Genomic DNA, 60,948 nt, shown 5'->3' on the forward strand with positions numbered 1-60,948 from the left:
GCTAAAACAGGAATTTCTGAAGTGATTCCATGTGCAGATGAATCAGACCCAGCAGAGGAAAACAGGGTAGGATAGGGGAATTTAACTTCATCAAAAATAACATCCCTTGACACAAAAATCCTACCATCACCATCCATGCATTTGTACCCTTGATGAGATGATGAGTAACCAACAAACACACATTCCTTGGACCTGAGTGACAGCTTAGAGTGTGTATAAGGCCTTAAGTGAGGGTAACAAGCACAACCAAACACCCTAAGTATCTTGTAATCAGGAAGAGTCTTGAACAACTTGAAATAAGGACTCTCATTGGCCAAAACAGTAGTAGGAAGACGATTAATAAGAAAAACTGCAGCCAGGAATGCATGATCCCAATATTGAGAAGGCATTTTAGCAAAGGCAAGTAATGAAAGGCCAGTTTCTATGATATGGCGATGCTTCCTTTCAACACTACCATTTTGATGGTGTGTGTAGGGGCAAGTCAATCTATGCACTATGCCAAGCTTAGCAAAATGAGATTGTAAAGGTTTAAATTCAGTGCCATTATCTGTTTGGACAGCCTTAATTTTCAGATTAAATCTTAACTCTACCATAGCTTGGAACTGAAGAAAAACAGAGGAAGTTTCAGATTTGTGCCTAAGTGGATAAATCCATGTGAAACGAGAGTAAGCATCAACACAAGTTAAAAAGTAAGAGTAACCACAAGAAGACTCAATGGAGGAAGGGCCCCATAAGTCAGCAAAAACAAGCTCTAAAGGTGTAGCATAAACAGTAGTAGAAGAGGAAGAGGGTAACTTGTGAGACTTTGCTACACAACAAGCTGAACATTTAGAAAATTTTGCTTTATTAGACAAGGATATATTACATTTGGACAAAGCAGAATGTAAAGCCTCATGATGAGGATGACCTAGCCTACAATGCCACAAATCATAGGCAGTAGGATCTACATTATTAACAGAAGACACAAGAGAAAATGAACTAGCACTAGGTACACTTGAAGATGAACTAGCACTAGATACATTTGACAAAGGAACTGAAACAGAGAAGACAGATGGAGCAGCTACTGGTGAAACAGATGTAGATGAAACAGATGAAGCTGGAGGAAGGGTTGGAACATGCATCCCTTCAAAATTGTATAAACCATCAGGACCAACAGTTCCTTTGAGCAAAACCCTAGAAGTTTCCTGACATTTGACAACACAATAGGATGAGTGAAACTCAAAAAAGACATGATTATCTCGAGCAAACTTGCTTACACTAACTAAGTTCTTTGTGATGTTAGGAACTAGAAGCAAATTATTCATAGTGAGTGTGGTGTGTTTATGATAAGGAGATGGAAAAGAGGCATGTCCAACAGAAATAATAGGCAAACCTTGTCCATTTCCCATGTAGATATGATCATTACCATTTAGGGAAACACTGTCAGAAACAACTGAGGCATCATTGGTAACATGATGTGTAGCTCCAGAATCTGGAAACCATGAGCTAAGATTCGCTGCAGCAGGAGTGTGAGAACCAGTAGTAGATGAAGTAGGTCCAGTAAGCATAGCCTGTGGAGCTCTAACTGGAGGATTTCCAGGTCTTGATCCACCAGAAAACTGAGAAGAGTTCCACTGTGAACCTCCAGATGGTTGGAAACCAAACTGCTGAGCAAAATTTCCCATGCCTAAACCTTGAGGAAATTGACCAAACATGTTTGGAAAGCCTCCATACTGTGATGTACCAAACTGAGAAGGTACACCAAACTGTGGAACACCACAAAAGGGAGAGAATCCAAACTGAGGCATCATCTGAGAATGCATAGGTAGTGGCATACCAAAACCAGTTGGCTGCATGCCAAACATGCCAGTAGAACCAGTAGAACCAGATGATGAACCGCGATGATAGCAAACACTAGCATCATGCCCATACTTCTTGCAAATCTGGCATTGAACACTTCGATTTCCTCCTCTTCCACCGCGAGAGTTGTTACTGCCATTGCGACCACCATAACCACCACGAGAACCACCATAACTGCCGCGATTATCATAGGAACGATCATCGTAGGTGTTTTCAGAGGAACCTGAAGCATAGTTAGCCTCAGAGGTCGCCGGCGACGACGTTGATGAAGAAGACGACGACGCCGGTGCAGGTTGCGTCGCCGGTGGCGCAGCTTGAGAAAGGAGCGCTGACGGAGGATTCGCACTCAACTGACGCGTGCGAGAACGCTCAAGACGCGCTTCATGCGCGATAACCATAGCTTCAGCTTGCGAGATCGTGCAAGGGAACTCGCGACTGTAGATGATAGTCATGAGATGACTATATTCATCGGGAAGACCATCAAAAATCGCTTCAAGGTGCTCGCGAAACGATACAGGATCTCCGATCGAGATCAGAGCATTGACGATGGCCTTGATTCGCTTGAGGAACTCAGACGCAGTCTTTGATCCCTTGGTTATGGATCTCAATTCCGATCGCAACTGCGTCGATTGTGCAAGCGATTGTGCTTGAAAGAAATCAAGCACAGCTTCCCAGATCTGCCAGGACTGAGTGCAGTTGACAACAGTTGGAAGCACTGATGAAGACAGAGACGAGAGAAGCCAGGTGAACAAAGCAGAATCCTGTTGATCCCATACCTGATATGCAGGATTCTCTACTGCATTCACGCGATCCTCCTCACTGAGAAATCGAGGAGGAATATCAGGATGAACAAGAAAATTCTGCAATCGATGAGTTCTAACGATGCCTTCAACGTGCTGCTTCCATGAGAGAAAATTGGAATCATCAAGCTTCAGAACAAGCTTGTGAACCAGAGAAGAAGAGGCCAATTGTGGTTGAAGAACCGCAACTGGAACAGGAACTGCAGTTTCTTGTGCATGACCTTCATCAGCCATGGTGATTGAAGAAGAAAGAAGAAAAACGAAAATCTAGAGAGAGAGATCTTCAAGGATCGTACTCAGCTCTTGATACCATGTTGAAAATCTTCAACTGAATTTCATTGATTGAAAAGATGATGAATACAAGAGAGATTACAGTATTTATACTATGAGATTTGTTAGCTTGCAGAAGAAGCTAACTCTAACTAACCTTGACAGCTAAGCTTTGACAGCTAAGCATGTAACTAACTCTCTAACAAACCTGCCAGCTAGGCATAACTAACTGAACAGAACACAGTCAGCATTTACCTAATAACACTAAACAGTAACACTAACATAGCAGTAACTATATTACTCTAATAAGACGCATTATTTCCGAGTTTAATTATCATAATGTCCATATCTTCTCAAATTTCTCAACACATTCTACCCATAACAAAAATAAGTCTGCAGTAAGCAAACACAAAAATAAAGTACCTTGTGAACTATCTCAACTTCAGGAAGCATGTCTATTTTAATCTTTTTACCTACAGAAACCTCCATTCTGTTTTTACTTGAAAAAAGCTTCTCCTGCGCAACCAGATGAATAAATTCAAATAAGATGTAGCTCAATTAAAGAACTTGCAATCTATATGAAAATCTAAGGAGAGTTAAGTGATATTTTCTTCTATTGTTTCACTGGAAAAATATAAATAATGGTCAATCCTATCATCTGAAAATAAACACATATTAGCACTCTGAAAATTTATATGGTCAAAGGGTAAATCACTGAATAGGATTGAACATCACAATCCACATTAAACATCGGATCCTATTAAATAGTTGCTTGCTGCAGCTAATTTTGATCTCTCTGGTTCATGTCCCTGATGAAGACATCAGTCTGACGAACAATGTTAAAGTTCTCTATGGGGTGGAGTGGGGCGGCTGCTGGCTGCTTCAAGTTCTCTGTTAAGTCTTGCTGTAGCTTCGTGCAGATCATGGCCTAGGTTGCAGCTTTTTGCAGATGAAATTGTGCCTGTAGCAGCCATGACTCTGAACAAGGTCACAATCCCTGTTTTATCAACCTTTTGCCATAGCCCATTCACTGTTTAAGGGGAACTTTAATGGTTAGAATCTTTTCATCCTTTTTTTAAAAAAAATACAGCAGACCTACCCATTGTTCACACCTCAATGTTCTTTGAAACATTTTCTAACTATTTCCCAGAAGCCCAAGCATTATCTCGACAAAATTCTCTCTTTTTTTCTGGGTAGCCCCAGCCTCCCAAGTCCCTTGGGGTTCTTTTCTTTGTCACCTCTGTTTCACACAGCTTCTTCATTGTTCCCATTTTCCTCATTCGCATTGCTCTAGCCCACCTTCTTTTCACACAGGTCTTTTACTTTTGTTAGAAATGAACTTTGCTTTTATACTTGGTACCCACTTGTTTAACCAGTTTTTTTAAAAATTTGGATACATAAATGGGTCATCACTCAAACTTGTACAATTGTTATTTGTTACACATTTTTTATTTTCTATTTGCTCAGTGTCTGCACGTTCAAACCCGCTTTCGTTCTATTTCCAGCCATGCCCAGTTCCCTACTTTAATTTTGCTGTTTGAATAATGACTTGTTAATTATGCCTTAGATTGAGGGTGACTGTGTCCTACACAACATTAAATTATTAATGATGAATTTGGATAACTTTTTACTATTTAGAATATACATGTGTGCAATATAAATTATTTGCCTAGTATCCATAATCTTCAGCATAGCAGTCATCCCCCTACCCCATTATAGCATTTTTGGGGTCGACTGGAATAACTATGATAAATTTTCCAAAATATAATGCCGGGCAAAATCTTTTGCAGTAATGAGTAGATCAGCAATTTCAGAAATCAAGTTTTATCACCTCAGCAAGTTGTGCATCTTACATCTCAGGTATTATTCTCAGATTTTCCCTTTCTAAAAAATAACGAAGTGGGTGACTTTTCATTCTGATTGTTTTTTTTCTTTTGTTTGGGGTTTCTGAAACATGCGTGTGCTACTGCAACCAAAAAAAACGTGTGTCCTACAGGATATCAGTACTATTCTTATTTCTAACCATTTCAATACAGGCTCTTCCTAGAGGAATAAACTTCTAGTTTGCATATAACTTAGGTAAGAAACTGTTTCAATTGATAATAAAAACTAATTAACAAATGGTTCTTGCAGTAATTTCCTACCATTATTAAAACTCAACTTCTAGTCTTCTACTCAACCACAAGACTTCACAATATTCATAATGGTGGACGGTGGACTATGGCGGAGAACCAAAATTCGCCATATTTGACAAATAATGATGGGGGATGGCGGGTTATGGTGGTGCGTGGAGGATTATGGAAGGATATCGGCCATGGCGGAGAGCCAAAACCTGCCATGAGATTCCACCATGGCTGATATTCATAGCACATCAGATGGTTTTAACTTTTAACAATCAAGGTTTAGTTTATTAATTTTTCATAATTACGTTTGGTCAATAATTGGTATATCTAGTGGTTACATATTCATGGACAATACTTACTTTTGGCTTTTGCATTAAATTACAGATTCCCACTCAAAGCGTTCATTTATAACGTAAGTAAGGGTTTCTAAATTACAATAGAATATGAATCAATTTGTGATGCCAGATATTACACCACATTAAATAACTTATTAATGTATCAAGTGATTCACATTATCCATCATAAACCTATAACATAAAAGTCTCGATTCCCAGCAAAAAACTAAGCAATTATTAAAACATGCCACTGAACATATATAGATTAGCTTCAGTAACTTACAGAAACATCCTGAAATTCATCAAAGTTGGTAGCAACAGTTTCCCACTGGTACGTTGTATTTGAAAGAACCTGGGAGCCTCTTGGTTTCCCTTTCTTCAATTGAACCACTTCAGTTTTCCTTATTTCCCGATACAATCTATGACCAATAATTGGATCATCTTCATACCTGCACTAATCAAATGCCAAATGAATAAAAAGAAAAGGAAAGGCAAAAGTACATTAACTTTCCAATATGACGTTTCAAATGGTGAAAAGGTTGAAGTGAAAAACAAGAGTACATTACCAAAAGGAAACTCCATGTGAATCACCACCGACACGCTCCTTACGGAATGTTGAAAGTTGAACACCATGTTTTACTGAGTTGTCAATGTAACTTCGAATATCTTCTTGCTGCAAAATATTAGCAAACTTTACTCCTTGTGCACACTACCAAACGGGATGGTTGGAGTATGACACGTCAGTCAAGCTATGTCTGATTTTCCCCTTTTCTGCCTACATGGATGCACTCAGGTTTTGATTTTGGGATTTCTGCAGCCCCACCCCCACCCTCTTCAATCTCCTCAAAGAAAGTTATAGGAGCAAAAGGAGGCAATTAGACACAAAAGCCACGGGCCCACTCAAAATATTGCATGGCCACGCGTCTCCATTAATCTGTGTGAATTGTATTTGTATTATGATGAACTCACAGAAATGCTACTGGTTTATTGAAGAAAACAGAGACTCAATCCTCAAGTACTGAGGTTGAATTCTCAGGAATTACACAGAAGAATCAAGAACACTAACAAGAACCCTAGCCTCTGGAATTCGAGATCCAGAATCTCCCAAATCCTAACCAACTGAATAACTACCTGTAACTTCCCCCTTTCCCTTATTTATACTACTCAGTAGTTCTAACAGAATCACAACTATTAACAGAATTAGCCAGCTGTACTCTAACAGAAACAACTAACCATGCCAGCTGTTTATTAACAGATCAACTAACAATAACAGTCACACTAAGTTGTGACTTTCCTCTTGTTTCTTCTCTCATACACCTTCTTAATTGAAGGTCTATGCTCATCATATTACAAGACAAACTATTGTGGCTGACTATTACACCCTCATTAAACGCACAAGTCACAAGCACTAAGAAGCACTGGTTGATAGAGATAGAAGAGGTAGGATAACATAAACCTAAAGATGGAGGTTGCAACTAAATAAGTAACAAATAAAGATACAGGGGAAAATGTGACACATGGAACATAATGGTGTTTTACTCAGAGCTCAGCATGAATAGACTAAGCATAATTTTCCAAGAAGATCCAAGCTAACATCAAAGAGGAGTGACCTCATCAAACTATTCTGAAGTTCAGCTATTTAAGCAAAAGGGCTAAAAGAGTTATAAATAATATATACACATTGAATAGTAAGAGTACCTCAACACGAATGTCACATAGTGCTTTTAAGATAATGACACGGACTCCAGGATCAAGTGATTTATATACATCAATCTCCGCCCTATCATGTTAGAAAACCCTGAGACTTCGGAGTTTCTTATTGAGAAACAAGGATAGTAGATATTCCATGAGCAGTTGATACTTACCCATGTGAAGCTACAACAGGGATATCCCCCTCAGCAACCTGCATTTGAGTTCCATCCCTATTTTAGTTCTGGAAAGTACAAACTATACATAAGTGTAAAATGTCAACTTGATAGGAAAAAATGTCTCATTACCCAGTGCCACCAATCTCTCAATTTTCTGCACAATACGGTAATCCAAGTATCACGTGAGAGTGCCATTCGAGTAATGGGAGGGATTGCCTACCAAAAGATTGAATAAATGTTATTATAAGATCAGAAGCAGATTTGCAAACTTGTGACAAAGTTTTACAGAGAAAGTCTTGATTTTACAGAGGAATACAAATAGAGAGCACTGCCCTATAACTCTGGCTTAAAAAGATTTTGAACTGTAAGACTATACATTAAATAGCATTGACTTTCTCTCACTCATTTAACAATACATTCACTACCCACTCACAAAACGACTAGTGCAATATTGATATTATTATAATATTTAACACAATTAAAAGAACTCAAGTGAAAGTATGGCCAAAGTTTTTTATTATCCCTTCTATGCATGTAACCCAATAGATCAAGGACAAATAGAAGATATACATTTTAGAGTAGCATAGACATTGAGAGAGACAGAGTTCATTACACCGCTGATGTTTAGAATACAAAACTTCAAAAAACTAAACAAGATTTGGAGTGTATGACCACTAACATTGAACATCATAAACTTTCTTTCACTCCTGGCAATCTATTTATCAACCTAAGTACCTACTACAAAAAGACTCATGCAAGATTGATCTTATTATAATACAAAACCAAAAGAAAAATTTAAAAGTTTATGCAAGTTCAAGTACCACTATCATTTTGATCGATCATCTCTGTCCACAACTTCTAAGATCATATTCTTGTAGAAAAAGGCTTACCACTATCATTTTGTAACTGTAGCACAGAAATTTCTATACAGAGCTAAATCCTCAGAGCTTTCACTGAATAATTTTCCCAGAATATTTAAATCTGCTATGAAACTATGGTTTAAGCTAGAAACTGTGTAGTAAGTATTCAATACAAAGGACACTCGTATTCCAAAAGTTGAGAATTTTCCAGAGCTGGCCTTTTCTTTTAGCAATTTATTGTGCATGATACCTAATCTCTGTTATAAACTCTCCAGCAAAGTATATATCAGCGTCTTGCAACAACGATCATGATTTTCATTGAGATTGATTTGAAATCAAAACATTAGATAAAGGACCAGCACATGGCTGAGACCCTTTAAAAGAAGACCTTCTGCACGTCCTTCGGGAACTTTTAACCATTTGATGCAGGACATGAACTTTTTACTTAAAAACAACAACAATTAACACGATTTCATGGTTGCAAATTTGCACCGCAGACTATTCCTCAGCAGTTAAATGGGCCTTAGAGCACACACAACTAGCTGAAGTCCCTAGTTATACTCTCAGGGGATGAAAGTAAAAACACAGATTTATATCTTTCAAACAAGCAATCTTGTGGCAAGGAATTATGTGTATCTCACAATATAATATTTTTCCACTATATCGTGGCCACGGGTCCCACAATTAGTAATGTACTCACAAACTCCAAATTTCGAAGCAAGCATTCAGGTTTTGGTTCCTTCCATCAATTCCCAGATTCCAAGAGTCTCAAGTCTCAAGTCTCAACTACCCCAAATCAAATGTATGGTTGAGTACTCAATGCTCTTTCAACAACAACAGCCTCTTATGATTAAGAACCCAAACTAACAAGAATTCAACTTCATACCTCTGAAATTTCTCACAGCTATGCAACAGCTTTCAACTAAACTAGCACAAATCTACAATTTTCATTGCAAGGTGTATGGGCATGGTTATAACCATGAGAAACAAAACTAGTCAAATTCAACAAAAGCACAGCAACTGAATGTTGTTATGTAAACTTCTAATGAGTAAATGCAACAATAGTAAGTAGAAAAACCAACACAATCCACACAATGTAGGACTCTTCATACCCACATTGAGAGAAGAAAGACCAAAAGAGCAAACCACAAACTCAAAGAACCAAGAAGGAAAAGCACCAACCTTTAACAAAGGCATGTGTACATCACTCAACGTGTCATTGGGGGTAAGAAGAGCAGTCTCAAACTCTTCAGCAGAGAATTCAACTGATATATTCAAAAGGGGCCTAAACAACTGCAAAACAAAACAAACACATAACATGGGAATGCACAACAACCACCAGGTTCAAAACCGCAAAGATCAAAGCTATGAAGCTCTCACATGCAGGAAATTGAGCACGGAAGCGAACTCCCACATGGACCGGAGCTTCCACCGCGGCAACTGCGACGGCGAGGGCGGTTCCACCAGCGTCGTCACGATCTTACTGCATTGCTGAGGCGGAGACGGGGGCGGCGACGGCGAGACCTCACGGCGCTGCTCCTTCTTCGACGCCGTAGACTTGGACCGGCGCTCGATCGCCGGCTGGGAAGCCGAGTGGAGACGTTGCGCTGCGCGGATGGTGCAGGCTCGGGAGGGGCGAGTCCGGGTTCCGGCGGGTTGAGCGGCGGGCTCCTCCTTTTCCGGCGAGGGTGGGTTGCTGGGTTCGGCGGTGGACTGCGGCGGAGGAGGAGGCGGAGATCCTTGGGACATGGTGGTGAGAGAGAAAGAGAGAGATCAAAAGGGTTTTAGGGTAAGGTACGATGGGGTTACATGTAGAGGATCATGTGTTAGCATTGGAGATGGAAAATCGAAAGTGAAGGGATTCTAGAGAGAGAGAGAGAGGGGAAGAGGGAGAAAGAGAAAGAGAAAGAGAAAGCCCTTGTTTTTTTTAAGAGAGAGAAACAAAAGATGAATGCTAAAAAAAAAACAGGAAAAAGAGAAGAACAGTGTGTTTTGGTTTTGGGGGATGAAAAGCCCTCAAATATAAAGGTGAATGAATGTGCTTGTGTGAGACTGCAAATTATGGGAAACTCAAGGAATCAAAAGGGTGCATTCAGAGTGAGAGAGAGGAATAGTGAGAAATGATGATGGATTGGAGAGGCAGAGGGACACAAAACACAATACCCGAAATTTTGTTTTTGTCTTGACCAAGGTATCCCACAGTCGACAGCCGTGAACTAATCTCTCGCCCCACAATACCTCGAATTTGGGTGTGAGGGTTGCATTTTCTTTTTTATTTTCACTTTGGATAATTTTTATTTTTATTTAATTGGTTTTGTATTTTTGAATATCATTATGGCTGAGAAAGTTTTCCTTATCAAATATCAAGTATTTAATGCAGTTACTTGAACCCAAAATATCTCTTGAACCCAAAATATCTCTTTAAGCTATTTGGAGAAATACTTTTTCTTTTTAAGCTAGAATAACCACATGTCAGTTGATCTACGCGTTTGGAGTAACACTTTTTCTTTTTAATTAAAACGTGTGCCATTGAGAAGGATTTTTTATGGGTTACATTGATATTTTTTTTAATTGAATATGCTAAATGAAAGGAAACTAAATAAGTACTTTTCGTTTGTGTTAGTTTGGTTTCTATGAAGGTTTGAAAGATAACACTAACACATAACATGGCTACATTAACTGCAACGAGGTTTACCTCATCTGCTTCTCTTACCAACTCCATGCTCAGTTCGGCAAAGAGCGTGACTGTGCAATTAGTTATCCATAAGTAGATGAAACTCAAATGTGAGTTTTTTTAATTGTTATTTTTTTATTTTCCAATTAAAATTATTTTTTCGAAACTATTTTCCAATTAAAATTAAAAAGTTGAAATTTTGGATGCACAGAAAAAAAAAATTCAACTCCCTTTCCTTTCGGCCCAAAGAAAGTGAAAAAAACACAGCAACACTTCAACTGCTAGTAAACACAAGCACATTATTGAATATTCATGTTTGACCAAAACAAAAGAATATTATTTACAAAAGGAAAAAGAATATTCTTGAGATTGTCATTGTATCACTTAATCCATGATCATCGGATTGTAATCACATTATTTTTAAAAAATAAGAAATATCCATCTTTATCCAAGGATACATATTACTCAACATAATTCATGAATGTCACACTTTTTCATAAAGTGCACTGACAGTGTAAGATGAGATATTAGTTTCACGACTGTCGGCTGTGGGGATACCTTAGTCAAGACAAAAAAAAACTAACATTTTTTTCTCATGTGAGGGTTAGAAATAAGTCAAATAACGTTTCTATAATTCTATCTCTCTATAAATAAGTCAAAATACTTTCATGTTTAAAATTTACTTGCAATATAAATTTTGATATAAAAATTGATACTTTACAATATAATATAATATTGGTAGGTATTATTAAATTAGTTTCTAATATTTGCAATGCTCAACCGCCGAGAAAAATCAATTGTTTCCTTCCTCATTGATAGAATTGAACTATTCGACATGGTAATGTTAGATTTTATTTTGGTATATCTAAGTTTTTTTAAAGTCTTCATTCTTATCATTATGATGATTGTGATTTTTTTCTTACTAGTATCTTTTACCCGTGCGCTGCACAACGAAATTTGTTATGGTATATAATACATCAATTTAGTGTAATATCATATAATCTTTTTGATGATGAATTGAAATGAAATGAGAAATTAGAATGCCAATGAATGGCCCTTGGATTCAACACATAAAAATTTAAGTTAAGACGTCTCAGCTTCATTCCAATAGAGATGAGATTTTCTATGGTTTGAGCAGAGTTAGGGATTTTGGGGCTCCCTTACGACTATGATTGTACAAAAGTTGATATTTCATTTTGCAATTTTAATTGAACCAAATCCATCAAAACCCATTGCACAAAACTGTTTTAGAAATCTTGCCACACAAAACTCTCATATTCCCTTTCCAAGAAATGATAACATAATACTGAAAACAGAAACATCACAGAGATTCACAAAAAAAAAACATGATAGCGTAGAGACGAAAGGGGAGCCAGATTCAAATAATATCTTCAAAGGTTGAATTAATCTTCTGTTGTGAGCTAGATCTCCTATAAGAGATGGAGAAAAGAAAAATACCTACACAAACAGCACCACTGCAGCGAAAAAAAATACGGGCAGAAAAATAGATTAAAAATTGAAAGAAAGCCAAAACGATCATATTAATGAAATGGAAATTTACCCGAGGGAATGCAAAACAGATTAACTTCCTCTAAGAATAGCAATCCTTACTTTCAAAAAAAAAAAAAGAATAGCAATCCTTACATCTACAACAATTTCGCAACATGTCCCTGTATTTAAAATCCAAATTGAAAACTTTGAGCTAGCATTTTTTAGACTAAAAGAGCAAATAAAAATTAAACATTGAAATTAGCTAATGAAAATTTAATGTTCTATCCTCAGAACATAGAGATAGGGTATAGTACCTAACGTGAGAGGGTTGTGATGTGAGAATCTTTAGAAAGAAAGAGTGTAACCGCTTAGAGAGAGAATATAACTGAATTTCAAGCTTGTTATTTCTCAAATGAGCTAAGAGTCATGTACAATTGGTAACCGCCCCTACTTATAGGCTTGAGGTTGGGCCCAGCGTCCCTAACTGTCCTTAGTGGGCCAGTTAGGCCTCTCAGGGGAGGCCCAAACCCTCTGGCTCGCGCACCGCCCTGAGGCAAGCGCCCCCGGGCGAGGGCCCCTAGGTCTCGCCCAGTCCACAAGACACCGAGCTCGAAGCATGAGGGCTAAGAGTGTCTTAATAAACAAAACTAACAAATGCCAAAACCTAGTGATTAAGAATGATTGCCAACATGGCATAGTAAGTAGAGCTAAAGCATTCTAGTTCCCTTTACAAGCCCCTCCGAGTCCACGAGTCCACAAGTGGGCGTGTGGCGACAGCGCCTCGCTCTCTCGCCCGACTCCAGCTGTGATTGTGGTAAGTCACGGTGGCTTGACGCGTGTAGGCCACTTGTGACGTACTGAAGAAGTGCGAAGGTCAGTGAATCTGTAGAATCCCAACCGCTGCCCTCGAAACGTCCCCTCAAATCACGATAAAGCCTGTTAATTTGAATTTTAAACCAATCAGCTTCAGCCGTTGTAACTTCCCATTTAATGCGTTGCTCCCACTTCCCCAAAATCCCTCAACTGCAATCATTCCTCTGCCATCATGGTGCACGATTCTCCACCTTCTTCCCACGTCCATCAGCAACCATCCATAAAATCCCCCCCGCGTCTCCCCTCAACAGTCACCCCCTTCCTATAAGGACGTTATTACATCACCCTTCGCTTCTTTTACAACCTCAACTCCTAGCCACCCTCTTTGTTCAAAAAAAACCTTCGACAAATTGCTACTCCAGCACCAACGACGCCCCTCTTGCCTCCCCCTACTCCGGTGAGTCTCTAGAACCTCAAAAGTTGTTTTCATTTCTTCCCTTTTACCCCAAACTTTGTGCTTTCCCCAAATGGCATCAAGATGCCGAACCAGGAGCTCATCCCGTGGCGCTACCGTCGCTACCCCTCTATGGTTCGTTCCTCTGGTCGACCTTCCCCCTCCTGGGGGAATCCCTCTTGACGCGGAGGACATTACCACTTTCCGACTTAAGACCTGGGAATCCTTACCACCCCCCGCCCTTAGGGGTCTTCCGGCCGGAACGATTCCTAACCAGCCGTCCCCCTTTGAGCAGTGGAAATCAGTTTGTGACCTCTCTTCGAGGTTCGGTGGTTTTTGCCACGAGAAGTCCCTCGACAACATTCTTCATTACGACGGTTGCTCGGCTTCTGAGCGCCCTTGGCTTCGACGCCCTTACCGTAATGTGAAAGACCCTCATTTTTTCTATGTGCACGAGTACATGTTTACCAGTCTGGGGATCCGGTTTCCCCTTTCCCCCTTTATCTGCTTCGTGCTGCGCAGCGTAAACGTCGCCTCGTCCCAACTTCACCCTAACAGTTGGGCCTTCCTGCGGTGCTTCGAAATCCTCTACAACGCAATCCAGCAAGAGCCAGAACCCTCTCATTTCTTTTACTTCTATGGTGTGGCCATCCCGTCATCGCCCCCTCTGTAAGGCCCTAAACTCATTTTGTACTATTCCAGTGGAAAATTGAATAAAAATGAAGGTTTTGACAAGGTTTGAGTTTTGACAGATTCTGGCTGTCACTTTGTACGAATTTTTAGAGGGTCTTAACGACCTCATTTGGGAAAACTTCCTTCATGAGAGTTGTAGCCCTTTAAGTTAAAACAATTATCCAAGTGGTTTCAGGTCATTCCAAACTCGGTAGCTCGAGATATCCTCGTTTTAGTGACTGTGGTTAGGGCTGTACAGTGCCAGCGGATTAATTGATATTTTTTTCTTTTAATTCCGAGTTTGCTCTTATTTTTAATGAAAAAGGGCTAGGTCTTCAATGGAATCAGACCTGATTAGGTAATTAACTAATGGGTCAAGTGTTTAATTGGGTTTGGGCTTAAAAAGAAAGGAAAAGAACAAAACCCTAGCCCATAGTGTTGTTGGCCGCAAGTTGATTGGGGTGAAGGGGGGGAGGAAACCTTTATTTCCTTCTCATGCAGAAATAGTAGTGCACCCACACACACACCACTCACGTAAGAAAAAAACAGAAGAAAGAAAAGAGAAGAAGAGAAAAAGAAAGGGAGAGGTCGTGAGAGAGGGAGGTGAGAAACGCAAGTTGAAAGGGGGAAGAGTGGGAGCAGCCGAGAGAGAGGGAAAGGAAAGGGAGAGGAGCTGTGAAGAGAAGGCAGCAGCAGCCCTAGAGGTTGATCTAGAGCCGCCGCCACCTCCTTGCACCCTAGCACCGCCGGCCACCGCACGCGTGAGGGAGGAGCCGATCGCGAGAGAGAGATCGAGGGAACGAGAGGGAGAGATCGAGTGGAGAAGAAGAAGAGGGGCTGGACAGCAGCTGTTGGGGTCTCTTCTACAGCAAAGAATCCTTCTTCTCATCAAGTTTTTAGCAAGGTAAGAGCTGGTCCTAGGAAGGGTAGATTACCTAGGAATCCTTGCTATGTTTTGCCATGAATCATGTTGTGTTTTTGAAGATTTTTCATGAGTTTTGGGAATGATGTGCTTGCTGGAGATTTTCCATATGATGCTATGTTTGGCTATCCTCTTATTACTATGTTTGATGTTGGTCACGGTGCCATGAGAAATTCACATGCATGCTTGCAAACTTTGCTATGTAAAATCGTTTGTTGTGATATGAAGATCATTGTATGATTTGCTTCTGAAAATTTTACATGATAGTTGTGTTGTTGGAGCTGTACCAAGACTCTCATGATCAAAAGGGAAGGAAGGAAAATTGTTTCGAAAACCCTAGGGCCTTGGAAGGGTTCGACCGAACCCAAGTTTTGAGGGTTCGGTGCATTTTTCCTTTCGTTTTGATCATATATGTCATATGGTACCTTGCTCGATGTTTATGCCATGACGTGTTATGCATGAGCGTAGGTTTATGCTTTTCCTTAAGCGAACTATATTTACTATTTGGTTAACGGTTCAAATGGTCGCTCACCTAAATGTAATTCCCTTTGTTCCCTATGATTATTGTACCGCGATTATCGTTGTGTAGAGAGAATAATAAGACTCTAGGATTAACTTTAGAGCCTTAAATACAAAGAGAATGAGACTTAACTCGCTTGCAAGTAAATGTGATTAATCGGACATAGGTCTAGTGAAGACTATGGGCCATGAGAACGATGGTGCCGTTAGGGACAAACGGTAGCTTGCACGCGAGAGAGATTTTGTGGATCAGTGTGGATCCACGTGATTTGGTTGACTGCGGTCACCGTGAGACTTGAGATTGTGGATCATTGCGAATCCATGTGATTATACATCTGCGGATGTATGTGATTGGCCAAGGTGTTTTGGTGGGTTGTGTGATGTGAGGTTCCGTTAGCCTAACCAACTAACTGTTACTTAAATTCCTTAAAGAATAATAAAATTCATAAAGAACCTCGTTACTTGCTTATGTTGTTTTATGTTGACCTGGCCCTTGCAATGTTTGTTATTTGTTTATTTGGGGGGGGGGTAGATGGTGCTGACGATGACCACAACGTCGATCCATTCCTGGAAGCTGACGTTGCATGATGAGGAGAGATAGTGGGCCTGGGTGACCGACACATCTGGGCCCCGGCGAGTCTATGTCGGCGATGCAAAACTCACAGGTCTGGACGTGCATGGGAATGTTGTGGTGACACAGTGTATGACGGGTGGCATGATCACTATGCCATACGCACCTCCTCGATATTCTTTCCCGGAAGATGAAGGCTCCCAAGTTGCATCAGTGGAAAGCGATCTCTCAGAAGTAGCAGAAGCTGAGTCCCAGCGACTGGTCGAGCAAGTCATTGCTCCAACACAGGTTCAAGCTGAGGAGCCCAAGTATGATGATGATGTTGTGGTGAATGGGCGAGTTCCTGAAATACCGGCGTGGTGGGGAGACATGGAAGCTTGCTGTATATTTGGTCAGTTGGAGGCCCCGCCACTTGAGTCGCTACCGTCAGTCAAGAAGCGTCGCCTCGATAAGGAGGTCATTGAGGTTTCCACTGAAGACGAGGATAGGGTTTGAGAGTTTTATAGTTTGGGAACTTGTGAGCGATGCATCGGATTTAATGTTTTATTTATTTCATCAAACTATTTTTTATGGCTTTGATATTTCATTTTAAATGTAATGAGTTTACAGTTTTAGCGCTCGGTTAATTTAAATTCATACATGGGTGTGAGGACCATCTTTATCTATATAATTGCAAGTATTTATTCAGTTGATTAATTTAAGGGTTTGCGTTATCGATTACTTCCGCGGGTTTTTAAAAAGGGTAAGTTTCAAGAGTTTTCGTAAAATGAACCTTTGTCATTTAATTGAAGATTAATAAATGAATCGACGAAAATTCTTTATGAAAATTGGTTACTTGGTTATTGTGTGACACTCGAGAAATCGGGGCGTTACACCATCGCAGCTGGGTCTCCCTGGTAGCCAGACCCAACCGCCAACGCTTCAACCCCCTTTGGGCTACCGTTACGGATGACCTCGCCCGTAGGTATTTTAAAATCGTGGTGTCCCACGAATATCCCGAAATCTTCACTTTAAGGGACGGCACCGCCCGCTTCCCTTTGTACTGGACCAAGGAGGCGTCCCAGATAGTCGACCCGCCCGAGGGTTCTCTAACTCCCGAAGACAAGACTATTATCAGCTTCCTAGCCAGGCTTCCGGTCCTAGACTGCGTCCGAGTGATTGGTAAAGCCAAGATTTTGTCAACTCTAGTCTATTTAGGTTTCCCGTCCTTCCCACGATTTGTTCTTTGTCCTTTACCCATTTTATACTCTCTTTAATCCTGCTGACTTTTCTTTGTTGCTACTTGATTCAAGGAAAATGAATTTTACCATTGCAGACCTCTTGGCTGCTTTCGAGAAGAAGAAGGACGACCCATTTCCCCCTCGTGTCAACCTGAAAGGCGACAAGACTCTGTCCCCATCTCAGCTAGGCGGCGAGGTCAGGAAACGGGCGTCTCAGAGTCCTGACAAAGAGGCCTCTCAACCGCCTCCCAAGAGGCAACAGAGCTCAACCATCGTTTCTCCCACCGGCGGGGGGAATGTCCTAACTTCCGCCTCCAGCGAGCCCGGCAGACCTTTCAAGACAGTTCCGACTCCTTCATCTGACGTACGGGGTGAGCTAGTTAATAGGGCCTCCACCGGCGGGACTGTTGCCCTGCCGCACGCCGGGCAAAGCTCAAACTCATCTGCGGGTTCAGCGCAGCCGCCGCCCCCAGGTCACAAGCCACTCCAACCCCTGGTTCCTGGTAACCCGGGAATGCCAATTACCCTCTCCTTCACGCCGGCGCAAGCTGCGAGGATGGATGATGTGGTTCAAAGGCAGGGCTTAGACAGAGTGTCCGAGGGCGCCTTGGCGACACTGCTCCATGCCTTCCACCACAACAAGCGGGTCATCAAAGATTCCGAAGTTTTGCGGCAAGAGGTGGCCCGCCTTCACGCCCTCAACTCTAAATCTGCTAAGGAGCGTAAGGTACTCCTGGCCAAGCTAGCTTCTCAAGAGGCCGCCTTGGTTGAGCAAATCAACCGGTCTGAGATTAGCCTGGAATTCTGAAACAAGAAGATCTTGGAACTGGAGAACATGCTGGAGAAGTGCAAACAAGAAGCTCAACTGGAGTCCGACTCAAAGGAAGACTTGCTCGTCTCCAAAGACCAAACCATTTCCTCCCTGAGTGCGAAACTTGAGACCCTCCGTGCGGATATGGTTAAGAAAGACGAGGTTTTAGTTGCCACAAAAAACCAAGCTCAATCTGACGCAACAGCCCTTGAAGAGAAACTGAGATCAGATGCGGCGACAACTGTCGTCTTTGAACGTGGTCGCGGATTCTTTCTTGCCAAGGCCCAAATTCAGCATCTCCACTCCCAGCTGGATCTTAGCCCCATGGGGGCGTTCAAGAAGGTCACCCCTACCGGATTGGTTGGTCCCGAGGATCCTCCGGGCTTTGTAGCCGAGCATTTCCTGGGCGATGAAGATGTGGAGCAAGACAGAAAACATTAATATCCCTTAGATTAGATATGTAATAGCAATTTATTATTATTATTTTGAAGGACAATGTTTTGCAATCCTTTTGTCTTATTTTATCGAGAACAATTGTTTTGATGCCCTTTTTTTTTCTCTTTTTTGCGCATCGCCTTGCCGTGTTTTGCTGCTTGTTCGTTCGTTTCCATTTTTTGTTAAAACTGCCTGAATTTCTTCTTTCAACAATCTTGAGGCGCTTCGGTCTGGGCCGCGAACGTGTAGGTCAACAAATCTGCAAATTCCTGGCCTTCATTCCAGAAGCGCCTCGTTCTCCTATCCTAACGAAGTGTTTACCACCGGCCAAAGAATTAATGACTGATGACAGTTTCTAGTTTCCAGGCAATAACTTCATGAGACCGTTCTTAGATATAAATTGCAGTAGTTGCACCACCTTCGAACCTCACAATATCAATAATCTTTCCTGAGAGATGGCATCTATGGAGACTTTATTGAGCATTCTGAGAGAAGAAGTCTTCGAGCAAGATTTGTACCGCGCATTCAGGATGAAGACGACTGACAACCAGCGTGTTAGGAGGTTGACATGTCTCTTGCTGGCGAAGAATCCAGATCATATGTTGTAGGTTGGGCTTCGTATTTTCATGGATTTGTCAGAAGAAATGTGGGACCTTTTGGAGCGGTTGTGGCTCCGTCAACAGGTGGCACCGGTTGCGCCGGACTTTCCGGAGCGATCCCCAGACATCAAGGTTGTGTTGGGATCGCCACCTTCAGGGAATTTTTCCCACCGGGCGACCGTTTCAATTTAGTTGAAAGTTCGGAGTATTACTGAGAATATCCTTTTGTATTTGATTGTAAAATAGATTTTACACTTTGAGGGATGCCTCATTAAAAAACTCCTGTGGTGGAGAAAAAGAGTGCATCTTCATTTTTGTCCTAATTCTTGCTTTTTCTCGCCGCGCCCCTGCTCCATCTTCTGCCCATCCCGATCAGAGCACCACGCCGAGCACCCCATCCTTCAAACCTGATGTGCTTGCCTCCTCCTCTTGGCTCTTGTGAGCCCAGTCCCTTTGCCAGACCGCCCCGCGGTAAAGAGGACCCTCTTCTAACTCGCCTCTTTGCTTGTCGCGCTTAGCTGGCCTTGATGGTATTGGAAACTTAACGGAGGGAGAGTGGAAAAAACCGAGATTTGAGGAAATTGATTGAAAGAGAAATTGGAAATTGGAAAAAATACACATATAACAAATAACTCATATTTAATGATTTTTTAATTAAAATTGGGGAACAGATCAGGTATTGGCATTGCAAATGGAGGAAATCAAAAAAATATTTCGGTTGGAAAAAAATATGCATATAACAAATAATTCATATTTTATGATTTTTTTAATTTAAATTAGGGAACGACTCAGGTATTGCAAATGGAGGAAATCAAAAAATTATTTCGATTGAATAAGATAGGAGAGAGGAATGAAATTATTGGGCGAGAGAAAACAATATTGCAAATGGAGGAAATCAAAAGAGAAAAACATTGTTGAATATCTCGGTTGAATAAGAATTTGAATATAGAAGGGTTTGAATTAAATGGGATAGATAAAAAAGAGAGGAGGAGGGATTATTGCAGTGAGAGAAACAAATTGAAGGGGATGATAATACAAATGATAGAATATGAAACATATGTTTAGGAAAGCATATTTTAAAAATTCATTCCCTCCCCTCCCCTCCTAAAGTTTGAACCAAACAAAATTACATTTTAAAAATCCCTCCCCTCCCCTCCGTTCTCCTCCAACCAAACAACGCGTAAAGATCTAGATCACAATTTTTTTTTTTTGCATTTATTCACAGCGTTCTCTTTTTATTGTGCTCGCAACCCTTACTTATATGGTTAACGTTGGTGCTTGGTGGTATTTCACGTGCAAGTGTGGTAAATCAGTAACTGTGAATGTTATAACTGATACACTTAGGTTGTTTTTTATAAAGTATTGTTATATTGTTCACTTTTATAATTTATAATGTTCTTTGATCTTAAGTTTCACATCATTTATCTGATTTTCCTTGGTTTGTAGGTATCTGGTCAAGTTGAGTGTTGTTGATGATTCTGGTGATGTCATTCTTCTTCTTTTTGATCGTGATAGTTATGCACTTTTAGGCAAACCGTGTAAGGAGTTATATGACAATTTGGCTAAGGTAGTACCAATTCAATTTTATCTAACCTTTAGACCAGTATTATTGCAAGATTTATTTTGTAATTTTTTCAACTCTTTTCAGCCTGGGGACACTTTAAGTTCACCTCAATAAATGTCTGATTTGCTTCATAAGCAAATTTTGTTCAAAGTTGAATCAAATGATAGTTTTGGTGCAACGTTTGACTCATCATTTAGAGTGAAGAAAATTTGTAAAGACCGAGATATCATTGGAAAGTTCATCTCATGTGTTGTTGTAAAACTTGTAAGTTATTTGTCATACATGACCTCACATATTATTTGATGCTTAATCATTTTAAATTGATTCTCAATTTTATCTGGCTTTTAGGGTGTTGGCTGCTCAGATGCTTCAACTTCTAATGTGGCAACTTTGGAAGAGGTATATTTTTATTTTATTTTTGAATACCTTGGAAGAGGTATATTTGGGTTTGTGAATGTATATACTTTTTAAATATTTTAATATTTCTATATTGCTATATGACCGTATTGCTAGAAGGTCAAAGTTTCGCTATTTAATCTTCAGACTCCCGAAAGTGCACCTGCTATTAAGGTGATGGATATGTTGCAGTTCACTCCTAATTCCCTTCCTGAAATTACTGGGTTTGAGGACACAACTGTTGTGGTTAACAACCACATGTCATTGCAAACTATCAAATTCAATTTTTCTTAATTCCATAACTAATATTAAAACTTAAATATGCAGGATGATAGTCAGATAGATTTGAATGTTGTTGATCCACTTCTGTTTCTACCCCAACTAATAGGAGTTGATGGAGACCTTGTCAATCATGCAGATAGCCAAAGTAATTTTTGTGATGTTGATGTTTCTAATAGCCAAAGTAATCTCGTATCCTGATTTCTATCCTTCTTTATCAGCAGTAGTGTCAAATTACATGATGGATGATCTGTGTGGATTAGCAAACAAGTCCTCCCCTTGCATGAATAATGGGCGGTGTGAGAAGCATTTCCCTAAAGATTTTCAAAATACCACTAGAATTGATGACAAAGGATATCCTAAGTATAAAAGAAGGGAAATAAGGATTAATGTTACAAAGAAGGGAGTGCCACTGGTTAATAGGGTTTTACCATACAACCCTAAACTTCTTATGCGGTATCAATCACATACCAATGTGAAGTACTGCAACATGTCTAATGCCATCAAGTATTTATTCAAGTACGTGAGCAGGGATCCAAAGAGGGTTTCTGTTGAGATTTCAAATTGAGGTAAAGACCAAAATCAAGATGAAGTTGTTGACGAGATAAAGGAATACTATGACTGCAGATATTTGTCAGTATGTGAAGCCGTATGAAGATTGTTCCAATATTACATTCATGACAAATGATCACCGGTTCATAGGCTATCTTTTCACCTTCCTAACGAACAATATGTTATGTTCAGGGATTATGAAAGAATTGACAATGTCGTTGAGAGGCAAGAGGATATGGACACTACTACAGAAAAGGCTTTTCGCCACGGTTCCGCACGCCCTTTAGCCACGGTTTAACCGTGGCGATAGCGAGCGTGGCAATTGATCTATTGCCACGGTTCAAGGTTGAACCGTGTCAATTGGTTAGCCTATTGCCACAGGTCATCAAGTGTAACCGTGGCAATAGAGTCCACATATGGCCACGGTTACGTACTTAACCGTGGCAATAGGGTACACATATGGCCACGGCTACGCACTTAACCGTGGCAATAGAGACCTTATTGCCACGGTCCAGTGCCTAACCGTGGCAATATGTAGACTCTATTGCCACGGTTATAACCGTGGCAATATGTGGTTCACCTGGTCTGGGAAATTGCAACATCCAGATTTTTTTTTTATTTGACCTGTTCTATGCATAAATTGCAGTACATTTTTTAAGAAATAAATTACATAAAATCTCATGTTCAAAATAACATTAACATATTCTAGAAGATAATTACTCAAATGTGCCAACAACAAAACAATATTAAACCCATGTCACTTAACAAATTTGTCTAAAAATACTAATTGTTGTTGAGAACACACTCTCTCAAGAACTTAAACCAAATAAGCTACATCAGTTAAAAGAATGACAAAACATGCAGCTGGAACAACAACAAACAACAATGAGGTTGACTCATCATCAGCCTCTTTTATTGATGAAAAAACAGCAGCTTGACAAACCCCCGGCCACTACTTGAAATCACCAAAGCTTGGCAGTCCACACTAGGCAAAATTCTTTAACACATAAGTAGCCCACTCTTCTTTAATTTCATTTAGTTGATACTCATCGTAGAAGCCAAATTGACAACCAGAGAAGTACTGCAAAATGATGGTAAAAGTAAAAAATTGATATTTAACAATCCATCCATCCATAAAGATAAAAAATAAAAATAAAAAACTAACCATGTGATTGACCTCTATGAGCTCATTTAGTGAACATTATTGCAAAAGTTAAAAAAGAAAAGAAATATTGTTTTCACTCCTCTCCTATTCTGTTTTTGATAATATTAAACTTGCACATCAATTATAGCAATAAACTAATTCACTCATCTCCCATTCCAACACAGTCAAAATTCAAAAGAAAAGATATACAGGCCCAATTACAGATAAAGTATTCACTATGAGTTAACTGCTAAAAAAAGTAGGGTGTAGAGGAAAGAGTGAAACCTGGATATTTAGAATCAGATTGGTCCTCTAAGTCAGTGGAAACCAGTTTGGCTCTTCAAATCCAAATAGTATATCAGGTTAATGCTGACACTAAATGAAACAAAGAAAAATTCAGTTGAAGGGGCTACATGGCAAACTTGTAGATCAATTATACCAGAAATTCTTGACTGGATAATGCTAAAATGAATTGAGACAGTCTCCCAAGAAGAGATATACTTGGTTCCCAGTCTCCTCTGCCTACATAAAGATCTAGTCAGCGTCTGCTGAATTGTATATTCACTTCACTTGTACATCTCCTCTGAATCAAACATCTCCCCCCTAATGAACTAATGATAATAATAGCTAATTAAAACATAAAGAAAAAATAACCTGAACACCTAAAAAAAAACTAATTTTAACATGAGTTCATGAACTTTAAAGAAGTTGAAGCTTGTCCAAATATATAACTCAGCTATCTATATTTATGAATGAATTCTCAGCTATAACAAGATAACAACTCATCTCAGTACTCATTAAAATGGATTGCACCAACTTTCCACACAAGGTTATCAATGTTAATAAGGAACCATTGCTGTAAGCAAAAGAAGAAAGAAGATTTTATCAAGAAAGAAAATATGAATGTCTTATTAATAAGGCAATGAGGAACCACTGCTGTAAGCAAAGGAAGAAAAATTTCAACGCCAACAGCAGCAAAAAATTTCACGCCAGAGCCAAGCCAGAAAGAAGAACAGAACAACAACACTTATCAGCAAAAACAACACCTCCAGCTGAATCAAATTTATGGCAAGATGGCGACTGAAATTCTGATATTTGATGGCAATTACTTCAGTAGATGTCAATAAAAAAAATAGAGAATCTAGTGGTATAAATCTCCAACCATATTAGTGAATTTAGCTAAATCAGGTGTAAATGAGTAAACATGGATTGATGGAAGTATGATAAATGCATGCATTAAAGAAGGGCGCATTTGCTTAGATTTATGGATCTAAGTTCAGGAGTAGAGGAAACTAGTGAACGCAATCCTCTATCTGTAAGACGGCATGCACCACTGAAGGATAGACTAATTAATCTAGGCAGACACCTTGGTGATTTTGCCAAAGTAGCAGGTAATGCATAATCAGATATACATCGTCCACACTGGTCAAGTTGTAGCACCTATTCCACAAGCAAATGTATAACCTGAATTCAGATTGTGAAGTATTTTAAAACTAAAACGTGGAAAGAAGCTTCTAAGTAAGTATTCAAAAAGCAAACAAAGCACACAAATTGATCTTTTCCAAGGCAACAAAAAACAACTAGTAATTAACAGAATCCCCACCCCTATTCTCACTTTCCTTTTGCTTCTACATCCATGTCAAACTTGCTCACATTGCAAACATAATGTAAATGGAAAAAAAGCAACATGAAATTCAGATGCTACAAGAAATTCAACATTCAACATTCAACACAAAAAAAGTCCACTGATCCATGCAATAAAAAAATGAATAAGGATAAATGGTAGAAATCCAATTGAACCAAAATGACAAGAAACACCAGCAGCAGGCAGCAGCTATCAAATAATTGAAAGAACAAAACACAGTCACACACCTCCAAATGGCCAAGGTCACAAGATTGAAAACATTTTGTGAATTCCTCCTCTGACAACCACGAGCAATCTCGAATGCGAATCTCTGAGGGAGACCCCCTAACAAGAAGCTCCAAGTGTACAAACTGTTGAAATAGTTGTCATGTTTCTGTGCTTAAATGAGATCCTCTAATGTTTGGAGAAACTTTGTGAGTAGCTTTTGGTGATATTATTGCTCTAAGAAAAGAAAAACTGGTTATAAATCAGGTCATAAGTTTAAACTTAATAGTCAAAATTGTATGCGAAAAGTAAAAACAATGAGTGTTGACTCAGGATGCAAGGCACTCAGGTAAAAGCAGCCACAAATCATTGAGAAAGGAACAAAAGCAAGAAAATAATAAAGAACCTATACAAGTAAAGCTAAACAGGGGAAGATTAGAAAAACGAAAGACAGAGTCAGCAAGACAAAGAACTCAATCGGTACCAACAAAACAGACAGAGTAAATTGTCACGGCTCACGGACAAATTGGAGTGAGAACTGAGAACGAGATGAGTAGAGCCAGGAGGAAGAAAAATAGTAAAAAAATTGGAGTGGGAACTCACCCGAGAGCTTGAATGGAACTGAGCGTGGCGGAACGGAGACGGCGTGGCGGCGAACGGCGAAGCGAGAGGGAGAAGAGGACTAGCTACTTGGAGTGAGAACGAGATGGAGAGGAAGAGAGGGAATAGATGAGGGTTAGGGTTCCTCAGAAAAAATTTGGAGTGTGTGGGAGGGAAAAAAATTGAAGAGTACGAGCCAGATAGTGGTGTTTCCATATCAAAATTCCTATTGTCACGGTTGCACTAAAAATATAATAAAATATTATCTCTTTTAGCCACGTGTTTAACCGTGGTAACTGACATTTTGCCACGGTTCCGCCTATAACCGTGGCAATTGAGGCGTGGCAAAAGGTCAATTCTGTAGTAGTGGGATACCATGTTTTTAGCTTGGTTTGAAGCAAATAAAAAATATGAAATTGGTAGAACATGAAAGATGAAGCAAATAAAAAATACGATATGGATACCATGTTTTTCAGTCTCTTGCAGAACATGAAAGATGTCAAGTTTTTTGAAGATCGGTGCATTTTGTGCCCAAATTTGGAATCAGTTGAGATGGTTAATGATTTTATCCTGTCATTAATTCTTGGTGATCCCGTTGAGTACCTATGCTCGGACCGAACTTGCAAATATGATGAGGATACAGAATATGAGTCAGACTGGTTTACTACAGAGTTTGTAAATTATATCAAGTGCTCTGAGATTCCAAATCACAAGCTGACATTAAAGAAGGGAGCTCCAATAATGTTATTAAGAAATATAGATCAGGCAGCTTGATTAATCAATGGAACTCGCCTAATAATTAATGATTTGTTGCCGAATGTTATCCACGCCACTGTTATAACAGGGACTAACATTAGGGAAGATATTTTCATTCCAATAATGGATATGGTCCCGAGCGACTCAGGTTACCCATTTAAGTTTGAAAGGCGACAATTCCCAGTGAGTTTATGTTTTGCAATTATTATAAATAAAAGACAGGGACAATCATTGTCGCATGTTGGACTCTTCGTCCCTCGGCCAGTTTTCACTCATGGGCAATTGTACGTAGCTCTTTCAAGGGTGAAGTCAAGAAATTGACAGAAAATATTAATTCTAGATGAGAATAACAATGTGGTGAGCCGCACAAAATTTTTTTGTGTTTAAGGAAGTATTTCACAACATATGATCTTTGTAATTTCTCTTGAATTATAACAATGTCAATGTCGTTTTTTTTTCCTTTCAATTTTTCTTATACTTTTTCCTATTGAAGTCAATTTTAACTAACATCAACCATTTATAAGTTTACAATTCGACAAAAACTTGAGGTTTTAAAATTTTTATAGAAATTATTTAACATGTTTAGAATGAATAACGCATGGGTAAGATGCCTTAAGTATATACTAACCCGTGTTTGGCACGGATCTCAAACTAGTTGTTCTAATTTAGGAAACTTTGTAAAAATTACTCAGAGCAAAGCTTAATAGAAAATAAATTCTCTCTCACTATGAGTAGCAAAACCGAATTAGATTTAGAAACCATATAGATATTTGTATCTACATCCTTATCTTGAGAAGGAGTTAGCTTGAAGTGGCTAATCAAAGACTTCTTTCCTGAAGAAGTGATGCACGTCTAAATTGCATGTTTTAAGCCTTATTTTACAAAAAATCAATTCTCACACTATGAGTAGCAAGCCCGAGTTAGTTTTAGAAATCAGGTAGAGGTTTGTATCTACACCTTTTTCTTGAGAAGAAGTTAGTTTGAAGAGGATAATCAAAGACTACTTGCACAAAGAGGTGTTGTGCATCTAAATAGCATGTTTTATGCCTTGTTTTTACCATGATTTTATGTTTGATTCTTGTACTTTATATTAGAACTTGTGTGTGGATATTTGCAATATGCGGGTGAAAAGGGGAAAACAGTGGAAAAGAGGCAAAAAAGGCGTTTCAACTGGAGTTTCACATAAACAAAGAAGTGCGGTCATGGTTGCCAGAGGCCACTGTAGAGCATCCCCTAGCTTGCCCATGGCTGAGAGATTTGAAAATTGCCATGGTCGTGCTTCTTAAGCCACAACCGTACTTTCCAACGCAGCCCGAAGCCTTGAAATGTTTACTTAATTATTTATATTTAAGAGAGGCTAGGGCAGTAGAGTAAAAGAAGATGGTGTCATTTGTGTTTGTGTTATCAAAGGTTAGAGTGATACACTGTGAGAGCGAGAGAAAAAAACATAGAAGGTGAATAACTCTAGAGAAGAAGAAGAGAGCCTCAAGTAGTGAAGATTATTCTATGTTTTAGTAAGATGATAACTACTAGGATTTATTTTCTTTACCATTGTAATATGAGTAGATAAATCTCGTATCTCGAGGTTGCAATGTAGGCTAAGAATTGAACATCGTTCTTTTTATATGTTATTTATAATTCAATTCTATACATGTGTTTTCTCTTTATGCGCTTTAATCTATGTGGAGGAATTATCTGTAACAATAGTATGCTTGTTTACTTCTTACATGAGAATTAATAACTGGAAAAGATAAAGAGGAATGAGTGTACAAAATTAGTTTTGGTGCATTCCTAGAGGATGTATTATGATCATTTCTCGCATGCTTTTATGATCATTTCTCATATGCTGTTGACTCACCTTTGATTGGGTAGTGAAATATTCTTTAGGTATTTTCTTCGTTTCAACCCAGGTTTTAGAAATTCTAGGATCACAATAAACACGAGGGAGGAGAGTGAAGAAGGTGGAAAGGAAGAAGCATTGTTTGTGGCGGTTGACAACAAGTGACAGTGGTTGTTTCCGATGGGGGCTCAAAGGGGTTTGTGAAAAGACCAAATGACTTGCTTGAAAATATACAAACTTTAAAACGAACACGAAAAACTGAAAAATACCCCAACTTTTTAGAGGCATATCGTAAGGCACTTTTTTGTTTGACCCATATTAGATTTAGACGCCACCTAAAATGTGAGCAAGAAGCAGATTTAGAATCTCAACACACTCATCCTTTATATGGACCAAAACCTTGTATCTCATTTTTCCGTCTAACTAATAAAATTATATCATGTCTATTGAAAATTCCTTAAAAACATATGAACGAGATGGTTACAAATGTACATCAGTGAGTGGTTATTAATTTTATATGACAAAATTGATAGACAATGAGAAATCATTTTGGGATCAGAATATCTTGGTCTATTTTATTAATTAGGCACCGATGGAGAGAAAGTAAAAGATGAAAAAAAAGGTGAATAAGTGGAAAGATGATAAAAAAAAAGAGAAAAAGATACCAAAAAAAGTAAGGTGATAAAACCCTCCTATCATCTCTTCATAATATACAAAGATCATAGCATAAGCATGCTACATAAAACCCAACAGAAGTAACAAGAAAGATGAAAACTGCAAAAACAAATACCCAGAGTAGTTACTCCAACGGTTAGCATGAGAAGGAGAAGAAGGAGAGGGAGTAGGGCTTGTAGTGGTTGTTGCATTTTCCAGTGAGCAAGCATAATTGCAGCGACTCGGACGAACCACTCGGTAAACACCAGAGCTTGCAAGGATATAAACATCTTTGTTGTTGTCTTCACCAAATGAGAAGATGTAGCCTAAAGCTGAAAGAGAGGTTCCAGGTACAGACTCACATCGTAGAGGAGAATCATGTGCACAGCTAAAGGGAATCTTGCTAGTGCTGAAGTTTCCACTGTTTACTGGGTCTTCTGTGGCTGCCCATATTGCACCAGCATACAGATCTCCAAACAGGTACCTGAATTTCAGTAATTGATCACAATGAGCAAAATAACACCTGTTAATATTTCATTCATGAGACACACACACACACACACATGTATGTATTGTAGATAAAATTTATGAGTCATGCATGCTACTTAGTACAAGACAATTTTGCAAAGGTGCTTGCTACGATACCACAACACTTGTGTGGGTATGATACACGAAAAGGTTGTGGACCAATCACATCCTCCGTATTTAAAAAGAAAAAAATGAAAATATAAATTATTTTTGTTGTGGACCAATCACATCCTTCATGTATGATACATTGTGGGTATCATAGAAACCAAAACTGTAGGGTCTTCGAATTTATCTCCAAACTTATCTCCAATGTTTACAAGGGTTTTCAAATTAATCCATATACATAAATAATAACAGTAGGGTCTTCAGTTTATTTTCCTAGTGTCATATTAGTCCTCTTTAATCCCTGGTTGAGGACTAATTTGGATGATAGAAACCAATTAGATGATTAATGTGACCCATAAAAAATAGATTGAGAATCCTATTTCTATAACTTTAAGTGCATGTTTGGAAACATGGAGAAAAACTAAGGTGAAGCCAAAATCACGGTGTACAGCCACAAAAGCTAAGGGGAGTTGCTTCTATCGACTGTGATTTTCACTCACCATGTATCCAAACATGCAGTGTACGTACTAATTTAACAACACTAGTGGACTGGGCGGGACATAAAGAAGATTATGCCCGCCCAAAATGAACAACAAACGATTGAAGACAGCCATGGCGGGAAGTACGACACAACGAGCTTCTTTGCCCTTCCTTAGATGATGGACCCACAAGCCAGCTGGAAGATTCCTTTGGATTTGTCTTATATGTACAGGGATTTGGGCCCTAATTGTCAGGCCCAAATTTAGGAAAAATCCATGTCATGACTTCACCCTCTATAAAAGGGAAGGTCATCAGCTTGTACAACTTAACTTTTTCAGCATTAATGAGAATATTCCTTTTATGACATTCTTGCTATTTTGAGTGCTCTGCTAGGATTTACTTTCTGCTATTATCTTACGTAAGCTTTCTCTAGTACAGAACAACTAGTAATGTTATGGAAAATTTTAAGAATTCACTCAGACAAATAGAAATCACCCTGAGGAGAAAAATGAAAGTTACAAATTACTTTTCACAATAGGTATAATCCTTAAACTATATAGTCTATTACATTTCCCTGTCAAACTGTACTGTTTTTCTTGCGAAAAAGAAGAAGAAAACTTGTTTACCTGCCATATGTGCAAGGATCAGTGTTAGAGCGATAGAAATAGCCGCCAGTAATCGATGCTGATCCTTCATTCTTGTTTACTTCAGAATGGTTATATCCAAATATAGGGAAAATTGGATTTATGGATGTTAATGAAGTATTGCCTCCAGGTGATTGTGTTGCGTTGAATATATAGGGGCCCTCATAAGCTCGCCAACCATAGTTTCCACCCTTTGTTATGAGATCCACCTCTTCAAAAAGATCCTGCAAATCAATTATGTAACTGAGAATATTCAACTAAACTCTCATGAAGTTAAGATAGTAATTTATTGGAAGCATTAAGAATAATGTGAAATTTGAAGTAGTAATGCTCTCTTAGGGCGTGTTTGAATCAATGTTTTATCAAAATTGATTTTGATAAAGTTTATTACGGTAAAAGTAGGTTGAAAGTGGCGTAATATATCTGGATACATTCATGTGAAAAAAATCTATTTGGTAACATTGTGAAATCTAGCTGTAAACACAATTGGTCATGTCCACTATAGGAGTTAGCTTTTGCAATTTCATCCTAGAATAGATTTTTGATCTAGAATCAATTATAAAAGTAAACATTGAAACACCCAAAAATTGATTTTAACAGTTCGATAATCAATTCTGATGCTCACAAGCAGCATCCAAACGCCTCTTAAACGTGGTTTTTTGTTCCTTTTGAAGCAGAACAGAACCTGCAACTTACCTTGGGATGTTAAAAGCAATATCATTATGCTACAGAAGCATGTCAATGCTTTCAAATGCCCAACAGATTGCAATTACAGTACAGAAAGGTCTATTCATGATAAACCTGTTTACAGTGCTCTGCTAGATTGCTAGGTATGATTTAAAGATATCATGAATCAGGCTGGTGCTTGTTACTTGTGTATATATTTTTACAATGTCAAGAATCAAGACAACCAAGTAATCAAATTTTCAATAGGAGAAAGTTCAATTTTCTCTAATACGAAAATGAGCAACTAACTATATGTTGATTTTATACATTGTTGTATAAATTAAACACCATTAGATCGCTCATCATACAATTCGGACTAAAGCAAAAATCAATTATGGAGAGAAGTTTATGTGAGTAGCTTCTGGGTGTCATGATTGATTTTGACGAAAAATAAGTTGATCCAAACATGCTCGTTATCACAAACCTGTCCGACGTCTCCACAAAAAAAGTAGGAAGATCTTTCTGCATCAAAACTGCAGCGCCAAGGATTTCTTAGTCCCAAGGCCCATATTTCAGGCTGCAGATCTTCATCTTCACTATATGGATTGTCCTGTGGAATGGAGTAGCTACCCCACAGCCCAAGTTTGCTAATTTGTGTTGCACCTGAAAATTCAAGATGGATGGCAATGCCATGAGTTAATACAGAACAATGATGGGGATTGGATTTGACACCCCACTCATTAGTAATGCCACCCCACTTAAAACACTTTTCAGAAACATAATTTCCGAAATAATTAGGAACTTAAAAATCCAAAAATGGGAGGTGTGAAGTCTAGAAGTGGGGGTGGGAAATCTAACCCCCACCAATGATCCATATAGTCGATGTCACTTAGTGGGACAAAGCTTTTGTTTGTTTTTATTTTATTAAAAGTATATATGACGTTATCAACAATGTATTAAAAAATTTGTTCTAATGTAACATTTTACAGATATGATCTAAAAGGAACTTATGTTGGACTTTGATATAAAATTATCAATTAAAAAGTTATACTCACTTGGGATGTTGTCTATATCAAGCCTCATAATCTTTCCAAGCAATGATTTCTTGTTCTGTGCAAAATTGTAAGGATCACCTGGACCTCCTCCATATCCCATCATGAAGTATAAATACCCATCATCAGGTCCAAAGAGTATTTGACCTCCATGTTGAGAGGTAAATGGGAGTCCCATGGTAAAGATTCTTCTAACTTCAGTTGGTTTAGCACTTTCAGCCTGCAAAGAAAACATTCATAACTCAGGTACATTCATTGAATTGAGATTGTTTGGATGCAGATCATAGAGCACTTATCGGATCTTATCTAGTGCTTTTTCTAGTAGAGAAGCTCTAATAAGTGTTCTTTGCTGCGTATCCAAACAGGCTCTTAATGCCATCATTCAATCTACATTTCTATGGTTGCAAAGTTATGTACCAAAGAAGGCTGAGATGCGGTTCCATTAGCAGTATATTCTGCAATAACAGTTTGATACTGGCATGGCTGTGCACCATGATCAGTACCTATCTTTGATGGATCACAATTAACATCCGAGTTACACGCGCATCTTCCGGTACATCCTGACCACTTGGACTTATCACAGTTGAATGAAGCGAAGAACCGGCCATTTTGCGAGAAATTTGGATGAAAGGCCATGCCCATCATTCCAAACTGAGTATCAAAATAGACTTGATCAGTGAGATCAACAAAGGGGCTTGACTCATCAAGCTCAATTGCGCCTCCTGAGCCTTGATCCGGAAGTGTCGCCAGCCAAACCTTCCCCATTTGGTTGGAGAAGAATGCACGGTTCGAGCCATCAGGATGAGCCACCATGCTGAGATAAGATCCGTTGCCAATTTTCTCAAAGCACACGCCACGAGGGGGCGTAACAGGAGCCGTCTCAGTTTTATTCAGTGAAACAAGTTCCCCTTCAAAGCACACTGATGAGTTATCAGATTCTCTACCAAATGCGGTGCAGAAATCAGTTTTCGACTGCCATAGTTCAGTTAATTTGGTGGCATTGGCATGAACAGGTGCTCCTGCCTGGCCTTGTAATGAAGGTGCAAATGGAGAGTTCACTATGGATACAGTTTTACATGTGTCCCATACTTGAGTGCAGAAATCCTCTTCTTTTGCCTTTGACTGAGAAGAATTTGTTGGTATGGTTGAATTGCAAAGCACTGGAACTGACCTGGGTGTGGATTGAACTGTAAATAGCTCCGCTGAAAATGGATCACACCTCTGGAAACAAATGTAGCAAAGAAATGAATCCAGAGCATAAGTTAGTAAGTTACTATGGAAAGAGAAGTGTAACAGTGGTTACTAGCAGAGATGGCATAATCAGAACTCACTAAATTTGGTCACTAACAAAGGACGGAAATTCCTCTACCTATTCAATATTTTGCTTCAGATAGCTTCAAGGAAATTATAGCCATGACAATAAGCTTTCCATGCATGAAAAAAATTGTTTGAAATAAGTTTTGAGTGTTGTGCAGTGCTGTATCCATATATGAGAAGAAAAGATTTTTGAGCCTCAAGCTTACTCATATAATGTTTTATAGGCAATTGTAAGTTGTTAATTGTTAGTAAATTAGTTCCTTCGCCAGGGTTTGAACCCTGACCCTTCACCCTGCAAATCCCTTCATTTCCCTTAGCTCACCAAGTGAACTACCCTTTCCCCCCAAGCTTACTCATATTTTATTAGTCTCTAGTTAATTTTAATGATTAAAAGGAGAGATCAAACTTAGAAATGATTTGTTAGTTTCTATAATGACTAATAGCATGTGGATTAGCTGCTCTTTCATTAAAATCAATTCTGAAATCCAAAAGCTACTCACAAATAGCTTCTTCGGTTCTTCTCATAATTGATTTGGACTTCAGAATAAATTATAGAAGAGTTTCTAAACATGCACTAAAAGCCACCCGTTTGGATACGGATGAAAGAACACTTATTAAAACTTATCTACTAGAAAAACACTAGATAAGCTCCAACAAGTACTCTTTGATCTTCATCCAAAAGAGGTTCTAACTCCTTAGTATACCCGAATTTCAGGGACAAAAAAGAAAAAATAAACATTTCCCTGGATGAGTTTATGGACTGTTTTTGGTTGAAGTAGCAACCTGTTACTTCAATGAGAAGTGTATGCTTTAGATGTGTTATTTTCTCATTTTCATATTTTTTACCTGTATTCAATTGTTTTCATACCGCAATTGAGGAGGCAAAAAAAAGACCATTTTTCTGGGTCCTCTTCTGAATATATGCTTTTTGGGGAAAATAAAGAAGAATCTTACCGCACAAAGTATTGATTTCACAACCGAGGCACAAGCAGAATCAGAAATGTTCCTCATTCGGAATTGCTTCTCTATTTGTGCATCTTCTGTGGAGTTGCAACACGTGCTTCCATTGTAAGGACAAAACCCAGGTGTTGTTGTATTATTCAGTGTAAAGGGTGCTCCTAAACCAAGAAATAAACAACCACAATTAAAATAAAACAAGACAGATTGGGAATTGAGCTTGTTGAGTCCATAAATGTCTAAACAAATTAAACCTTAGTGGATAAATAAAACAAAAAGAAGAGTAGTAGAAACTCACTCGAATCAATGCATAGGGGAAGTGAAATTGAAGATTCCAAAAGCAGAAGCAAGCAACAAATCAAGAACGTGATGGAAATAACACCCTTCATCTCAACAGTTGAAACTGAAAGTCCACTACACAAATATCATCACTGCTTCAGTTCCTTCCCATATATACATCCATCCCAAAACACCATCCAAATCCACAAGCTTCCTTTACTTAGTAGGTTGAATGAATTGGTGAGAAAAAATAAAAAGCAGAATCTTTGTGGAAAAAGATTTCTTGGGTGTTGAACTTTCTGCTTGTTGTGTCTTGACTATCTCTTGTACAGGTTCAGTACCCTTCTCTCAAATTTCAATTTTTCTTTGCTAGAAACCAATCACTCCCTATCTTTCTCCATCATTTTCTTTTTTATATAAATATACTCACAAGTTGTCTTCAATTTCAACCCCTTGTAAAGTCAGCAGCTCTGCCATTAAAAATAAATCCTCTCAACCACCATAGAGCACAAGTCCTTTTTAGTTCCACCCTTTCAAAAAGTCAAATTTTCACGGCTCGAAGAGGACAGAGGCATCAAGTGGTCGACGTTGTCTCCACTTTGTAGTTGACCATCACATCAAATTAATCTCTATTACTAGCTTCTGGACGTCTGAATTAATTCCGAGAAAAAATAAGCTGATTCAAACATACTATTATATTATATTTGATAAAACTAAGTACCTTCAAATCAAGTTGCTCCCCCAGAATATTCTCTTACTTGGCAAGTGAGAAAATTATTAAGATCAGATCAAGAGAGACTGTTAAACTTGATAGCCTCATTGATTGCACGGTGGGTGTGTGGTGTTTTTAAACCAAACCCATGTCCAAAAAAGAAGCAGAAAAGCATATCTCTTTCTATGTTTGAATTCATATTCATTAGCAATAAAGAATGAAGTCCACTTGGCCACTTGGGGTTATCAAATAAAATATCACCACTGACCAAATAATCACCAAAACAAGTGACAAATGCTGAAAAAAGAAAGAGTGAGGCATTTAGCGGTGTACCAATATAGAAGAAACAAACAAAGATATGAAGAGTGGAAGACAGGCAAATTGAATCCAAATTCCAAATGCGGATAAACTGCATATGTCACTGCATGCACATTATTGAGGTCATCATGCATACAACACCATGTTCTTTCTGAGTAACAATAATAATAGACTAATGTTCAGTCAAGGGTGGCCACGTTTAGGAATGGAACATATTATTTTATAATTAGCGAATATTTTTAATTTAATTTATAGGATAATAATAGTAGGAAGCTGGAAAATGAAAATTACTAATTTGTGAGTTGTTTTTAAAAAATAAAACAGCAACTATTTCTAAATATAGCATATATTGTAGAAATAGAAATATCTATATTAGTGTGGGCAGAGTCCCTCAAGCTTTTTGCTATTCTTCTTTAATTCATTAGTTCAGATTAGGTGTTATTCCACGACCATGAGTAATGGTTTGTTGGAAACCATTTTGTTTACCCCTTTACTACCCCACTTTTTCTCTTCCCAACACTCCACATCATCTTCTCTCTTCAATTCAACACTCTCTCAACAATTACCCACTCCAATGATTTTACTTAACTCTCAACACCCTACCCCACCACTCACCACTCACCCTACCCCACCACTTTTTTATTTCACATTTTTATTTAATTTTATATTTTTGATTTTATGATTACATAAAATTACAATTATCGATTTAAATTAAATTAAAACAATAAACACTTAACAATTTAATTTTTTTTAAATATAGACTATAATTTTTTTTTTCTTAACTTAAAATGCAAGACAACAAACTAAGCATACAAGAATTTATTTTATTTTCTTAAAATAAAATGCAAGACAACAAACTAAGCACACAATAACTTAAAATGCAAGACAACAAACTAAGCACACAACACACAAATAACGTAATTAGTACGATACAAATCATCTTCAATCCTGAGACATTCCAAACTTTGTCCAGATGTGCTTCACTAGATCTGCTTGCAGTTCGTGATGAACATTTGAATCACGCAACTCGGATCTAGCACACACATGATTTGCAAAAGCGGGTAACACCTCGGTCGATTATGGTTGTTGTGTACTAGATCCACCTTCCCCAGATTGCTCAAAATCGGTCCAACGTTGAGCATATGAATCTCGTTCATCCTCAACAATCATATTATGTAATATGATGCATGACCTCATAATGATACTCAAATCATCTATGTTCCACAAGCGAGCTGGTTCACGGATGATTTTAAAACGAGCTTGAAGAACTCTAAATGCACGTTCAATGTCCTTCCGACATCCCTCCTGAACTTTTGCAAATAACTTATCGGGTTCACTTTGAGGAAGTCTAATCGTTTTGACGAAAGTTGGATAAGAAGGATAGATAACATCGGCTAGATAGTATGTCATATTATAGGGACGTTGATTCACAAAGAAATTCACAGTTGGAGCCTTTCCCTGTTCCACGTCATCAAACACTGGTGACCGATCTAGAACGTTTATGTCGTTCAACGTTCCAGGACATCCAAAAAAGGCATGCCAGATCCATAGATCATAAGATGCAACTGCTTCAAGAATAACTGTTGTTGTTCCCTTATCCCCTCTAGTAAATTGACCACTCCCAGTGCATGCAGTCAATACTCCCGATCATGCCCGGGAACCCCCGCATGTCACTAACATGTAGTATTCTTTGTAGGTCTTCTTGGGTTGGTGCTCTCAGGTACTGTTGCTCATACAATCGTATGATTCCTTTACAGAATCTACGTAAACACTCCAATGCTGTAGTACCTCCAATTTTGATGTACTCATCGACCGCATCTGCTGCCACACCATATGCTAACATTCGCATTGCTGTGGTACATTTTGCTAAGGGTGATATACCTTGTTTATTGGCTGCATCAACGCGTTTGGTGAAGTAGTTATCACTACTTGAAACGTCATCAACGATTCGAAGGAAAATATGTTTTTGCATCCGGTACCGACGACGAAACATTGCATCGTCATATGTAGGCTCATTGGCAAAGTAGTCGTTAATTAGCCTCTGGTTTGCTGCTGCATGATCTCTACCGAGATATTTTCTACTACGAGGTGCAGTATCTTCTCGAATTTTTCTTCGACGCTCTCTAAATCGGTTGAGTACATAAGCTTCTACAATTTGACTATTTTGAATGTATGCTGCAAGATCAAAAGGATAATCATATGGATCCATTTTTTGTGAAATTTGAAGTAGATTGGAAGAGATTTGGGATATTGGTACATCAATGGATCTATGAGTCCATATATATAAGTACATTGAATGGTGGTTGAGTGTCGGATTTGAAACAATTTATCAACTAGAGTTAAATATCGGAAAAGGACAAGATTCGAATTGAGTGGTACATATTCAAACACAGTTACCCTAAAATTATTAAAGGCAAACACTACTGACTTGACACCACTGACAAATTATTAAAGCAAACACTACAGACTTGACACCACTGGCGGATTTGAAATAAGTTATCAACCAGAGTTAATTATCGGAAAAGGACAAGATTCGAATTGAGTGGTACATATTCAAACACAGTAACTCATACATTAAAGCAAACATTACATACTTGTCACCACTTGAAAATTATTAAAGCAAACATTAAAGCAAACACTACAGACTTCACACCACTGACAAGTTTGACCGAATACAGACAAAGACTCGTTTGAAATTAATTTCCAAATAGCTCTTTGGACAACTGCTCTAACAGCTCTTTCTTACGGTCATTGAGATGCTCTTCCGAAGTTAGCCTTAGATACATACTAATTTTCTTAGCATTAGTCTTCTCTTTCATCAATTCGTTAGTCTCTGCTTGCACCGATGCTATCTTGTCCAATCGTTCAAGCTCTTTCTCCTTGAATTGGATGTAAGAATCCCACTCTTTGTTCACCTCCTCGTAGGCATCTTCTCTAATTTTCTTTTTACTCTTTTTTTTAGCTGCCTCCCTACCCATTGGACGAGGAATTGATCCTATAGAGTTTGAGCCACTTGCATCACTGTCGTGTGATCTCTTAGATCTACTACTTCTCGAGCCAGTATTTCCTCCTACCTGACTACAAAAACGTGGTTGATCACGGAGAGCGCGCCATTCTTCCATCAAAGTAAATTGACCAATCTTCCCACTTGCGAATAATTCCTGCGCTCTTGCGATAACATCATCCTCCGACCAACCGCTTCGTTAATCACGCTTAGCGCTATCATAAGCGCCAATCCATTTACCCAGTCTTGTGTTCATATAATTCCAACGGTTTCGGCAGGCAACCCAATCGCGCGGAGGATCGAATGAGCAATGCTCATTACAATACTCAGCAATATCTCTCCAAAATGTTTCTCCTTTCTGGTTTCTTCCGACAACACTGCTTGTTCCACAATTAATCCACCCACTAATTAGCACTAGATTTTGTGCAGTGTTCCATGCGGGTGAAGGGGCTTTTTTGCTCTTATGAGTGACTTCATTGATTTCATTATCAGCTGACCCGCCACCAAGATTGACTTGTGTTGAAAATTCCAGAAATTTCGGTACATCAACACTCGGAAATTTTTCAGGAACCACTGACATATAACCACTAGACTAGGGTGTTTGAGATGAATATCTCACAGATCCATAAGATGGATGAAAGTTTGGAACAAATGATGACTGGTTAAAATTTTGTATGTTTTGAGGAGGTTGGTTCGAATATTGATTTGGATCTGGATAATAGTTTGGATTTTGAGGACGTTGGTTAGAGAATTGATGTGGGACTTGATAATAGTTTGGATTTTGAGGACGTTGGTTGGAGAATTGATGTGGGACTTGATAATTGGTGAGATTTTGAGGACGTTGGTAAGAAATTTGATTTCGATCTTCATAGTTGTTGGGATTTTGGTTGTAAAATGGGGTGTTTGAAGAATTCTGGGTGTTGAAATGGTGATTGTTGGGATCCATTTCAAAACAAATGCTAATAGATAGATAAATAAGATGGTGAGAGGGATAATAAGATGGTGAAAAACTTGGTTTTTTTTCTGTGTCCAAATCAAACGAACCAAGTCTCTATTTATAGAGAAAAAAAATCATGAATTTTGGTATAATTTTTTTTTCCAGAAATTTTTTTTTTGATGAAATAATTGAGTTCAAAAGATAAGGGTAAAAGAAATCCGGTGAACCAATCAGATCAGGACACGTGTCACCTGCCTCTCTCCAGCTGCGTTTTCTCTCTCCTCCCAGCCGGTTCCACGCCCCTTGTCGGCGCGTGTTGCACAAGCGCCTGAATGGGCCTCTCAAAGAGCGCCACGTGGCGTCCCTCTCTCCTCTCAACAATGTTGAGAATTCTCAACAAACCGGCCATCGCTCTCTCATCTCAACAAACCTCAACAACCATTGGATGCCCTCAACAATCCCCAACACTCCTCAACATCAATCCTCAACATCCATTGCTCATGGTCTTAGGTGGTTTTATTACCCAGATAAGTAGATTTTGTGTGTGTTTGCTTTCTCTCTTTTGCTTCCAGCCTCCACTCTCGTCCCTACAACCTTCCTTCGCGTCACCTCCCTCCTCCAACTTTGGCCACTGCTCCTCCACGGTCCTCTGTGCGTCCGGCTCCTCCTGGTGTTGGTGAGTCCACCAGATCCAGCCTCAACCTCAACCATCTTCCTCCCTCGTGGCCTTCGTTTTCCTTGTTGCTGCCCTTCCTTCGATTTTGACTTGGTTGCACTGCCATCAATACCTGCCTCCATAATTGAAATACCTGAAAAACAACATAAATGTGAGTGGATAACATAATAAAGTAAAAGGAGATGAAAACTATATGTGTACAATAAAGATGATAGTTTTATTGGCAAATGTGCACTGAAAACGGAGAGGAGGTGAAAATTAGCATAAAGCACCACGATACCCATGTATTTTTTTTACGGGAAACACCATCCGAATAATAATTCTAGTTTTTTTTCATTTCCTATAATTAGTCTAGTTTTGACAAAAAATAATTATTTGAAAGATGTAATTTAAAAATAAAAAATGATAATTATATAAATATTAATATTTTAACTTTAATTTAAAAATTATTTTAAAATACACTTTAAATTTTGATGTATATATAGCTAAAAAATTGATATATGAATTATTTTGAAATGTCTATGTGAGGGACAAAATAATAATTATATGTCACACTTATTTTTATTATTCTTACTTTTCTATTCATTATCTTTTTTTTCCCTCTCAATTTAAAAATCATCTCATTCTTCCTTATATCCAAACAGTGTTTATTGGTTTAATTTGACCCCAATCAACCCTAGAAATCAAAGTTCAAAGTTCAAACAAAACCAATTAAATTGGTTCGGTTTTTTTCTCTGTTTGGATTCAACCGGAACCGAACCAAATTCAAATCGGAGATGCGTCCGCACCCTAATCCAAACACAGGGTTGGACACTAGGATGCGGCTCTCTGCTCTCTGACTCACAAATCTCAACGTGATTGATTCTGTTTGCAGCACCTATTACAGGTATGTTACATGTATCCAAATTCAATACCCCTTTAATTTTTGCGTTATTTCTCTGGATACTTTATGAAATAAATTGTAGCTATGCTATGCTTATGCGGATGGATGTTTCAAAATTTGAATAAAAAAATGTAGTTTCGTGTCAAATTTGTTTTCAATTGTTTAGGGTTCATGGTATGCTATGGCTGTTCTGTTCTATATCCTCTACTTGTTCATGGTAGCAGCTCTGGTATATAACTATCTGGCTAGCTACATAGGAAATAAATTTATAAGAATGTTGTAACTTTGCTTTTCAGGCATTATTGGTACCTTTTTCGTTTCCATGTTAAATTGTAGTATACAGTTATCGAGGACTTGAAATTGCGTTGTGCCTGCAAGGCTGAAAAACAGCATCAGAATATGAAACTTTTGCCATTTCCTTCTCAACTGAGATGGTCCCCGTTTGACTTCGCATTGTGCCTGCAAGGCTGCTTGAAAGCAAAAGCCCTGAGACCTGGCATGCAGGTCCATGCCATGTTGCTCACGAGTGGAACGGACATGAACATCTTGTCATTGAGTTCCAAGCTTGTTGGGATGTATGCTAGTTGCGTGGACCTGAAATCGGCAAGGGTTTTGTTTCACAAAATTGAACGCCCTAATGTTTTTGCATTCAATTGGATGGTTTTGGGTTTGGCTTATAACGGGTACTTTGATGAAGCGTTGTCGTACTTTCGCCGGATGCGTGAGATTGGGCACATGGGCAATAAGTTCACCTTTTCCATTGTGCTTAAAGCCTGTGTTGGCTTGATGGATGTTAACAAGGGGAGACAGGTTCACGCAATGGTTTGTGAAATGGGTTTTCAGGATGATGTCTCCATTGCCAATGCTATGATAGATATGTATGGGAAATGTGGAGGTATTTCTGATGCTTGTCGTCTGTTTGATGTAATGCCTAGGAAAGATGTTGCCTCGTGGACATCAATGATTTCTGGGTTTTGTAACATGGGGAAAATTGAGCAAGCACTAGTGCTATTTGAGAGGATGAAGTCGGAAGGATTCGAACCAAATGATTTCACATGGAATGCTATCCTTTCTGCATATGCTCGTTCAAGAGATAGAAGCAAAGCTTTTGCTTTCATCGAGAGAATGCAAACAGAGGGTTTTGTTCCTGATCTGGTTGCATGGAATGCATTGATTTCTGGTTTTGTACAGAGTCATCAAACAATGGAAGCATTTAAGCTGTTTCAGAAGATGTTAGTTTCAAGGATTCATCCTAATCAAGTAACTTTTGCAGCGCTGCTTCCTGCATGTGGATTGACTGGTTCTATTAAATTGGGAAGAGAAATTCATGGATTCATATGCCGGAAGGCATTTGATGTCAATGTTTTCATTGCGAGTGCTCTTATTGATATGTATTCAAAGTGTGGTAGTTTAAAAGATGCTCGAAATGTATTTGACAAGATTCCACGTAAGAATGTTGCATCCTGGAATGCAATGATTGATTGCTATGGGAAGTTTGGCATGGTTGAGCCCTCCATTGAACTGTTTAAAAAGATGCAGGAAGAAGGACTGCAGCCAAATGAAGTTACTTTTACATGCATTCTTTCATCATGCAGCCACAATGGTTTAGTGCAAAAAGGCTTAGAGATCTTCAAATCAATGAAAGAATGTTATGGGATTGAGGCAAGTGCACAGCATTATGCTTGTGTTGTTGACCTCTTATGTCGTTCAGGAAAAACAGTAGAAGCATATGAATTTCTGAAGGCCACGCCAATACAAATCACAGAGTCCATTGCTGGAGCTTTTCTAAATGGGTGCAAACTCCATGGAAGAAGAGATCTGGCTAAAATGATGGCTGAGGAAATTATGAAATTGAAGTTAAAAAGATCAGGTGGCTTTGTTACTCTATCAAATATTTATGCTGCTGATGGTGAGTGGGTAGAGGTTGGGAATGTAAGGAAGGTGATGAAGGAGAGAAGTGTCAGTAAGTGGCCTGGCTTTAGTTGGCTTGAAAAGCCCGGTGAGATTCTTCAAGGGACGAAATAGGAGGAATGGAACCTTATATCCACTGGATTGGATGTTACATTACATGATATGATTGGTGATCTAGTCATCCTCATTTATCTGCAAATATATCACTAAGTCTGACGTCAGTTTGGAGTTTATCCTTTTTGAAGGGCTACTTAACTCATTTTGATTCATCTTCTAGTTCTTTTCTACTTTTTGGATACAGGAATCACTGATGGTTAAGTTTATAGGATGTAAATAAATCTTGATAGATTTTTTTTTATCCCTTCCCATGAGGTCACAATGACTATTCTGAAAATGTACAAGATTTGTTTGATAAACAACTAAAGAAAGCTGTTTGGTGCTCCAGTACTTCAAGCGGGTGAACGGAGTTTCTTATCATGTTTCTTTAGTTGTTAGCACATGGGACGGACACTTCAGACTTAAACAGAGTACAAGAAACTGCATTCAATAGCTTCTCCAATGCTGCTGGGACCATGCTGACCACAACCACCCACGACAGAAGTTGATGTTTGGGTCAATGATGCTATTTGAGGATGAAACAACACAAGTGCATAAGCTGGACTGGATTATTTGGGAAGGCACATGGCTTTTCTTGATCAATTAAATCTTGGATTTTTGGACAGGTTTGACTATTGAATAGGATGGCCATGCTGCTGATAATTCAAACTTCTTCAGCATGCTCCACTTTGTAAATTAACAACTTGCTAAAGTTGATGTCACAAGATAGTATGTTAGTTCTCAGGACCATGCTATTGTCAAGGTCTTTCTGGTTAGTGAATACTTAAGGGCAACATGATACTAGTGGAATGGAAATTAGCTTCGGCTCTGAGTCTATCTTGTCATCTTGAGATGAACTTTATGGCTTCAACTTTAGAAAAATATATTTCATATATGATACTCAGCATGTGAGGATCTATTTTTATTTTCTATTTGTGATTAAAGCATTCCAAAACCCAAGTTTGTTTTATGAATTTTTCCTTTTTGCACCATAAATCACAACATATAAAACTTTTCTGTTCTTGCAGCACCAATCATCAAAATCTGTTTCGGTTCTTGCAGCACCAATCATCTCAAAAACTGCTTATAAAATCTAAACAGATAATGACATAACATAAATGTTGACTTGGGGATCAATATTTTGAGATTATCTGTTGTTTTTTTAAAATACACTTTGTATTTAATTTATTAATTCACTCAATTTAATTTTTGGTCGATACTAAATGTTTTATCTATTCAACTTACTTTGTTTTCCTCTTTAATCATGCCACGATTATTTAAGTACCATGCCTATTGTTTTTACTCTTATTATTTAAAATTAAGATGGACTTTTCCCATTACTTGCTCAAAAGGTTAAGGAACTAATTTCTGTCTGCCTTCATCTATTTGTTTCATTATGAGGCTCTTAAATTTTGCAGTTTTGATCTGCTATATAGCTATATTTTTTTTAAGTATATATTTGGTATCGCTGCCTGCAATGGTTGTGTACTGGCTTTTATTCTTTTTTCTAAATGAGATTCAACTCTATAATCTTATATAAGCTATCCAAAAGTTGTCCCTATCAATCTAATCTTAGTGCCTTTCGTCGCTTATCTACTAGGCACTACTCACCCTATAACTAAAAATTCTTCTTGTGTGAATACAAGATTATATGAAGAGGAAAATAAGCATGCAAATTATAGAGCCCAATTGTTTAAAATTCTGGAAGTTTATGTATAGTTTCCTTTTCAAAAGTGACATTATTTGAAAAACTCTTATAAGAGGTTGCATTCCTGTCCCCTGGCATTCTCTCTGAATTTGTATACACTTGTACATGCAACAGGTTTCTTGTCGCCAAATTTGATAATATACTAGATGTGGGATTAATAGGTAGAGAAAACAGATGGGTATTTTGTTCTAATTTTGGTTCTATATATCCCTTTGTCTTAAATCTATTATCTGTAGTAGGGCGATAATATATTCAAATGCTATTAGGATGAGAGGGACAATAGATTTTGCAACCAACTGTTTGATGAAATGACTTGAGTAGAATTAGTCGTAATGGAGTTTAGAATAGCATTAATTTAGAAAGCACTTCCAAAGAAAACATTTCAATTGGATTCCACGGATTTTATTTTGAAAATTTGTTCTAAACAAGAAAATTCATGAAATATGGTTTGAGTTGCTATAATTAGACTGGTACTTATTGATGTTGTGCGTGTTTGTTTCTCTATTGGATTGGATATGAGTGTGCTTTTTCACAATCCAACAATTTTGATCAGTTGGAAAAACTTTATTGGAAAACCAAATATGTCAGTTGAATGTGCTTTCAACTAGTATGACTGATTTTGCTTGTTTCTAGTATTCTCTGCTGAATGCAGGAATCGTTGTACTCTTGGTGATTTGTGAACATGCAACATCCAAAAATGCTTCTATACAAGGATAACATTCAGGAAACTCATTATGAGGTCCTCAATGTCAAGGAAGACGCGGACTATGAAGAAATTCGTGCCAGTTACAGAACTGCCATCCTCAGTTTCCATCCTGATAAACTATTGAAGTCACCTGAGACATCATCCAGCAATGATCTACCAACTGGAGAGAGATTTCTCAAAGTGCAAAAGGCATGGGAAATTCTAAGCAATTCGAGCTCTCGCTCATCTTATGATAATGAGTTGCAAAGCTTGAGGCATGATTATGATGATGTCTTGGCTGCTGATGTTGCAGAAGATTTGAACTTACAAGATATGATGGCTGAAGATGGTGGTGGAGCATTGGAGCTGTTTCATCAGTGCCGATGTGGCGATTACTTCTCTGTTGACTCTTTGGAATTGCGGAAAATGGGGTATTCCTTGTCAAGTGAAGGAAATAGAATATCTGTAGTCAATCCTGATTCTTCATCAGGATCAGTGATTCTTCCCTGTGGATCTTGTTCATTAAAAGCTCGTCTAGTACTTAGTATGGATGACAATTGAAATTATAGACATCTTTTGTATGAATGATGACAATTGAGATTGTTAACATTTTTCTTCGAAGATAGCAAATTAGTGGCAGCTGCCTATAATTCAAAAATAATCTTGGGACAGAAACCTTAGAGCCGAAATTGGGAATTGGAATGTGGTGATATTAGTTTCTGATGAGCTACTCATTAATATTAGATCATAGTATAACAATATCTTTTTTCCAAGAAAGGTTGAGTTTATTTTTAATGTGAGTCCGGTTGACGATTTATAAGTACCTCTATCATCCACGGAGGGTTCTTGAGGCACATGTTCTAGCTTGTGGTGGTGATCATAACCAAACCCAGTCAAACTTTCACTTAGCAACAAAACAAAAACTTATACTTAATCACTTAAAACAAACAAAATAAAAACTGATACTTTTTTTTTTTTGAAATGAAGAAACTTATACTTTTTTTTTGAGAACTTATACTTAATCACTTAAAAACAAGATGAAACTTTCAAAGTGGTTTAAATCTAATTTGTATTTGAAACTCAAATTCTGTTAAGGATTTATTCGATTTTTTTAGGATTAATTATTAAACTGTTACTTTTTTATTTTTAAATTTGTATTATTCCTCCTCATATAGCTAGCTAAGTTTGTGTTTTCCAATAAGAAAAAAAAAATGTTTGATAAGCTTTTCATCCCTGTGTATTAGGTCAAGTTTTAAAGTGGTCACTTGCCAAAGTAAAACTTGGTTTTAGTCTATAATTTTTGGAAAACTACTCAGTTTTAGTCCCTGCTGGAGGTGGTGGTTCGATGACCTTGGCACATGACTTCATTGATGTTACATGTCACGTGTTTAATGAGGTTGACCTGAAATTTTTTTCATTTATCTTTAAATTTTATTTTTTATACATCGGAAAAATAAATTACATCAGTTTAAGATTAACTTTCCCCTCCCTAACTCACAACTTATATGCCCCTTAGCTTTACCACTTTAGTTATCGTATGAGAGACTTAAATTTCATTTTTCCACATCACTTTATCTCATCAACACCTAAAACTAACCTCAATTTAACTCTGACCTACTCTCTAATTAACATAACTCCACTAATTAACATAAAGCTAAAAACTAAAAAATAACTAAATAAAATATGATATTCTAACTGTAATTATACATGAATATTTTATTTTATTTTCTTTAAATTTCATGAATATTTGTATACCAACTTTATATTTATATTTACTAATAGTGTAAAGTAATTTTTTCTTTTCTTTAGCTCTTGTACCAAAAAAAATAGCGTAAAATATTTTTTTACACCGTCAACCACTTATATTTTAAGAATGTATTGTATCAATTAATTAAATTAAATTAAAATATATAAAATATGAATATAATAATTGATAATATTTTTTATTTTGCTCTCGTAATTTCGAGTCGTGTGTGGTGAAGACAAATGTCTCTCTAATAGTGCGACTTCTAAAAATTAAACTCTAAACCTTGATGTTCAAACTGCCACAACTGATAATCTTGAGATTAATCTCTTACCTCGTACTAAGTGGTAGAAAGTGAACAAGGACTACCCCTAATTTAAATGTAATATTCAAAGACATAAAAAAATCATGTAATTTTTTTAAATGAATAGTCATGTAATTTTGAAGAATGTCTTATGTCTTATTTTAGTTTTTATAAAATATTGGTATGATTTACGAAATGTATGTTTGTTAAATTCCCAATACAATCACGGTTGGAGCCATTAGATACATAGTAGGGATGGCAATGGGTCTCAGACCCATATGGTACCCGCAAAAAATACCCATTACGGGTAGGGTAAAAACCTGCTAGATGGGTATGAGGTTGAGTATGGGTAATTATCCACAAAAAGTATTAGGTATGGGTGCGGATATGGGTACTATAGTACCCAACCCGCCCCATACTCGCACACACGTATTATTATTATTATTATTATTATTATTTAGTATTATATGAACAAATTAACTTAAGCTATAGCTTTCAAACTTACTTATTTTAAAAAATAGATGACTATTTAAAGTATTCATAATTATTGCTAATTTACTCCCACTTATTTTTTAAATTCGTAAGTTAATAACCTACAACTTTAGGACTATATTAAAAATCCAAACTTAAAAATTAAGTTATATCTTTCTTGCTTATTCGTTCTAAAAAAATACTTAGTTGAATGATTTTATTTGTTACGTAGATAATCTTTTGTATTTATATTAGTGTTTTTTATTTAAAACGTTAGTTGTATTTTTTGTTTTCTATTAACAAAAATAGTGAAAAATATATTTTGGTTAGCTGAATTGCGGATAATGGGCGCGGGTACGGGCATACAGGTACCAAGAGGGTACGGGACGGATATTCAAGTTGCTACCCACACGGGTATGGGGACGGGTACGAGTAATTTTTTTAAACGCAGGTATGAGGATGGGTACTATAGTACCCTACCCAGACCCTACCCATTCCCATCCCTATAGGAGGCTTAAGTAGGTGCTGCAGGGAGATGGAAAGAAGATTCGGCTGGATATGGTCTAGATTCGCTTAAAATGGTTAACCATCATATTAGTCTCTGTCTTTATGTCACCGTTTGATCTAGGTCCCTTGCCGGAAAAATTCCTCATATTTGAAAATTATTTGGAGCGGATCTTCGCCGGAGCCCGGGACTCCGGTAAGTGCTTAAATGACACGCTGACTGTGTTAAGTCAGCTGACGTGGAATAAAAAAATTATAATAAATTACATGTCACTTTATGTCTGAATAAGATTAGGGGTTGTCTAAATGACCCATGATAAAGTTTGGGTTAAATAACCCATCATCCAATCACATTGAAGATAAATGAGTTGGAAATAAATTAATAAATAAAATATAGAAATTCCAACTCACTTATCTCCAATGTGATTGGATGATGTGTTATTTAATCCAAACTTTATCATGGGTCATTTAGACAACCCGTGACCAAACAATATTTAGATTTTAGAGTTATATTTTTCTCCGTAGTTTCTATCTTCATTCAGATTATCACTTAGTTAGGCTGATAACTTCTGGTGAAGTTATGTATATCAGATATGGTTATATTCGGTATTGTACTCTGTGAATGCCCTATTGCTTTCAATAACTAAGTTTTGGCATAGTGATAGATGAGAGTTTAAGAAGGGATGCTAACTTGTACACTGGTTATCCATTAGGCGTTTAGCCACCTCTATCATCTTGTGCCTTTATAGCTGACACAACATTTTTCCCTTTATTATTGAAACACAGTATTAGAAACTCAGCGGCAATGCCCCTATTCATTGTATGGGATTAGGAAAAGTTTTGTAACATTTAACTAAGATTCAAGTAATTGGTTGATACATATAGCATCCAACTATTAATACATTCTCATTTCCTTCGTTTAAATAGTGAGAGTTCTTATTGTTTTTGTGAAGTGGAATATAGATTTGACTATGAGGTCTTTCTAAATATCACCCTCACACACTCAAGGTATGCATGAGAAAGTTTAGGAACTCAAAATTTTCAGCCCTGCAGTATGCAGGTCCAGATGTTACTTTAATATTTCATCATATATTGGATGTTAATATTGTCATTCTGCTTAAAATGAAATGATAAAACATATAACATATTCAATGGTCTGCTTAGAGTGAAATGGTTAAATATAGAACATATTGAATGCTGCAGGACAGGAGACCAACCAACAATATGTAGAGGCCTTTGCTGTAGGGCGACATATTCGTACGTCTGCTGACAAAGCTCGAAGGGTAATTGATCAAATTCGTGGGCGTCCATACGAGGAAACACTCATGATATTAGAACTCATGCCTTACCGAGCCTGTGAACCCATTCTGAAAATAGTGTTTTCAGCAGGAGCAAATGCCAGCAACAATTTGGGTTTGAGCAAGTCAAGTTTAGTTATTAGTAAAGCAGAGGTTAATGAGGGGGAAACTATGAAAAGGATGAGACCCTGAGCTCAAGGGAGGGCTTATCAGATTAAGAAGCGCTCTTGTCACATCGCCATCACAGTAAAAGGGTTACCTAGTGAGTAGTGACACTGTGGAAGCAAAAGCTGCTTAAGCCGATTTTGGAAAGAAAAAAAAGTGTGAATCTCCTTCAGCCATTACATTTGATGAAAATTTCTGCAGTTTGATATTTTGTAGTTCATTTTATACAGTGACTTTATTAACAATCTTGAGTATGTTCTGATGTTGTTACAAGTGTATGCATGTGTATCTAAGAATTGTTTGAATATTCTATTTAGTACTGAAAATCAAATGTTTTAGCATTAAATTTGAAAACAATCTATCTATCTATCTATCTATCTATCTATCTATGTATCTATCTATCTATCTATAAATCTATCTATCTATCTATAAACTATATAAAGGAAGAGTTTTTGCAGCCTTAAGGACAAATCAGTAATTCAATATATTAATGCACATGAAGTACAATTTTACCATGGATATTTGAGTCAATCTTGAAATAATTAAAATGGAACTCAATCTCAGCCGTCCATTGCCTTAATCTTTAAGGTTGTCATCTTCCGGTCTTAGCCCTCTCACATTCGCTCTAGAATTAGGATTTCTGTTTTATTTCTACCACCTCTTGAGATGCTTACGTTTTGATTCTGCAAGGCTTCAGTTTCCATTCCACCATTCATTCTTTTTCAGTAATAAGGGAACGATGAAAACCCTTATATGTCCGCTGCATCAGAGAGATAGGTTCCGGCAGAGGACTCAATTCTCCCATATGCTCCTCCGCCGCTTTTATCACCAAATCGCTGTCCACTCCTTCGCCGTAGCCAGGTTAGATCTCTGTAGGCATTCCCCCTTTTGTTGGAAGGATTGTCCCACTTTCAGAGTTTCAAGCTGTAACAAAATGTCGCCCTTCATGTTCGCCTGCGCTTGCCATGTTTCGTTTGCAATTAATGGTCGCTTGAGTTGCTATCCCTGTAACATCAACCTGCAGTGTGAATTTCCAACCGCTCTGTATTTTTTTCCTTGTTATGTGACTCCTAAACCCTGATTGAAATTTCAGCTTAATTAAATCGGCGAGGAGTTGGACATGGAGGAGCAGGTCTTTCATATGCACTGTGTTGAAGCTGCCTCGCTCTCTGCTTGATTCGCTCGAAGGTACCACCAACACGGTAGAGGAAAAAAAAATGAACAAACAATTGATTGGAAAAAGGATGATACCCCTTTGCACTCTACAGGAAGATTTATGTCTATTTTATATCCATGTAGATTCAGAGCAGGTTGATAACGCAGCACAACAGGTATGTAATTTTCAAATTCTATTAATGCCATGGTTCAACGTTTTCTTTGCCATCCGTTTCACCTTATGCGATTTCTCTTGATTCAGATACAGTTGCTTACCATGACTTCTGATACATTCATGTTTCAGCAGGCTGATCATTATTTTTGTTTTTTGAACCGTGTTGGCATACTAAACTGTTCTTTGGTTTCCCTTATTGCGGCATTGTTTATTTGTTCATAAATTTAATTTCAGCTTTCATTGTTTGTTTAATCAAATCATAATCGCAGTGTGAAGCCTGCTGCTACACAAGTAAAGAAAATGTCCAAAGTTGCTTCCAACCCAAGTTTGTTGTGTTCGATTAAGGTCTCCTATTTGATACTCACACATTGGTAAGTTTTTCTTATCTTATCTCAAAGTACATATGTTGTGTTGTTTCATGTCTCAGGTTCTCAAGAGATGAACATATCTGCATGTACACCAAACTCTACTAAACAAGGTTAATAATTTTCTTCGTAATATTTACATAATGCTAATATTTAGTCTTTAGTGATGACACTTTGAAAGGGTAGATTTTGATAGAGTATTTGGAACTATGATATCAGAGATGAACTCATATGGTAGAGTATTTAGAACTATGATCCCCTACAAAATTTTATGCTTATCCAGGTATTTTGCTGATGGGTTTCCAAATTTATTTACAAGTGATGCAGAAGAGATGTGTGGTCAACATGCTGCATTTTTGGCATCACTTAGCTCCCCAGCCAAGGCTTTGAACAATTTTCTGACATATGCCTTCAGCTTTGCAAGGATGCTGTCAAATATTCTCAACATCATTTATATGACAACTAGATGGCTTTATATGCACTAGAGAGAGTATGAGAAATATTGATGTCAAATAATTAAGAGAAAATAAAACTATCATTAATGAGTCTTTCAAGGTTTACCCAATATCCATTAGAATCATATTCAGTTTCTTAAACCTCTTCATTTTTTGCCTCAGGTCTGTATCTAATAATTTCTTTTGATAATTTTCCCTAATTTTTTTGATAATTTTATTCTGACAGATAGTAGAAAACTTGATCCTATTGCCACGCCCCTTCTTCACTGATTCGATGATAAACATGATGATGTCGTAATTGTAACTCTGCTAATGTTCTCTCTATTACCTTCTTTGGTACCTGCCTTCTGCATTATCTATTGTGCTCTCCTTTCTATTTTTTTTGTTTTGTTTCCTGTTTCTACACAACTGATTTTATGCATATTTGTTGATGAAGGTAGCCTACAATCTTATCTATTTCTTTCTTTGGTTTTGATTGATATTATAACTTTTAAATCTGAATGATGAAGGTGAGATAGATCGATTAACCTTGAGGGTGATAGCGCAGTCAATGTTGAAGCTTTCATCGATAAAGTATCATTCGTGGCTAGCAAATGTGAGAATGAAGTACTGAATCTAAAGTATAAGGTCTGCTATTCCATGTGCTTTTTATTATTTATAGGATTTCCTTCTCTTGATTTTCCTTTGTTTCCATTTGTAGCACATATATATTGGATCACTTTCTTTTGTTCTTCCCTTATTCGATGCTTCATTGTTCTGTTTGTGCTTCTCTGGGAATTTTCAGAAATTTCCAACCAAAATTGAAGTGAGTAAAACTTATTTTCCTCTGTTTTTTTGTGCAGTACATATTTTGTCTTTCTTCCCTCACTGTGTTTGTTGTTCTTCGCTGTGTTCCTTCGCAACTATTGTGTCTGAAATAGAAACCATTTGCCGCTTTACAATTCTGCAAGTGTTTCTTCTCTTTCTATGCCCCTTTCCACTTTCACCCTTAATTTCAGGTGGATAATCACTATTCTGATTTTGTCCGTTACAAACCATTTGGACTTTGGTTGCTTCTTTCACGCCGCAAATAATGCCAGGTAGAGCTTATGCTGTTAACCTCCCTTTGAACCTTCCTTCATGTCATTCCTTTGTGGAACCAAAGCACTATTTTCTCTTCTTTTATGTTTTTCTTGGCTGAATTTTTTATGGGGAGCATGTCATGTTAACATCTTACTTTTGTGGAGCTATATTATGGCATGCCATTTTTTGAAATTTTAAGTTTCATCGGTATTCTACTACTTTTATGAGTGAATTTTTTGTCTTTTATGAATTTTTTCTAACGACAACGATGTACCTTTTGCTGGAAATAGAGAGTAGAATTTTATGGAAGATGTTCCCAAAAAGCCAGGAAAATGGTTCGCCCCTCCCCTTCGCTCCTCTCATCGCATCGGATGAAGGGCTGTTATTTATTTCTTATGCTTTTGACAAACTGTTTTGTTTTTATGCTGCAATGTTGGTTATGGAACGGTGAACTTACTATTTTTTCTCTTTGTTTTACGAAATTTCACAACCACTCTGTTGGAACATGTTGCCTTGCATTTTGTCAAAACAACTGATTGTCGAAGCAGATGTCGTGGCATCTGACCTCGTGAGGCTAGGACATCTGTCCTCAGCTTGTGTTTCTGTTATGGGCCTTCTGAAGATTTGTTGAAGATATGTTTTGAGTTACTTGAGGAGCAAGTAACTATCTCAGAAGGGTTTTAGTTGTTGGGTTGTTATTTGTTGAAACAATCTTTGTCAAAAGATTGATTTCTATCTTTACTTGTGCAGTAAGAAACCGAATCTATCAAGATTGCGTTTTCAAATTGCTGTTATTGGAATCTGTTTCTTCAGCCCGTGCTAACCCTAAAGCCCATGCTACCGCTGCTGAAGTCTATAAAAGGATGAAGACCTAAAACGTGAAGTCTACCGAAGCTGATAGAGAGAGATCGTGTGTTTTAGGATTTGTTAGTGTGCTTCGTTCTTTGTTATTTGTGAATCCTCTTTGCTCACTGATTCTATAAAGCAAAGTAGGGTTCTGTGTTGTTTGATTACATTCAAACTCTGATTGTTCATTGTGTTTACCAATCACTGTGGCAGTGATTGAGAGAAAGTGAGAGGGGCTCTCATACTTAGGTTGAGATTCTAAGTAGAAATACACTGGGTAGATTAGGAAGTGAACTATGAACTGAGGTGTTCATGAGTGTCTGTAATTCCTGAATCTTGAGATAGTGGATTTCCTTTCTTTGGGTGCAAACCCTCCAGACGTAGGTGAAAGTTTTCACTGAACTGGGTTAACAACTTCTGAGTGTTATTGTTTTGTTGTTAAGTTTTGTTTATTGTTAAGCGATTGTCGAACCTCTTGTCCCAGCATCGTGTAGGACAATCGTATCAGAGGGAACCTGAATTACAATTGGCATCAGAGCAGGCACCCTGTTCTGGTTGGGTGAGCTCCAGGGAGTTTATTCAAGTTCTCATGGATAACAAGGAGGGAGGATCAGTCAATAGGCCACCCATTCTGGATGGTACTAACTATGACTACTGGAAGGTTCGCATGACAGCCTTTCTCAAATCGATTGACAACAAGACTTGGAAAGCTATTGTCAAGGGTTGGAAGCACCCCACTAAGGCTGAGGTTGAAGGCACCTCTACTACTGTTGTTGAAAAACCTGAAGAAGAATGGACCAGTGTTGAAGATGAAGCTGCACTTGGAAATTCAAAGGCTCTAAATGCTATTTTTAATGGAGTTGACAAGAATATGTTTAGGCTGATCAATACGTGTACTGTGGCAAAGGATGCTTGGGAAATTCTGAAAACTGCACATGAAGGAACTACTCGAGTGAGGATGTCAAGGCTTCAGATGCTTACTACTCAATTTGAAAATCTGATGATGACTGAAGAAGAGACTATTTCAGAATTCCACATGCGTGTCCGTGACTTGTCTAATGCTTCATTTGCTTTGGGAGAACCTATGTCAGATGAGAAGCTTGTAAGGAAGATCCTGAGATCTCTTCCTCAGAAGTTTGCTATGAAAGTCACTGCAATTGAGGAGGCTCAAGACATTGAGAACATGAAGGTTGATGAACTTATTGGCTCTTTGCAGACATTTGAGTTGAAACTGAGTGGAAAATCTGAGAAGAAGAATAAGAGTATTGCTTTTGTGTCAAACACTGATGAAGGTGATGATGAAGATTGTGAGGGTGAAAATCTGACTGAGGCTCTGGCCATGCTAGCAAGAAAATTCAACAGAGCATTGAGAAAGATTGATAAAAGAACCAGGCCTAATGTCCAGGACATGAAGTTCGATAACAAACCCAAATTTACTAATTCACAAAGGAAGACCAAAGAAGACGAAAAATCTGGTCAGAATAAAGGAGTGCAGTGTCATGAATGTGAAGGATATGGTCACATCAGATCTGAATGCGCCACTTATCTAAAGAAGCAGAAGAAAGGTATGATGGTAACTTGGTCAGATGAAGACACTGAAGATGAGGAGGAGATATCTGCAAACAAAGTCAATGCTTTCTCTGGAACTGTCTATGAGTCTGATACAAGTGATGAGGACATTACAGATGAGGAACTGGCTGAGACTTACAAGCTGCTACACATCAAGTGGGAAGAAGCATGTAAACTTGTGAGAGAAAAGCAAAGTGAGATAGAACAACTTGTCTCTCAGAATGAAAGGCTGAAAGAGCTCAGCACAAAGCTGAAGGAAGATCTGGAGGAATGGCAAAGTAAGTTTAATAATGCTGATGTTATGGAAAAGGCTAATCTAGTGTTGATTAATGCAGGACTTCAAGAGGAAGTGGCAACTCTGACAAGAAAGCTTGAAGCTACTCACAAACCTGTTAGAATGTTGAACAGTGGTTCTGATATGCTTGATGAAATTCTGAAGGAAACTAGCAAGCAAGGAGGGAGTTTGAAGGGAATTGGCTTTGACTATAGAACTGCAAAAAATCAGAAAGGTTCAAAGAAATTTGTGTCTGCTGCGAAACAAACTGAATTCAAGAAGCCTAGAAATTATCAGTTGTCAGATTCATTGCCCAGACATGTACCTCAACATGTGAAATCCCAGCTCAAGCTTGAGAAGATTGTACCTTGGAAGTGTCACTACTGTGGTAAGAATGGTCACATAAAGCCCTACTGTTACAGGTTATATGGTTATCCTCAGATGCACGATAAAAAACCTGTTCAGATGAGGAAGGAATGGAAGCCCAAGGGTGAAGTCAGATGTCAGGTAGCTTACACGTCCTTCAGAGCATCATCAAAGGAAGATTGGTATTTTGATAGTGGCTGCTCAAAGCACATGACAGGAAACAAGAGCTTCTTGCAAGATATCAGAAGTCACTCCACCAACTATGTCACTTTTGGAGATGGAGCTAAAGGAAAGATCAAGGGAGTAGGAAAGCTTGTTAGCACAGAATCTCCTAACTTGAACAATGTGTTACTTGTAAATGGCTTAACTGCCAACCTAATCAGCATAAGTCAACTGTGTGATCAAGGGTATGATGTGAAGTTCAATAAGATAGAACGTGTTGTGACCACTGACGATGAGAGAGTTGTGATGAGAGGAGTCAGATCAAAGGACAACTGTTACATGTGGACATCAGAAGAAAAAGCTCATGTTTCCAGATGTTTGTTAACTAAAGAAGATGAGGTGAATGTATGGCATCAAAGACTAGGACATCTCAACTACAGGAGCATGCAAAAGATCATTGCTGATGAAGCAATAAGGGGATTGCCCAATTTGAGCTTGGGAGAAGGAAAGCTATGTGGAGAATGTCAGATTGATAAGCAAACCAAGGTGCCACACAAGATGCTCCAGCATCAGACCACGACGAAGGTTCTGGAATTGCTTCACATGGATCTCATGGGTCCCATGCAGGTTGAAAGCTTGGGAGGAAAAAGGTATGTGTTTGTCTGTGTAGATGATTTTTCAAGGTATACATGGGTTGAATTTATGAGAGAAAAATCAGAGACTTTTGAAATATGCAAGAATTTATGTTTGAGACTTCAGAATGAGAAGGACTGTGTGATTGTAAGAATCATAAGTGATCATGGAAGAGAGTTTGAGAATTCAAAATTCTTGGAGTTCTGTGGAACTGAAGGTATTAGCCATGAATTTTCTGCCCCCATCACTCCACAGCAGAATGGAATTGTTGAAAGGAAAAATAGAACTCTCCAGGAATCAGCTAGAGTAATGTTACATGCTAAGAAGATTCCACACCAATTCTGGGCTGAAGCCATGAGTACTGCTTGTTACATACATAATAGAGTCACCATCAGGGAAGGGACATCCTCTACACAATATGAGCTATGGAAAGGTAGAAAGCCGTCTGTAAAATACTTTCACATATTTGGAAGTAAATGTTATATTCTTGCAGATCGTGATCCTAAGAGGAAGCTTGATCCTAGAAGTGATGAAGGAATTTTCATGGGGTATTCTATGAACAGCAAAGCTTATAGAGTTTTTAACTCTCGCACAAGGACCATGATGGAATCTGTGAATGTGACTGTGGATGATGAACCAAGCAAGAAGGAAGAAGCAGTTCTGAATGAAGATGATGATGGTGCTGATGTTCCAGCTAATGCTCCAGCAACCGCCCTCGACAATGAGTCAGAAACAAGTGCTGATGAAAAGGAAGACAAAGATATCACAACAAACAAAGCTCCATCAATCAGGGTTCAGAAGAATCATCCTCAAGAAAACATTATTGGTAATCTTCAAGAAGGGGTGACTACCAGATCCAGAAGTATAATTGCTCACAGTTGTTTCATCTCTAAGATAGAACCCAAGAATGTTAATGAAGCTCTCACTGATGAATACTGGATAAATGCTATGCAAGAAGAGCTAGAGCAGTTCAGAAGAAATGAAGTGTGGGAGTTAGTGCCTAGACCTGAAGAAGTAAACATCATTGGCACTAAGTGGATCTTCAAGAACAAATCAGATGAAGCTGGAACAGTCACAAGGAATAAAGCAAGGCTTGTTGCTCAAGGATATACTCAGATAGAAGGAGTTGATTTTGATGAGACCTTTGCTCCAGTAGCTAGACGGAATCTATAAGACTCTTGTTAGGTGTTGCTTGTCTTTTGAAGTTCAGACTTTATCAGATGGATGTGAAGAGTGCTTTTCTGAATGGTTATTTGAATGAAGAAGTCTATGTTGAACAACCTAAAGGATTTACAGATCCGCATCATCCAGATCATGTGTACAAGTTGAGGAAGGCCTTGTATGGTTTGAAGCAAGCACCTAGGGCTTGGTATGAAAGGTTAACTGAATTTCTTGTAAGCAATGGGTACAGCAAGGGTGGAATTGATAAAACTCTGTTTGTGAAGAATGACAGAGGTAAGCTCATGATAGCACAGATTTATGTGGATGACATTGTCTTTGGAGGAATGTCAAACTCAATGGTGGAGCATTTCGTCCGACAAATGAAATCTGAATTTGAGATGAGCCTAGTTGGTGAATTGAACTATTTTCTAGGACTACAAGTCAAACAAATGGAGGATTCTATGTTCATATCTCAGAGTAAGTATGCTAAAGGCCTAGTCAAGAAATTTGGTCTTGAAAAGGCTGGTCACAAGAGAACTCCTGCTGCTACACACATCAAGATGTCCAAAGATGAGCAAGGAGAAGATGTTGATCAAAGTCTCTATAGAAGCATGATTGGAAGCTTGTTGTATCTCACTGCTAGCAGACCAGATATCACCTTTGCAGTTGGTGTATGTGCAAGATTTCAAGCAGCTCCTAAGGCTAGTCATCTGCTACAAGTCAAGAGAATTATCAAGTACATCAATGGCACGAGTGACTATGGTATTCTCTATACTCATGATACAAATTCTTCTTTAGTTGGTTTCTGTGATGCAGATTGGGCCGGTAGTGCAGATGATAGAAAGAGCACATCTGGTGGATGTTTCTTCCTAGGGAATAATTTGATTTCATGGTTTAGCAAGAAGCAGAACTGTGTCTCATTGTCTACAGCTGAAGCAGAGTATATTGCAGCCGGAAGTAGTTGTACTCAACTCATGTGGATGAAGCAAATGTTGAAAGAGTATGATGTTGAACAGGATGTCATGACATTGTACTGCGACAATCTCAGTGCAATCAATATTTCCAAGAATCCCATACAGCATAGCAGGACCAAGCATATTGATATTAGACATCATTTCATTAGAGACTTGGTGGAGGATAAAATTGTCAACTTGGAGCATGTGACAACTGACAAGCAGTTGGCTGATATTTTCACAAAACCCCTTGATGCTATCACTTTTGAAAAATTAAGAGGAAGTCTAGGGATTTGTCTTTCTGATGCATAGCAATTAGCGTGCCCTAGTGTGTCAACGACTAGTTTATTCTTGGTCATCATTAACAGCCGTTGTGACATCAGCAGAGAGAAAGTTACTTCATGGTTCACATTTCCTATAACTACCTCCAACGGGCAAATTGTGTTCTCTCAACCGTTTGTGCATCTATCTTCTTCAAGACTCATCATCTCTGATTTGCAAATTTGTTTCATTGTTCTGTACTTTGCTTGTATTTCCTCTCGATTCGTCATGTCTCAAAGTTCAGGAAAGAAGGAATCTGTCAAGGCCAAGATTGAAAGAACTGCTAAAGGAGTCAAGTGTATGGGTTTGAAGAGTGATCCTTCTCAACCGTCTTCTGTGTCCAAGAAAGCCTCCAAGAAGATGCGATCAAGAAACCCAACGTGTAAGGTCTACAAATCACAGGTCAAGAATAGCAAAGCTCCGAATGTTCCTATCCTTGAGGATGTTCCTGACGAAGAAGAAATCAATGATGAAGATTCTCCAGTGAAATCGCCTCCTGATGTTGTGCCTGATGTTGTGGCTGATGTTGAGACAACTGGGTCTAAGGGAAGTTCTGCTCAAGAAACTCCTGGAAAGGATTCCACTTCTCATGAAAATTCAGGCTATGCTACCACGCCTAATATCTCTGTTTCATCCTCGTCGAAGGATGCTAATCCAGCCTCTGTTCAGAACATCTCTGATGATGCTTCTGATGATGTTCCTCTGACTGAGACTTTTGCTGATAGTGTTGCTGCGAGAATGAAGAAGAAAAGAAGGATTTCTTCTCCTGAGATCACACCTACTCCATCAAAGAAATCCAGACAGGCCAGTGTGAAGAGTAAGGGGAAGCAAAGGCTCCCACTGAGAAGAAGCAGAGGAAGATTCCAGTTGAAGTTGAAGACTCTGAGTCAGATGTTGAAGTCGGTGTTCAGGACATTCGATCTTCTGATAAAAAGAAGTTTTCTGGTAAGCGTGTTCCTCAGAATGTTCCTGCTGTCCCTATTGATAGAGTGTCCTTCCACTTAGAAGAGAATGTTCAGAAGTGGAAGTTTGTTTGCAAGAGAAGAATGGCCAAGGAAAGGGATGTTGGTTCTGATGTTCTTGAATGCAGAGATGTT

General features: G+C 38.2%; 4 protein-coding genes, 1 long non-coding RNA gene and 1 pseudogene across 6 annotated transcripts in view; 2 read left to right on the forward strand and 4 right to left on the reverse strand.

Moving 5' to 3' along the window:
* Positions 1-10,210, reverse strand: part of LOC130734582 (DDT domain-containing protein DDR4-like) — a 15,493-nt gene extending 5,283 nt beyond the window's left edge. Inside the window, exons 1-8 of the mRNA XM_057587063.1 lie at positions 9,476-10,210; positions 9,278-9,388; positions 7,365-7,451; positions 7,233-7,270; positions 7,066-7,147; positions 5,934-6,040; positions 5,651-5,816; positions 3,333-3,425 (exon numbers count right to left, since the gene is read on the reverse strand). Coding sequence (XP_057443046.1) covers positions 3,333-3,425; positions 5,651-5,816; positions 5,934-6,040; positions 7,066-7,147; positions 7,233-7,270; positions 7,365-7,451; positions 9,278-9,388; positions 9,476-9,844 — 1,053 coding nt within the window. The 5' untranslated portion in view covers positions 9,845-10,210. The remainder of the gene's footprint in view (positions 1-3,332; positions 3,426-5,650; positions 5,817-5,933; positions 6,041-7,065; positions 7,148-7,232; positions 7,271-7,364; positions 7,452-9,277; positions 9,389-9,475) is intronic.
* A 12,540-nt stretch (positions 10,211-22,750) lies between these two features.
* LOC130734583 (uncharacterized) lies at positions 22,751-25,861 on the reverse strand. 2 transcript variants are annotated; one of them, XR_009018007.1, is made up of 5 exons: positions 25,664-25,861; positions 25,084-25,297; positions 24,578-24,675; positions 23,497-23,586; positions 22,751-23,148 (listed from the first exon to the last, which is right to left on the reverse strand). It is a non-coding gene; the product is annotated as an uncharacterized LOC130734583 (long non-coding RNA). The 2 variants fall into 2 exon arrangements; XR_009018006.1 differs by lacking the exon at positions 24,578-24,675 and having other exon boundaries at positions 25,664-25,858.
* A 3,057-nt stretch (positions 25,862-28,918) lies between these two features.
* LOC130734584 (HIPL1 protein-like) lies at positions 28,919-35,468 on the reverse strand. The gene is made up of 7 exons (XM_057587064.1): positions 34,958-35,468; positions 34,657-34,820; positions 32,803-33,606; positions 32,389-32,605; positions 31,818-31,996; positions 30,650-30,891; positions 28,919-29,394 (listed from the first exon to the last, which is right to left on the reverse strand). The coding sequence occupies exons 1-7, from the start codon at positions 35,046-35,048 to the stop codon at positions 28,992-28,994; spliced, it is 2,100 nt and encodes a 699-aa protein (XP_057443047.1). The 5' UTR covers positions 35,049-35,468; the 3' UTR covers positions 28,919-28,991.
* Positions 35,469-36,910: 1,442 nt separating this feature from the next.
* On the reverse strand, positions 36,911-38,177 carry LOC130734296 (uncharacterized; annotated as a pseudogene).
* A 3,067-nt stretch (positions 38,178-41,244) lies between these two features.
* LOC130734585 (pentatricopeptide repeat-containing protein At5g59600-like) lies at positions 41,245-44,370 on the forward strand. The gene is made up of 2 exons (XM_057587065.1): positions 41,245-41,471; positions 41,765-44,370. Exon 2 carries the CDS (start codon positions 41,868-41,870, stop codon positions 43,491-43,493), a length of 1,626 nt encoding a protein of 541 aa, XP_057443048.1. The 5' UTR covers positions 41,245-41,471; positions 41,765-41,867; the 3' UTR covers positions 43,494-44,370.
* A 1,495-nt stretch (positions 44,371-45,865) lies between these two features.
* Positions 45,866-46,429, forward strand: LOC130734301 (uncharacterized). Its single transcript, XM_057586654.1, has one exon. It carries the CDS (start codon positions 45,866-45,868, stop codon positions 46,427-46,429), a length of 564 nt encoding a protein of 187 aa, XP_057442637.1.
* The last annotated feature ends 14,519 nt before the right edge of the window (positions 46,430-60,948 follow it).

Source organism: Lotus japonicus, chromosome 1 (genome assembly GCF_012489685.1).
Source record: "Lotus japonicus ecotype B-129 chromosome 1, LjGifu_v1.2".
NCBI lineage: Eukaryota > Viridiplantae > Streptophyta > Magnoliopsida > Fabales > Fabaceae > Lotus > Lotus japonicus.

What these genes read in the sequence shown, in the direction of transcription:
- LOC130734585 (XM_057587065.1), top strand. Translation starts at nt 41,868, where the DNA reads ATGAAACTTTTGCCATTTCCTTCTCAACTGAGATGGTCCCCGTTTGAC.
- LOC130734301 (XM_057586654.1), top strand. Translation starts at nt 45,866, where the DNA reads ATGCAACATCCAAAAATGCTTCTATACAAGGATAACATTCAGGAAACT.
- LOC130734584 (XM_057587064.1), bottom strand. Translation starts at nt 35,048, where the DNA reads ATGAAGGGTGTTATTTCCATCACGTTCTTGATTTGTTGCTTGCTTCTG. An exon ending in TGAAATCAATACTTTGTGCG is followed by an intron (nt 33,607 to 34,656) that starts GTAAGATTCTTC and finishes ATTTGTTTCCAG; the next exon opens with AGGTGTGATCCATTTTCAGC. An exon ending in TGATATAGACAACATCCCAA is followed by an intron (nt 31,997 to 32,388) that starts GTGAGTATAACT and finishes TTGAATTTTCAG; the next exon opens with GTGCAACACAAATTAGCAAA.